Below are 72,089 nucleotides of genomic sequence, written 5' to 3'. Positions count from 1 at the left end.
AATGATATTATACTTTTTGTTAGTTTAGCAAGATGATTGAGAAAAGTTTGGTTGGTTTGTGTGTTATGTTGTTCACAAGATGGCCATTCATAACAAGAATGTTGAACACTAACTTGTCTCTTCTATCTTTTTCTGATTAGAAATGTTTAACCAACCAAGATTGAGATAACATGGATTTACAAGTTTTTGCGCACTAAAATGGCTTTCATCAGTTGGCACAAATTCCTATTTGTCCGGTATTCCTATTTTTCTTACTTTTTTGAGTTGTGAAGATTCTGGTTCTGCTTGTCATGTGATGTTTGAAATGTTGTTTATTTTTTGATCTGTCAGCTTTAGCTTAATTTCACTTTATTTTAGCTCTTAATTTCCTCTCTCATAAAATATTTATTTCATCTCTATTCAGTTTAGTTCTAATCAGGCCATTTTGGGTCATTTTAGTTCAGTAAATATAAACATGCCCTTAGTTTTGTTGATATATGCAACTATAACCATTAATTAATAAGAAAAGTGAGTTCAAAATATGAATAAAATGATATATATAACCATAAGACCACATATAAGTATATAACTGATATAAGGAGGTAAAAATAAAAATATCATACCAAGTAATATGTGATTTTGTCATACTTTAGTCAAAGTTAAATTTTTGTTGTGGTAAATAGAAAATCATGAGGTGTGTGTCATTTGATGAAGATGAGCTGAAAATACAAGCCTATTGTCCTTTATAAATTTTATCAATCAAATGCGAAGTGCAAACTATATTTCTATTGTTTCTAAAATTGTACTTATAATAAGTTAAAAGCCATCTTAAAAATCCTATTCATTAAGAATTACTCTAAAAGTTTAAAAAAAATAATAAAAAAAATTACAACAATTATACTCCCTCTGTCCCATAATATAGCTTATGTTTTCATATTTTGGAGATCTAAATTATTGTTCTTGTTTCTATATTTAAAATAGTATGTAAAGTCCATTATATCCTCATTTTTTTAACTTTATTCATTATACTTCTTAATTTACCCTTAAATTTTGCACATGTTTTGTACTTTTTTCAACTTTCTCTCTAACTTTTGTCTATAATTAACTTTTCACTTTTATTAATGTACTTCATTCACTTTCTCAAATAACTTAATTTACCCTTAAATTTTGTACATGCTTTGTACTTTTTTCAACTTTCTCTCTAACTTTTGTCTATAATTAACTTTTCACTTTTATTAATGTACTTCATTTACTTTCTCCTCCTATTTCTCAAATATCGTGAAAAAACACAAACAGAAATTATACTATGGGATGGAGGGAGTATACAAAAGTTTTTGACTTTTTAGATGGAAATCATATCTTCCCATCCCATATAGAATTACCATTTCTCTATTTTATTTAGGTATAGTAATAAAATTACCAAATTTAGAAAATATTCAAAGGATAAAACGAAATACAAAGGTTAAAGATAGTTGGAAATTAATCTTTCTTGGTCTTACAAAAAATTTATGTGAAAAAAGTAGTGGTTTCAATAATTGGGAAGTTGGGGGTTTAAAAAGTTTTACTGTTTAAGCCCAAAAAAAGGCAAGTCTTAAATTGGAGTATTAGAAGATAGGGTCCCGGCAAATTAATCGGGAGTAATTATATTGGAGTTGTGCAAACTGAAATTTCTGACTTACAAATTAACCAAATCCATTGGGCCCACTTTTGTGGGCCCATCTGAATGATATTTCACTTTCAATTTCGTTGTCCATATTTATTTGGCAATAAGAAACATGCCAAAAATATAATTTCAATATATTTGAAATTTAGGATATTAAAAATTTTATTATCCATTTCGTTTTATATTGAGAGTTGAGAGAAATGTACTACTACAAGTAAATAAGTACTCTCTTCAATAATTGTAAAAGATTCTAGTATTCTAATTATTGGGTTTTTGAATTGTTGAACTTCACGCATGTTATTATGTACGTAAGAATGTAACTATGGAAATAGAAATAGAACTATTCTGTTTTCACACTTAAGATGATTATTTTCGTCAAAAAAAAAAAAAAAAAAAAAAAGAAAATACTTAAGATGATTATTGTACATACGCATTATTTGAGATGAAGGGGGAATTTGTCCCAAAATAACATAATTGTTGCTCACATATAATTATTAACATGAATTTACCATTATATTTTTCTTTATATAGAATTAGTCACTCGAGTCTTAAAAAAGTGACTCAGTATCCTTCACTATGGGTACCCTTAGTTTTTTTTTCCGAGGAGACTAAAGAGGTCAAAATTTATCAACATCACCTTTTAAATGAGATGATTGAATTCCATTCTCATGAAGAGCGATAGGCAAGGCCTCGATGACGAGTCATACTATTTTGCCTAATAACTGCGCCCAAAACCATATTAAAAAGTGTCTAATTATAGGAGACCCATTGAATCCATCTTCTCTTAAATCATAACCAAAAAATCTACCTAATTTTATAATGTTTGATTAGGATCAATTGCTAGCACAAATTCAATCGCACCTCGAATTGTTATCATCTTTTATATCCTTTTCAATTGATTATCTCCAAATCAAATAATCGAGTATTTGAGTATGAAATTTGAGGGTGCTCAATTTCTCATGACCACAATCTTTCTCTCTCTCGTATGCTTTATCTCTCAGCTTGTATAACAATATAAAAAATATATAAATGATTAAAGTAAAATCTTCCTAGTTCAATCATCACAAAGGGACTACACTCTTTTTTCTAAAACAAGCAATACCCATTATGAACCATCATTCTAGACCTAATTAGTCTTTTTTCACAAACAAAAACAATCTCATTATTTGTGCCCAAAATTCATAGCAATAATAAATAGGTACCTCGTAGTTGGTTGGGCATCATATACCTTCCAACGTCCACAATGATATAAGAAAGGCCAAATTTTGATAAAAGTGTTGTATAGCATAAAATCCAAGCAATAATGCTTCATCACCATACCATTTCTTTTTTCTTAGTCGTTTAAAAAAACACACAAAGAAATTACTTATAAAAACTTTGATGACAAAATTTGACAAAAAAGGTAAACATTATTTGGCCAATTAGGAGGAAGAAGGCACTAATAAAGTAAAGAAAGGATCTGAAAAATAATGATATGAAATATGGAAGCAGCTTTTGGTATGATTTCAATTTGTCATTACATGCATGCATGCATTATACATGCCTGTTACATGCTGGTACGAAATCTTAGCCTCATAAAGAATAATGATGCAATTGCCTATGTATGTTATTAGTTCTCTGTCATTGAAATTTGTACAATGAGTGCACGTACATATATAACCTTAATGCCAAGGTACAAGTTCCATGAATAGATAGAGAGTTTAGAGACCATTGCGATCTTATTGAATTTTATCAAGGGTAGCCTCTTTCGTTTTTGACCCCGCGTTCTGTCTATTTGTCTAACTGTTAAGCAGTTGACATACGATAAAATATTGATTGTTTATACTAATTTTTTTCATTAATTAGATTGATTAATTGGCACATTTTCCTCTCGATAATCATTGATCAATATTTCTGGAAATTTTTAAAATTGCTTTAGCGTTTTATATTTAGAGAATAATCTATCAAACTAGGATTATATTCTCTAGTTCTCATTGACCTTGAATTAATACTAGACCATTTAATCTAAGTCATACATTAACCGTTGCATTCACTACAAATTAAAATATTTATTGCACCCTTGTATCTTCATTAAGTTGTCACATTCCCACCCCCTAACTAGAAATATAATGCAAATAGTACTTTCAGTATTATTCAATTCACAGGATCGTACATTTGGAAATTAACATAATACACTATTAAGTATTTAAGTTGGTAAATTTTGTGTAACTCGTATTAGCTATTTGCGCGAACTATAATACTCAATTTATCGATAATGTTTAACTATCATAAGCACAAATCTTGTCATTAATATCATCTCCATTAGTGAGACTCAACTTTGAGTATTGAAATATAAAATGAGTTGTTTTTTACCTTCAACGGTAATACCCAACTCACTTCTCTATTTAGCAACTCATATGAAGTCCAATTTCCCAATTTAGGAACTTTCTTTTGGAGTTGCTTAGTTTAGATACCAACTTATTAATAGCCTTTGCAAAAAATATTATCTCTCTCCTAAAGAAACTCCCTCAAATCTTACCGTTGGAGATGGTTTTAAGTACACTGTACTTTAACGTTAACTTGTGGTACGTACAACAATAAATAGTTTATGCACCTAGAGTCCTAGACCAAGCTGTCTTTTGTTTGTTTTGTGGTTTGTACTTTGTACGTATGTATTAGGAGGGGATAACATTATACGAAGACTTATTTCATTCCTACCACAATTTTTGTTTTTTAACGGGTAATATGAGATAATAACCCAATTAATGGTAAGCAGTAAGTATTTGCTCTATCAACATTATATTGTTTACTCGAGAGATATTACCAACCTTAATTTATCTTATTTCATATGAAGTGTAATATTTAAATTTAAAATGTTTCAATAAATTTAAATAAAATCTACATTTATAACAATTCAAATAAATAGAAGTAAATCAAGTACATACCATGTACGTACGGACGCAAGTCAAATTTAGGGCTTGTTTTCTTCGGCTTAATTTCAATTCAATTCAGTTCAGTTCAGCTCCAATCAGTTCAGTTCAGTTCTATTTCGAATTTCTTTCTCTCATTAACAATTCATTTCAGCTTTATTCAATTCAGTTCACTTCAATTAAGTTGTTTTCAGTAAATCAGAACATACCCTTAATTTAAACTCTTTCATAATCTAAAGTCTCTCATGTTTAATAAAGCTTACTTAATTGGTAGAGATAGTGAGAAATCCACCTTATAATTTTGAGGTAACAAGTTTAAATTAAGGTTCTGTTCACTTCACCTTATTTTTGCTGAACTGAAATTATTTTTACTGAACAAAATTATATTTGCTGAACTTAAATTATTTTTACTGAACAAAATTATATTTGCTGAACTTAAATTATTTTTACTGAACTGAAATTATTTTTGCTAAACTAAAATTATTTTTACTGATTTTCTATTATAATTCTTCTTTAAGGTAACTGAATTTTAGTGAACTGAAATTATTTTTACTTAATATTATTTTTTTAAGGTGAAATAAACAGGGCCTAAGTCTCACCAATTACATATGCTTCTTAGGTGCAGGGAAAGTTCTCTTAAATATCTTCCCTTCTATAGAGTATCTGACATGTGACTATGTGAGATATGCTAGTTCAATAGCTACCTATATTGCAAATACGAGTAATAGGTTAAAGTACGTACCATTACAACTACTTCGTTATTATGTCCAACTTCATGGGACGACCAAGGAGTATAATCTACTCTAATCTACACATTATTATTTCAGCCAGTTTGAACAGAGGTATCATTGTGCTAATATTCCACAATCTTAATTACCTGGTGGATATAATTAATTTGCAATTAAGAAGAAGAACTTATTATCAAGTGACCAAATATCAGAGACGTCGATTGAGTGTATAATACTTCACTATACTCTGATCTTTAAAGTCCTTATTTTCTGAAGACGTGCCGTGTGCCCTTACTTTTGTCCGTAGGAATCACCTTCATTTAAAAAAATTTGATATTTGGTAAATTTTAATATATTATTGTACATTTTTGGCATTTTAGGGTCATTTCAAAACTAAAGGGATATATTTAAAAAATAATAATAATTAAAAAAAAAATAAAAAAAATAAAAAAATAAAAAAACCTTGAGACGTATTCTCTTCTTCTTTGCATCTCTTTTACCAATTCCAATAACATAACTTTATTTGATTTGATCATATTATGCATGGAGAATAAAGGTTATATATTGGTCATGTATAACTTTCCTTATTAAGAAAAGACTTCAAATAGTCCCTTGATTTTAATGCTTTTAACTTAGAATCAACCTACATTGAAGGACATTGTTTGAAAGATCAATGCAACTCATGCAAGAAAATCTAGAATATGGATACATCCATTGGAAGGAGTGGATTGAAGAGACAATGATGATGTAGGGAGACCTTATGAAAATTTACAACAAACTTTTCAATAATGTTATTGTCATTTCATATTTCTATATACCTAGACTGCTATATTATAGGAAAATTGACAAAGGTTTTTCCCTAAATTATTACGACGATATGGAGTAAGTTCTGATTTAATTCACCTCATTTTCACTTATTACTGTCAGAAAAATTAGTTATAATAAGATAATTTATAAAACAAGCTGAAATTAGTTTAAATAAGTGATATTCAAGTTCAATTTACAACTATAATATATATGTTTAGATCAGTTCTAATTAGCTCAAATAGGTTCACATATATAAGTTCAATTATATTCATATTAGTACAGATCAAGTGAATAGAAACCATAACAATAATCACCATGACAAGTAGATGATAGATTAAACATCGTAGTCCAAAATCTTAGATACACTACTGAATCCGTCACTAACGACCAATAACTCTCAACACCACACGTAAATTAAAGTGCGAACTAATAAATATCCCTATGCTACTTCAAGCAAATAAATCTCTAGTTAGTTGGTCCCAACTTTTTCCTTCATTTAGTTTGCTATGTCCAATAATAATCCAATATAAAGAGGTCCCTCTTTCCTAGTTAAATTCACGTTTTAAGGATTTATACAACTTGATAAAGGGGACAATTCATGCAATATGATAATGTGGATGAAATTCACGGGGGTCATTTGAAAGAGATGATACGTACAAAACATACAAAACCCAATTACAAATTATTGTGTTAATTACATCAAATACGACATAAATACGTTTATTTGGATTATAAATATTTTACCCTTTTTGGCAACGTACATGCTACGTAATTGTCAACTCACATTCATTTATTTTAGTTTGAGAATCATAGATTAATTTATTTATGACATTTGATTTAGATTATCATGTGATTAATTAATGTACCTATTTATGGATCTATTAAGATTAGGATCTTGTTATTTTTATTTATAGATTCGTTTAGTAGTCATAGCACACGGTTACAGTTGGCTTTTTGTCTAATAATTTATGTTCTTGTAATTAATTTGTCTAATGATTAGAAGGATACTAGAACCTACACTAATACGAGTACTTTGTTGTTCACTTGTTCCTAACCAAGCACTCTTATATGAAGGAAGGGCATATTCCTTTACTTTGACATCCTGCCGGGTAGTTGCCGCGAGATGATGGTGTTGAGATGCCTTGTCGATCGGCTTAGCGTATTTGATGCCATGGTGGTACGGTGGTGACTGGTGAGGAAAAGGGATCAAAATGTACGTTAAGGATGGAGTGACCAATTTGTTTAATCAATAGGAATAGGTTTTATATTTGTAAAGAGGAGAGAAAGAATGGGTGATGGAGTGACAAATTTGAGTGATCAATTGTGATAGGTTCTATATTGTTATTAAATCAATGTTTATCTATACACACTAGTAGTCTATGCGAATAATTATAAATTCAATTAGAGATAGTGTTCCTTAATTCAATACATTTTCATATCATTTTGAGCTGATTTGATTTTATTCAATAAAACCAATAGTATGTACACTATTTTATTTGTGATATTGATATGCATAAGTGTTAAAAGTGTACATATTATTTTAAGAATGGTTATGGTTTTGATTCGACTATTTCAATTAGTTATAATTTTTTTTTACAGAGGAATGAAGCAAGCTTTTTATTAAGTCGTGACTCGTGTGTATGGTCAGAAGGTTGAGCATGGCCCACTACGCAATATAGTTAGCCTCAATTCCTATGTTGACACTTTTAAGGGGTTAACCCATGATACGTCTCACATGCAGATTGTGCAATCAAGGCTAAGCATAAATCAGTGCCTATGTCATGCCATTTTGGACTACCCATCCTAAAATGATCGATATGTACTCTTCTATATTGGCTTGTCGGGTTAGACTTGGCTCGTGTTGGACCAAAACTTATAAGGTCGTATATACTCATGTTGTGCTTTACTTGCATTGATTTGGTCAACTACATACATAACATGAAAATTTAGTGTACAAACCATTACAGGGAGCTCAAAATACATTAAAGTAAGATAATTATCAAGTACAAAAATACGGGAAATTAAAACAAAGAATTAAGGAAAAGGTAGGGAATAAAACTGAAAAAAAGGAAAGCAGTGCTACAAGAAAAATAAACAACGATCGAATCTGTCTGGTAGATGCAAAAAAAAAAAAAAAAAATGAACAGGAGTACAAAAAGCAAAGTATAATTTCAATAACAATGATGATAAAAACAGAAGACTAGAAAAGTGTAGTGATGCTTTTGCTAGATCTGGTGCTAGAAAGTGATTCTCGTGAGCCTTAACTACCTATAAAGTGTATGTACATTATCATTCATCCCACGACCTTACTTCCCCAACCTCATCATATTCATTATTGATTCATATCTTTAATCCAATTTTTCTTTTTATATATTAATTCAATAATTCCTCACATAATCATAGATCCTTTGTTAATTAAGATGATTTGGTGTGGGGTAGCTTAGAGCGTAGATTTGAGCGTTATTGACTAGGCGGGAGAAAAAAAAAAGTGTTTAGGCATCTAAAGAATGAGTTTTTAGGCAAAAGCCCTAATTGTCTATAAATGATTAAAAGTTGGGTTGAAAGTTTGAGCCACTTTATTAAGCTTGCCTATGAATTTTGAGACTAAAATGTAGTTCGATTCATTAATTGATTAGATTTTTGCTCTTCAATAGAATTTAAGTTGATTTAATAAGTTGTTCGGATCTAGCTAACTTAAAAATGGTTGGTTAAGATTGAGATTTTCAATACATTTTAATACTATTTTACTCAATGAAAAGAGAGAGCAATCCAAAGTATAGGTTAAGATGACTAAAATGCACGTTGTATACCTTGTCTAATAACTATAAACATTAGTTCTCAAAAAAAAAAAATGACTACAAACATTAGAGATGATCATGAATCAGATTTGAGTTAAGAAAATACAAGTACTTGTCCAATGCCTTTGAACTCAATCTCAAGATTAGACGAGGAATAGATATAATGATACCTCATTTCATTCATGTAGATTTGTGGAGAGTCAAAATGGTTATTGAATCTCATCCATGTAACGATGTTTAAATTGTTGAGAAGCTAAAGTGCTACTTTGTATACTTTTCACCACCTGCTTTTTTTTCTTTCATGTCAATTTGCATACTACTCTGTATATGGATAGCGTCAAACCATTTTAAGCTAGTCAAATTGTTGAGAAGCTAAAGTGCTACTCTGTATACTTTTCACCACCTGCTTTTTTTTCTTTCATGTCAATTTACATACTACTCTGTATTGGATAGCGTCAAACCATTTTAAGCTAGTCCACATCCAAGATTTATACCTACTCTTTCCTTTATGACATGATTAATTAAGTATTCTTGGGATATGCTTATATTTGTAATTAATTCATTGCCATCCTAATTGATTCCGTCAAACTCACATACACTCTCTCTCCTCCTGTTAATCACATCCATACGTCCATCCCATCCCATCCCATCACAATTCACACTCATCCATCCGTCCACTATTTTGTCTTCTTCACTTTCCCTCACTTCATTCAGTGCTTGTCTCATTATTATACCACCTGCAACCCCCATTTACCCTTCTTTCTCTCTCCTAAACCCCCATTTCTAACAATCCCAGCAAAACCCATTAACCCATTTCTCTTCTACATTCACAAAACCCTTCTTCTTCCCATTTTCCCCATTTTTTCTTCATTCACGCATTTCATCAAACACCTTACCTGCACCCCTCAAAATGCCAACCCCAGGTTCAATCTTGAGGCAATTAAGCGCAAAAGAAGGATGGAAGTCCACATCAAAGAGATGGGCAAGCTATGGAGGTCGAAACAGCCATGGAAGATACTCTTATGGAGGTGAAAATGATATGGGTTCTTGTTGGAAACAGATGAATGGGATTAACAGTATGTATGCAAATGAGTATGGAGGTGGTAACAATGGAGGAATGATGGCACAGAAAAGGGTAATGGTGGTTGTTGATGAAACTTCTAGATCTAAACATGCTATGATGTGGGCATTAACTCATGTTACTAATAAGGGTGATTGGCTTACTCTGCTTCATATCATTTCTGACTCTGATTCTCATTCTACTGCTTCTACTCTTGCTAGCTCTCTTGGTTCTCTTTGCAAAGCTTGCAAACCTGAGGTATTTCTTCTTCTTCTTCACTCTTTTTTTTTTTTTTTTTTTTTTTTTTTAGAATTGATTTTCAGAGAAAAAAAAAAAAAAAGAGTAAAGTTGGGATCTTTTGCTTTCAAAGTTTTAAAAAATATATTGTTGCATTTAAATGGGTGAAAATGGTGATTCATAAAGGTTTATGAAGAAAGTTAAGTTAAGGTTTTTGTAAAAAAATGAGGTAAAGATGGGATCTTTATTATGCATGTAAAGAAATCTAGGAATATACTACTTTTTGTTTCATCATTTTGTAATCTTGTAGTTATCTTTGATTATGAAATAGTGGAAAGTGACTTAAGCAAGAAATTTTCATTCAATAATGGGCTGTCATTTTGTTGTTGTGTTTTCTTAGAACTCCTTAATAATAGTTAAGCATCAAAGTGTGATAAATTCAAATGTGTAAATGAGTAAATGTTTGGGAAGAATTCTTCCTAGGTGGGGTATGCCCTGAACTTAAATTCAGATTAGTCAAAGGTCCAATAAGCTTTGGTAGCTCTTAGTTCAAATTCAGATTAGTCGGAGTCTAATAAATTTTGGATTAATAGCTAAAAAGTCTAATAATTTTGGATTAATGGCTAGTAGTTCATAATTACATGCTAAATATATTAGATTTGCTTGTAATTATTGGAGTTTGGTATTCTATTTTCAGGTGGAAGTAGAAGCACTAGTGATTCAAGGTCCTAAGCTATCAACAGTATTGAGCCAAGTGAAGAAGCTAGAAGCATCAGTGCTAGTGCTAGGCCAGAAGAAGCCCTCCCCAATAATGACTTGGTGAGTCCACTTTTCTGAGGAATTTAATTAATTTTTGTTTTAAAATTTATTAGATCTATCTAATCAAAAATTTAATCAGATAATTTAGAATCAATTTTAATTATTGTATTAAGCATAATTTTAATTTTTGATTATTTGGGCAGTTTGTTTGGAATGAGCAATTCAGAGGATTTTGTGGAGCAATGCATTAACAATGCTGAATGCTTGACAATTGGAGTCAGAAAGCAGAGCAAAGGCATGGGTGGTTACCTCATTAGCACTAGGTGGCAGAAGAATTTCTGGCTCTTAGCTTAAAAATAATTAAAATAAATTAATTTAAATTAAATTTTATGTGGTTTGTAGAGAGAAAAAAAATGAAATATAAAGATTTAGGATTTTAGAAGGGAATGAAGAATATTATTAATAATTATTAGGGATCCTTTTAAGTAGTAATATTTGGGGTTATATGTTAACCCATGATGTAATTACTAACTAAACTAATTTAGATCTGTTTATGAGATGGGAAAGTATCATAATCATGATTATCTCCTTCAATTAAATTCCTCGGTAAATTTATTTTCTGTCAGATTTTGAAAATTGGTTAGTAACTTTTGTCATAATTAATCAGAATTTAAAACAAGGTGAAGGGTACCTTTAGATTTGTGAGATATAATGGTGCTTGGTTGGATTTTGAATGCTACATTGTTTGGTTGTGGTTTTTAAATTGCATTGAAATGAAGACTTCGCATTGCAATCAATAAGGTGCCTTGGAATTTGTGGGGGCATAAAAACTTTGGGTTAAATTAATTTAGGTTGTATAAACTAAAGTAAAATAGGACTATTTTTATGTCTTATACTATGTTGTTTATAGTATTTGATTTTATATGACGTCCAAAATTCTTAATTTATGGAGTTTGAAGTTGTATGTAGCCGTTCTAAGTAAAACAAAACATTGAGGCCATCAAAGCCTAACCACCCTTTTAATATTTACTTGAAAAATGATGAATGTGAACTTTAAAGATTACAAAGATGCTTCAAGACAAATGAAAAAGTAGGTGAACTTGAAGAAAGTCCATGTTACTGTATTATTTACAGAGGTTACTACAAGATTGAGGTCTAGATGATTCCTTGATATGGTCCCAGGAGGGCAGTATTGGATACTCAACCATGTCGATGAAGGGTTGGAATCATACTTGTATGTTGTATGTATTATTCGCGCTTCAAATTTCACGGTTTAAAGTTGAGTTTTTAAGCTCCTTATTTGCAAACCTTAGCATTACATGTATTATCTTCGTTTATCAAATAGGTGAATGTAAATACGACAGATTATTTGATAAAAATATAATAGACAAAGAACATGAGATCCTCCTATATCGAGAAGATATATAATGATAGTCAACCATTGACGTCAATTAGGCATGGATTAGCTAAACATACATACTACGGAGTAGAAAATTGCATTACGGGTTTGAATACCATTTCCTCAACATAAAAAAAATACATGTGCAGGTAAATTAACGTCAATAAAGAAATATTTAAGCAGCTAGTACTACGAGTAAACTAAATTGAAATATCAGGTTGTTTGCATAAATATGAGCTTCATAGTACTGCAATAGCGCACTGAGTAAACTAAATTGAGCCGAGTTAGAACAAGTTTTTGAACTTGACCAAAAGCTCAAGTTTCGACTTGGGTCTGCCCTAATAAGCTTGGACATGAATAGAAAATTAGAAACCAACTAGATTACTCCTAAGAGTAAGGACAAAGGAGCTTAGTTATAAAAGGCGCACCAAGGCGCGCGCCTTTTGTATGCAAGGCGCATGTATTTATATATTTATTTCAAATTATTTTTTACTTTGATTGTACTTAATACCAATTAAAAAGATTCATAATAAATTAAATAATGATATATGTAAAGTTAAGGTAGTCTGAATTTGAAAAAATGTCTATCATTCTTCAATTTATAACTTAAATCTTAGTTATTTTCTTTGAGGCGCAAAGGCACGCCTTACCAAAGACGCTTTGAGACGCTCGCCTTCCGTAGGTGACTGAGCCTCGCCTAGCTAAAGCCCATTTCCCAGTGGGAGCGAGGCGCGCTTTTTAAAACCAAGCTAAGGAGTACCATTCTGTTCACAGGTCTGTGGCATGGGCTGCGCGAAATGGCTCCCAAGAAATATAGGCCTGAAAGTTTCTGGTGTCTGTATCTTACGAACTTATATGAGTAAATGCACAACTTCATGTTACCATTGACACCCATTGATTTATGTGTTAATGTCTAAAATGGTTGGTTCAGCCATTCAGGTAAACCAAACCCTTACTTCCCACATTAGAAATCATATGAATTGTTGAAAGTTGTTTGTTATTCATAGAGGAATTTGCAAATCATGAGAATTTCAAGTTACCAAGGGGGCACTTGATAATTTAATTCCCATGTTTTGTGGAAATTGAAAATTCCCATGAATTTGAAATTCCCACATTTTTATGTTTTGTGGTCAACCAAACAAAACCCAAATATTTAAATTCTCATGATTTTCTATTTCCCCCATTTCTTTTGTGCAACCAAACAACACCTAAAATATACTATATGCGTAATGCATTACTCCCTCTTTCACGTATATCTACTTAGTATCTTTCGCATGTATCTATTCAATATCATTATCAACCATAACGTCAATTCTCACTCTACTATGTTATCTCACTCTATTAGATTATATTATTTACATCCACTGAATCCACTCCATTTTCATTAATGTGCTATTGTGTTAGCACATTATTCAGCTAAAAAGGGGGTGAAATCAAAATAATATGTAGTTGAAATAGACACTGCCTACTAATTCTATTTTAACAACCAATACAAATATAACTCTTTTTTATAAGACACAAAAATCTGCAATATTCTTTAGTCCATAAGCATCAACTATATCCATTTCCTTTTCATCTAATCAGCTGTATAAAACATACCTATCTTTGTGATTTGCTAGCTCAACGTTAATGTGTACTCCCGTCTTTAAGCATAGCTAAATTCTACCGAGAATATGGAAGTATATTTTTCAGAGCAAGAGGGCAACAGCGCTAAGAAAACATACTGTATAAAGCAAATACTGGTGATGGTAAATTCAGAAATTGAATAACTTCCTAAACAATCAATACTTCTAGAACTACTACCTTTTTTTCCTCTATATATATGTATGAAGGGTTAGAAAGAAGCATCTATTGAATTATAAGAATCTAATCATGTCTACACAACAAAGAAATAAATATCTGTCTTCCTATAAACCTATTCCAAGCACCTTGAATTTACCTGCAATATGCTACTTTTGATTCAGACCTTGTCATCTAACTTCTCATTCACAAGGGGGATCATTTCTGCCCGACTCCGAGGAGTCCTGGGTGTTCTTGGTGTGCCGGGCGGTTGTTGTGATATCAAGTGCCTCACATAGCCATAGAAAGTACACCCAGCCAGGGTTACAGCACACCCAAGTGCATTCAAACCCGAAATTGGGTTTTTGAATATCAGCCATGAAATGAGAACGGCAACAGCAACCTAAGAAAAGCAATACAAGCAAATTAGGTGTTTTTTAATTTTTTTTTTTTTTTTTTTTTTTTTTTTTTTTTTTTTTTTTTTTAAAAAAAAAAAAGAAACAATCCACATAATCAGAATATTTAGCAAAGATTAGCTCGTTTAATTTTTGGATTACATCCTTTGCTAGGTTGTTGTAGTAAACTATAAGCATATTATCAAGTAAAGTTCTATGAAAGATGTATTGTTAATCTAATGATTGTATTGATACAATTGCTCTGGGCATTTTATTGATATACTTAATGTTGCATTTGTATTGTAGTGTACAATGACTTGTATTTTGGATTGAATGAATAAGCTAAAGCGATTGATACTTTGGTTCAGAAGGAGGTTTAAGTTCTTTGAACTCGCAAATAATGAAGGGTAGAAAGATTCAACTAAACAACTTCAGATCATAAGGGATGCCAAAAACAATAACCAGAATCATTTCAGCTCACCTTGAGATTTCCAGCAACGTTGAACGTGACTGCTGTAGTAGAATGAATAACATAAAAGATGGAGAAATTGAGACAGAAAGCCAATACTCCAGAGCCAAAGACGATGCTCATAGAAGAGAAGACTGAAGGGTGTGTGTTAAGCCATACAATCACTCCAGGACCTTCGAGTACCAAAGCTGGTAATGCTAAAATAATTGTCGCAAAAGGGGCCATGTAGTAGACGGTATTTATGCTGGAAAAATATCAACACAGAAAAATCAGTTGCAGAGAAGAACCAGATTACTAAAGGCCAAAGAGAAGAAGGTGAATGAAGGCAAACACAGGCAAAGCAAGGTAAAGATTGTAGCTGATTGCTAAACAAGCATAATTGCAATTTGCCATAGATAGACAAGATTCTGAATACAACCAAAGGCTCATATGAAGAAATGATTTTCAGTTCACCGCTAGATCCAGAAAACAACGGGTGATGAGGAGGAAAGCAGAAATTCCCCATTCCACAACCTCCCTACTTCACCAATCAGAGCTAGGACAAGACAAGAATGCATGAAGAATGAATGGTTTACTAATCATGAATTCCCAAGGTAGATTAGTGCGCAATGTTACTGAAGGTCACATTCCTACTAGTCAATCCAGATCCAAATGAAATCATTTTCTCGTATCGTTATCTTTTCCTTCTACTTATCTCTAACTCCCTTTTAAGAATATATAAGAGTACGTAACAGATGGCCGATAACACAGAAAGTTAATCACCGCATAAAAATCAGGGATGATCTGTAATGATCTCAACAATGGGAGAAAAATAGGGAGTGGGATGTGCTTCATATGTATAGTAGGTGTCTGAAGAATGAAGCAAAGTTGGAACTGAGTCAGCCAACAGACGTTTACAGATCTAACAGAAACCGCCATTCTAAAGTATCACAAGCATGATAATTGAGGTTATAGGTCAACATGCAATGCACATGAAATGATCTTCTTTGATGAATAAAATAATTTGGAAGGTATATGAGAAACCATAACTTTCAGTATTTCACACGTCCCCTTTATCCTTTCAATTAACAACACAAAACATGAAGAACAATAAAGGTCAGCCTATTAGATAGATCAAGTATGAGGCACAAAGGTCTTTATGCAAAATACATAACACATTGGCAGAGCAGGAAAAAGAAACAGATAGGGATAAACAAGTACCTATCAAACTTGTAGCCATGCAAAAGAGACTCTGCAAGAATAGTTTTGGTTGAGGTCGCCAAGCAACCAAACAAAGCAGCCAAAAATCCAAACATGTTGAAACTAAGTTCCGTCATAGAAGTTAGAAGAATCCCACCAACAATTGGGACCAAAGATGCCCAGATTTTCCACTCAAAATATTTTCTCCAAATGAGCCACTGCAAAATAACTGTTACAATTTATGTTTAGACAAAACTATTGCAGAAAGCCATCTTAAACCAATTTGGAGACAAAAAATCGATAAGTTTGATTCTATAACTGACCAGTTGTTGCTGGAGTGAAGGATTTGATAGTTTGCATAAAGGAGACTGGTATATATCGAAGACTCACATTTCCCAAGACTATGTTGACGCAGAAGACAAATGACATGGGAAATATCCTTTTCCAGCGATCTTCAGGGTCAACTGTTATTAAAGGTTTTACCTTCATAATCTTAATTGCCACATAAGCTCCGATGGAAGAGCATATGAAGTGGACACAAGATACTGTAAGAGGAAACTTGAAGTCCAGTTTCTGTTTAACCAATACCCAAAAAAGAAAACATGTTAACATTTGCACAAATAACTGGCTCATGAGTAATTTAAAACAACACATAGTTATGCATGCAATGGCACATTTGCCATCAATGGATCTGATCTAAGCTGAAGAGAGGAAACTGTTATCTCTACTTCAGATCAATTCAGACGTTCTTCCTAGGACAACACTGAATTACCAACTACGAGTTTCTCTAGCTGCTCTTAATCCCTGTGTTCATTTCAAAGGAATTTATTTAACAATTTAACTGCTTTCAATCTTTCATCACACCATATAGGCATATATAGCACATTCAAAAATTAGGTGAAGACACAAACATTACCATCTGACTAGATCAACATACTGGTAATTCCACAATAGCAACTTTCTCTGAGAAGCCAATAATACCGTCTTTTACAGTAATACTATGCATCATAAGCCATAGCATATCACGATTCACGGAAAATAGATGCACAACAGAATTGAGAAGTCCATGGTAATACAATTGGCATTCTAACCACTTTAATTATACATGAGTTCCAACATTATAATGAAAATGAATTGTGTAAAAACTAACACGAAATACGTCGATCCATCTCCCTTGGGGGGATGCCAAATGTGATAAAGCAAGAACTTCCCTTTCCTATATTTTTCCCCTGTTCTAATTTTAAAAAAAAACCATTGACAAACTAGAATAAGCATCAATCAGCCGTAACATCAATTGGATCATACCCAAAGATAACCTCACTTGAGAAATGTAACATCAAACTAAACTGAAAGCGATTCTAAACACAAACAAATACTAAAACAAATAGCAACCATATTATTCAGAATAAATTAGCAACTGGAAGAAATCATTTTTATACACGATATAACAATAGAAAAACGAAAATAAAATACACAAATAATCAACTAAACGCAAACCTCAAAATACACATTAACGATGGCATCACAATCCAATAATACAGAATCAGAACAAAGGAAACCATAATATGTACACACACACACACACACACACACACACACATATATATATATATAGGAAGCAGCTCAGATAACCCATCAAAATTATTAAAATAAGATCAAAGATGGATAATTTATAAACACCCAATTAATAATAATAAAAGGAAAATATAAAAAAAAGACCTGAAAGATCCATTTGTTCATGATGATAACAGTGACATTGAAAGCCCACCATTGAACAATAGCAAGAAGAGATCGGATCACTCCCCAATTACAAAACCCCTCCTCCATTTTTCAAAAATTTTCTCCCCTATTTCTTCACAGATCCAAATAAGAAAAACCCAGATCAAAATTACCCCTTAAAAATTAAACAAAAACCCGGAAAAATTAAACAAAAACCCAATTGAAACAGCAAAAGAGTGAAGAGAAAGGAGAGAGAAAACCCTAAATTTGTGTCAATTGAAATAATTAAAATTGAGAAGGGTTTGGAGTGTCATGGAGAGTAAGGGGATTGAAGAGGAGAGAGAAAGAGCATGGAAGGCATTTGGGGTGTTTATAGTGACAACTGACAAGAGAAGGTGAAGCTGTTTCTTCTTCAACTATGTGATGTGAGAAATAAGAATTTTATGTGAAAGAGGGATATTTGTGTGATTTTTTATTTTATTTTATTTTTATTTTTACTATTATCATTTGTGAATTTTTGCCATTTTGAAATATTTCCCTTAAAGATATTTACTTTTGAATAAAAATGGTGTAAAATTAATATTGTTCTTAGTATTTTGATTGGGTTTTAAAGGACAAATTAATTTGAATTAATTAGAAAAAGGACAAATTAATTTAGAAAAAGATTAAGGAATTCAAATTAATTCAAACATAAATAAAAATTACGCAAGTGTATTTTATGATTGATATAAGTTCTACCGTTCTTATAAGGTCTTATATTGTTCATAATAATTTGATTTATTATAGGACAAATATTTTTTTTATAAAAAGTTAACAAATTCAAATTAGTTCAAACAAATCATCCTACGTCGTCTATTTAATTTGTTACAATACTATTCATATTTTTGTAGGCGTTGTAGCTAAATTTGATGATTTTTTTTCTCTATATAAATTGAAAATGTATTTATTATAAAAAATGTTGTTGGATTATCAATGTAAATTTCATAAATTGTCAAAATTTTATATAGACAAATATGTCATTTAATAAAATTTTAAAAACTCCGTATTTCGCAAAAGAGCAAGCAATTATTTAATACGAAGTATTGGAAAAGAATATTTACTTTGTATTTCACTTTTCAAAAAGTATTATATACTGCACAATATACAACGTATACTTTATATATAGTTAAATACTTGTTTCACTTTTCTTTTTCGGCCGTTTTTAAATACTTGTTCCATTTCCTTACTTAGAAAGCTTTTGCAATAATTAAAATAATTTCTCTCACCTAGTGGACCCACCATAATCATATTTTATTATTTTTATATTCTCACTCCTTCAATCAGTGGCGGATCTAGGGGGTACATAGAGTTACAACTGTACCCCCATTCCGCGAAAAAAAAAAAAATCTGATACAAAAAGAGACCGCCTGTATCTAATAGGTGGTCTCTTAGGTACTGTTATAAGTAGCTCGCCAAAACAACCTAATCAGCGCGGCTTTTGTTAAGTATTTAAATCTAAGAGATCTCCTATTTTAAAACTGGTCCCAGGCGGTCTCTTAGATTATATATATTCCACTTTGAACAAAGAGACCTGTTGTTACAATAACAGGTCTCTTAGGTGATATTGTTTATTTTTCCAAGAGATTTGTACATACTAATACAATAGTTAAAAGGTTTATTAACTCAAAATTTAGTTAAAAAAAAATTATTATGCTCCACATATTACTTTGTATTTTGTAAAAATTTTTTATTAAACATAATTCCGTACCCCCATTACCCAAATCTTAGATCCGCCACTGCCTTCAATTCTCTCCTCTATTTTTGTGTTTTACAGTTTTTTATTCTTCCACCTACCCTAATACTTTTATATTTTATTACTTTATCTAATTTTTCCTAAAGCTTTGGTATGGAGAAATGGAGCGAATATTTAAAAACAGAGGGAGTACTTAGGTGTATAATAATTTAAGTTAAATTGGGCTGATTTTGTTTTCATCTTAAAATAAAGCTTTTAACACATGCACCATGCGCATGTCTTCCCCCCTCTACGCCTTAACAACAGATAAATATTTATTAAAGGCACTTCAAAAATTAAAAAAAAATAAAAATTATTAAAGGTTAGTAGGGCCCACAGGAAACATAACATTCGAAGGTTGGAAGGTCCAAAGAATGACAGCCGTTTGTTATAAAGTAGGCTTGTTGTTCCTGTAAATGTGGAGAATTAAATGTATTCTCTATTACGTGGCTGCTAATCCAACGTTTGACAAGTCGAACACCGAGTACTTTCCTTCGCTAAATACGCTAGTTTTAGGCCTTGTTCTTTTAAGCTTGTAGACCCTAGAACAAATTTTAGTAGAGTAGAGTAGAGTAGGGCATGATTTCCACACACTACAAAGCAGAATATATTATATTTCAGTAGAGCAGAACAACTCAACTTAAAAGAACAGGGTTATAGTAATTTTTTTTTTGAAAGATCATACACATAGTAATTGACACAATTAAATTTGACACAAATACTGTATTTCACTTGAAATATTTTTCCTAACCAACATATAGATTATCATACATAAAAGATTAAAATTTAGTTAAATTTAACAATTATATTAAATCAAACCAAATAAGTAAAAATACGATGAACTAAACAAACTCTTATTTAATTACGGGGTTATGAAGGGAAAACCACGGAGTATAAAAGAACTTTGACTGAATATTCCATTACAAGGATTTATACTCCTTTTTTTTTTTTTCCCTTGACAGTAACAAGGATTTTATATTGGTCAGTGAAATACTGCAATGCTGCAGTGACAATTTCATTTAAAAGCAATATTTTCCCTGAATATTTGGGATACATTAAAGGCTTAAGGTTTTTTAGTTTGACTAATATGGCAAATCAGCAATATCATTGGGAATATGAATAATTGAATATATCAATAGAATTGGCTCAAGTGGTAAGCAGCTTGATGTTTTTTAAGGGAGGTTTGGAATTCGAGCCTCATTGAATGTAGAAACTCTTGTTGAGAGACTCACCCATTATAAGTCAAAGTGTGCAACCCAGATTAGATCCGGATGTAGTCGGAGCTAAGCTAGATATATATATATATATATATATATATATATATATATATATATATATATATATATATATATATATATATGCTCAGCAAATTAGATACCGAGTAGTCATATAAAATTTCCTCTAGGTTTAAACTTTTATTTTTTCATCATACACCGTGAATTATTTAAAAAATAAATAAATCATCCAATCAAGTATAAATGTCATGTTTTGTAATTTACAAATGTTTACTACTCGCATAAAATATTTGTTTTCAACTGTTGTAATCGCTTGTGTACAATAGTGTAAGTTTAATGCTAATCCCACCAAGTATAGAAAGAATGCTTGTTCATTAGTCTATCTAATGTTTTGCTTTCAATTGTAGAATGTCAACATATTTGAATCAATAATCAATCAATTCTAAGTTTGCATTGTGCCGTCGTATTATAGAAGTATTACAAACTTGGACTTTGGTCTTTTGTAGGGTGCAAGTGTGCCCAACCCTTACCAAGAATGGTTGGTACTCAAAACATTTAAAATTACAAAATTATGGATCAACCATATGAACTATCAAATCGCCCTGATACATCAAATATGCCAAAATTTTCATCCACTCAATATAATCAATACAATATGATCACAAAGACCCAATACTTTTTATTGTTCAATCCTAATCTTCCTCTTATTTGTAAATTATTCTTGACCTTGTTCAATCCTAATCTTCCTCTTATTTGTAAATTATTCTTGACCGACATCATTATTTCTTGTATTACATTAAACAAATTGGAAAATAAAGACATAAAAAGGCGGTTTATGGTATCCATTAACCATTACTAAAACAGAAGATGCTAACGTCACTAATACTCATGTGTCGCTATCTTAATAAAAATTTTCCCGCCTAAATGCAATGATGATGTCATTTTTTTTTTTTTTTTTTTTTTTTGTAGAACTATCATATTTAACATTTTTGGAATTTAAATATTAGAAGGTTCTACTTTACAACTAAAACTTATCAATTAATCGTAGGAAATTGAAACAATTTTAAATAGCACACTATGAATTAGACGATGTTGAACAGATACTATATAATAATTTTGATGAAAATGAAAATTTTTAAAATTACAAAATAATGTATGTAATTGTTATTTATATTCATATATAATAGTGATTTATTTTTAAAATGTACAGATTAAAATAGGTTTTATATAAATCGTACATCGCACGGGTTGTAACCTAGTAATTAAATAAGTTGATATTTTGTTTTTTTTCATAGTAGCGTTTTTACTCTGGTGTACCATATATGATGTATAATAAAAATTTCAATAAGAGGAATACATATACTGATGGGATTGGGACGAAGTTGAACTGATAACGTATCATATTCATCCCTTCAATCTTAACGACTATGCCTAATCTCATTGACCAGATTGTTTGATATGAGGGCAAATGGCCAATATAGGTCGACCAATTTCTCAATAATCAACATAGGCCAATATGAATCGTAACACTAGGAAAACGTTTTGCATTTAATTTTCCTACCTTTAAGTTAGACTTTTAGTTCCTCCATAATGAAAGGAGGTATGATTATGATATGTTTAGCACATGGCAAGTATTCAAGTACGCATTAAGTTTAGCCTTTTTGTGTTTTTGGTAAAACTTGAAAGTTAGAACTCCATCTATTTGTGGCAAAATGAATGCCTATTTAGGCATATTCATACTTATAATGATACTTTTAATGTAACTCCACTTTTGCTTGATTTTTGGTCTAATAAGTGAGTGATGACTTTGTCAAATAAGTTTAAAGAGGCTTAAAATTATAGAGTAATAAAGTGATCAACATCTCATTAATTACTTCACTTTAATCTTCAAGGGTGGATATGTTTAAATTTGTTTGAAATGGAGAATTTGTTTAAACTTTTTCAATTAACAAGGAGAATATCTTTTATATGTTCCACATTTTGAAAATTAATTGTACTGTTAAAATCAAATAATCAATAGCGCATGTCAACCATATGTTGTGTCAAACACTCAAACCAAACTCTTACATAGGTTGTTTTGTATAACTTGAATCCACTAAATTCAAATTTGAAATCATCTCAAGATTGATTTAAATACTGTTTATCGACCACCCTCATGTTGTAACTCGAGCTTTACTCCATCAACGATGTTATAACAAAATAAACTATCATTGTTGCTATTGCAACTCAATCTGTATTCAAATCAAGCGTGTCGTATTATTAACTCCTCATCTTTACAATTAGGAAATTTTAGATTTTAACACCTGATAAAAGCGTGAAAATGGTTTTTAATACCTCCATAAAAAAAAAATTATTTTAAGGATTTTTTTTTGACTTTTACCACAAAAAAAAATCAAGAAATTGTTTTTTACGACCAAAACTTTTAAAAGTTTTATTTTACCACCAAATAAAAAAATAAAAATTGTTTTTTACTACCTATCGTAAATTTCTAACGGAATTTTTTAAATTCTGTTATTTCAGATGATATACTACAAGAGGGGGGGTGAATTGTAGTAAGTTCCTAGTGCCTAATTTTCGCGGAATATAAAATAGTTATAGTTAGGAACTTAAAGAGTGCAAAACAGATTTTACGAGGAAACCTTCCAGGGCCTAACTGGAAGTAAAATCTTGGCCCTTCTCGGGACTTTCAAACAAACTCCACTATAATAGACAACTCTCCTAGTACAATCTATTATTATAGACCTTTCTCGCAAGTTCTTCCGCGGACACTTGCTACATGATAGGAACCTATCCTACCAGACCCAAGACACACTCAGGTTCCTTTTCCTCGACCCAAGACACACTCAAGTTCCTTTTTCTCACTACTACTTGAATTTTAGAGAATTCAAACTCATCACACCCTAATACACAAAATACTCAAACCCTTTTTTCCCATTACAAGATCTCATTGAATAACTCTAAATACATATATATGAATAAAGAGATAAAACTAATATGTTGGACACTCGAGATCTGTCTAGAACTCACTGGACGTACTGTAACCAAAACCTGATAGGAACTTTGACCAGGAGGACTAACTTAGCTTCGTGGTGAAGGATAAAACCATTAAGCACGACCACTACACTTCGTCAGCCTTAACTTTGAATGAATACATATGAGCATATTTATAGTACACTCGAATTATTCATTTCATCTTGAAAAAGATAGGTTTTATGAAAAGATAAGTTTAAAAGATATTTTCTAAAAATAAGTTTTCCGAAAATATATCTTTTTGTTAAGAATAAAATCCGTCATTAATAATAAAGATATAATTAACATAAAATTAGATTTTATTCCAATCTTATATTTTTGTTTAAAAATACTTTTTAAACAAACTTATCTTTTTTCAAAAGGGATTTATTAGAAAATAAATATCTTTATTCAGTAAAACCAAATCCCTAAAAGATATGCACGTATTAGGTAAATATATATATATCATTAAAACCGACTTTTAAAGACATCCATACTTAAGTTCCTATTAGGTTCGGAACTCTGACAGTCTCTGAGTTCCTGACAAGTCAGTAACTCTAATTTCGTTGACTGTCTGGAGTTCACTTTGGTTCTATAGAAACTTGTCCAAACCGACTTTTATGTCCAACATACTTACATGAATTCTAGAGCAATATACTTCTATTTCTCCGTCTTCATGTTGCTTCTCTGAGACTCTTGTTCTAGAATCCTATAGTCTTGATGTATTCTGAATCTCAGGTTTTGCCCCACCATTACACCGAAACCAGGTCATTACAACCCGTTGATATGTTCCTATCAGGAAACACCTTTGCCCCGGCATTACACCGGAACCAGGTCATTACAACCCGTTGATATGTTCCTGTGAGGGAACACCTTGAAGTTCCATTTTTGGAACTCTTCTTCTGCTTTACTTGTCATCCTTAGTCTTCTAAGGTTCCTCTGTTTCAGTCCTCACTTCAACTCCCAGAGTTTACTTATCCTGCAAACATCAAAACACTAAAAGACTCTTATTAGATAGAAGTTTGCTCAATCATTAACATCATCATCAAGACCTAATCAGGGTCAACAATTTCCCCCTTTTTGATGATAAAAAACTGAGTAAACTTCTGAGGATAACAGAATAAAACAAAAGGTTATTTTTATTTATAAAAACAATAAAGAAAACTAAAACAAAACCAAACTAAGCTAGAGCTAGCAAACTAGAAAACTAAACTAAATTAAAAGACTCCTACACATACATGACCTATATATGCATAGGATACTTACCTCATGAAGCTAACATATGCAAACACCTATTTACATAGTTACCTTCATGGTTCCTTAGCCATCATCATACTTATCAACCATAACACTCATCATTGTTCATGTTCCTTTATTGCTTATCCTATATTGCTTAAGTTCCTGATATATACCTGTCATTACTCAGATTCCTTATACCCTGTTCCAAGCATAACTTGTTCTTTCTATGCACAAATAAACAAACATGTTAGATAGATAATCATCATTAGTTTATAATCATCAAAACCTAATTACTCAACAAATTCTTCGATTTTCGTGCGCAAAACATGTTCTTCATAGATTTAGGGGGCATTTTTCGTATGCAAACGTGTCTAATATTAGGTTAGAATTGTAAAAAAAATGATCGATAATGCCTCGTTTTGCGTGTTAAAATACCTCGATTTGCGTGAACCATGCAAAACGAGGTATTTCCGATCATTTTTGTCAATTTTGACCTCAAATTGGACCCATAGGGCCAAAATGCCCCCCTAAACCTATGAAGAACATGTTTTGTGCACGAAAATCGAAGAAATTATTTTAAAACCGTTAGATTTAACGGTTTTCTTAACGGTAGGTGGTAAAAAACAATTTTTAGAATTTTATTTGGTGGTAAAATAAAACTTTTAAAATTTTCGATGGTAAAAAACAATTTCTTGATATTTTTTTTGGTGGTAAAAGTCAAAAAATCCTTATTTTAACACCACATAAAAATTAAAATTTTGAAGTTACCACCAGATATCGTTTTCTGTGACGAAAAATGTATGTGGGCCCTAGGATTTGGTTTTACCTCCAATTTTTCACCTAACAAAACACGTTCCTTCTTTCTTCATTGAATACTCACCAACCATCTTCATTGAATTCTCTTTGAATCTTCATCTACTAAAAAAATCTTCAAAGAGAAAACATTTAAACCTAATTTCTATGGTTGTGGAGTGGAAGTGAGGTGTCAACATTGCAGAAGAACAGCTCAGCAAGGTTTCGTCAGCCATCTTCATCAAGGAGAAAAGGTTGAAAGCTGCTGCAAATCTGACAAAGATAAGGGAAAGATTCCAAAGGAATCTTTTTCTATTTTTTGTACAGTAATTTCGTCTGCTTGTGGTGCTTCATTGATGTCAAAATTGCAATCATAGGCTAAATTAGGGTTACTTTCAGTAACAAAGCAGGAAATCCTGAAAAATTCAATTACATGTAATTAAAACTGTGCAAATTAGGTTAATTGGTGTATTTAATTGAAATTAGAGGTTTTTAAAGTGGTTTACTGTTAATTAAACAATTACTAACTATACACATGTGATTTGTTTATTAATTCATCGAGTACCTACACTTGTAGTTCAATTGTTTATGCATAAATGTTGGAATTGGTGTCCTGTATTTTTATTTAGATAATTGGGGTGGGTTTGTTTATTCATAATGTGCATGTTTGGATACAATGTTCAAATGTTGACTGGCTTTTAATTTGTGCTCTCCTTTTTTGACTGTTGGGTAGATAATGGGTGACAATGATGGTATGGTTGACATTTTCCTTGGAGTTGGAGGTGCTTTTGTTTCAAAAAGGGTTAGCAAAGATAGGCAGCTCCTTTGTTGGTGTGGTGGGTGGTGTTATTGGAGAAGGAAGTTCAAGTGTCTAAGTTGGATGTGCATTTGATTAGGACAGCTACTATTCATGGGTTTGTTAATGGGGATATCCCTGTCCCTATGCATTACAACTGTTGGTATAGGCAGAAGGGGAAAACCTTTAACACTAGGAGAAGAGAACTAGTTAATAGTGAAGAAGTTAAGGGTCTTTTAGAGACAACAAATGCTGAGGGGTATGTTGAAGTCTTTGTAACAGTACCACCTCCTACTAAGCTCATAGTTGAGGCCCAACCCAATCCAGCAAAGGCAAATAAAAAGGGCAAGAAGGGAGCAACTAATACTACTGTCAGTGTTAGGAGGAGCATTAGGTTTAAGAAGGCAGAAAAGGGAAAGAGAAAGTTAGAGATTTTGGTGTTTCCGGTGCTGTAACTGAGAAGGGTAGGTTGAAAGGGAAGGGGAAAGGGTCAACAAAGGCTAAAACATTGTCATTAAATGATGATGAGGATGCTGGATCTGAGTACTCAAGTGAAGATTTGAGTGATGAAGACTTGGATTGGGAACCTGGTGAGGAAGAATATGATGAAGGGGATGAGGAATGGTATATTGAAGGGTCAAAGAAAATTCTGGACAAGGTGAACAAAAGCTTGAAGAAAGGGTTGGGAAGTGACATAGAAGAGGGGGTTGTGAAAGATAAGTGGTCAGAGCTGAGGGAAGACTTGGATGTTGGAAAACTGAAGCTGAAGCCTGAGATTGAAGGTGATTTAGATGAATCAAGGAGTTTGTGTGGTTCTGATGAGGAAGAGGACTGTGCTCCATGTTTCAATGCTACTGTTGACTTTTAGAACCCCATCCAGTTAAAGCAAAATTAGAAATTCAGTAATGCTTCAGTGTTAAGGAGGACACTCTGAGACTTCATGCAATTCAGAAAAGGTATTAGTTCTACTTCTTGCATAATGACAGTACTAGGATTACAATACAGTGTAGGTATAGATGTGATTGTGAGTTCAACAGTTACACTTGTAGAATGCCTGCTTATACATGTGTGGGGGGAGTAAAGTGTCAGTTTAAGGTCTTTGCATCAAAACTTGTTAAGCAGCAAACTTGGCAAATTAAAAACCTGAAACTGAAACATACTTGTTTGAGAGTGAAGAAGAACAAGATGCTTACTGCTGAATATATAGCTGAGAGGTATTTGGAGGAGTTTAGGAGTAACCCTGGTTGTGAATTAAGGAGATTAAGGCTAGGATTCTGAATGATTAGGGTATTGAACTGACTTATTTTAAGGCATGGGTAGTAAGGTGTAGGCAAAGTTGATCATATTTGGGTCTGCCTGGGAGCAGTATGCAAGGGTGTGGGATTATGGGAAAGCTGTGATGATACAACCCTGGTTCTGGGTGGAATGTTGTTGTTGTAGGTATAGACAGCCTAGAGCCACCCTTGTTTCTCAGAATGTTCATTTATTTAAGGCCTCATAGAGATGGCTTTACAAGAGGTTGTAGGCCACTTATTGGGGTGGATGGTTGTCACCTCAAAAGTGCCTACCCTGGGCAGATTTTGGTGGCAGTGGCTAAAGATGGGAATAACAATTTGTTCCCCCTAGCCTGGGCCATAGTGGAGGTAGAAGGAGACTTGGGGATGGTTTTTGGAGTCTTTAATGGCAATGTTCACACATGACCAAGGAGCTGGGCTATCCATCATGTCTAATAGGAAAATTAAAGGTATTAGTTTGTTTCTCTTCTAAGTATTTAAGTTCAGTTATTAAGTACTCTTGATGTATGTATTTGAGTGGCTAATGAGTTCAACTATGTTTGCATTTAGTAGGGTTTAATTGAAGCAATGGCTGATGTCATTCCCAAAGCAGAACAGAGGTTTTGTGTTAGGCATATTTGGGCCAACTTTAAGCTCAAATTTACCGGATCAACATTTAAGGAGCTATTTTGGAGTGCAGCCAGGGCTAACACTTATGTAAGTGGACTTGTTTCATCTGATATTGGTATGCTTGTATATGCTTAGTTTTAGAATGGTTTTACATGTTAAGTTGTAGGTTTCCTGTACATGCTAAGTTGTAGAATGACAAAACTTTACTGTGTTTTCAAATGCTTTGACATGCTTAGGTTTAGATTGTTTTTACATGCTTAGTTTTAGGTTGCTTGTATATGCTCAGTTTTAGAATGCTTGTACATGCTAAGTTTTAGAATGACAGAGCATACTTAGTGTTAGAATGCACAAAACTTACTTAGGTCTAGAATGGTTTTACATGCTCAGTTTTATACTGCTTTTATATGCAAAGTTTTAGATTGGACTTGAATTGAATGTGTTCTTCTTGCACTGGGTGTTGTGTATGCTTGTATATGTGTACCTTTTAGACAAGAAGTCCTGATGTTATTACATTGCAAATTATCAGTTTGAGTATGAAATAGCCAGGGAGTATATCAAATTCCTTGATGAAGAGGCATATGAGTACTTAGCCAATATTCCTCCCATGCATTGGTGTAGACATGCATTTTCCACACATGCCAAGTCCAACATGTTGTTGAACAACATGTGTGAGACTCTCAATGCAGTAATTAGGCCTGCAAGAGATAAACCTATCCTCACCCAAATGGAATGGATGAGGAGATATATAATGAATAGGAATAATGAAAAGTGGGAGGATTCCAAAACAATAACAAGGAACTTAGTGCCATATGTGAGGAATGTTCTGGCAAGGATAGATTTTGTGGCTAGGGGCTGTGTGGTTCAACCATCAAGAAGGAATACATTTGAAGTGCAGCTAAAGGATGAGTGTTGGTTGTTTTGGACAAAGAAACCTGCACTTGTTAACATTGGGAACTCACTGGCATTCCCTATGTTCATGCTTATGCATGTATGTTGGATATGAGAGGTGACATAGAGGCTTATGTGGACCCATACTATACCATGGACACATACAGGGCTGCTTATGAACCAGCTTTCCAACCAATACCTGGTTCTAAGCACTGGGAGAAAGTGAAAATGAGGGAACCACAACCTCCTGCTTTTAAAGTGCAGCCAGGGAGACCAAAAAGCCAGAAAAGGAAGCTTGAGCCAGGGGAATGTTCTGCTACAAGTGGTCAATCTAGCACAACAAAGAGGAAGAAGTAATGCAGCCACTGTGGAGGTTTTGGGCATTATGCCAAGACCCGCAAACTACCTACAGCACCAGATACAAAGGTCAAAAGGGCATCAGGCATACCCCCCTTGAACACTGCTTGGATGGTGGAGTAGAGGAAAAAGAAAGAGCTTAGGGCTGCAAAAAAGGTAACCCAAACTTCCTCTCTTTTGTGTAAATAATACATGATACTAACTATTTTTTCTCTGTGGCTTTGTCATAGAGTGCAATTGGGGAAGGGCCTAACAGTATAGGTAACAAAAAGTTTCCTCAAGAACAAGAAGGTTGTCTGCCATTAAGCAAGCAAGCAGAGTTGGACTCAAGGAATGCAAGTTCAAGCCAGCCTAGCTCCAGTCAACCTAGCTCAAGTCAACCAACAACAAAGAAGAAGCCTCAAGCCAAGACAAAAGCTCCCTCAACTCAACCTGCAACACACACAATTCAGCCAGGTGTTATGACAAGGGCCAAGCTGTAAACCTTCAAGTTAAACCCGACTCAGTGAATTACTCATGTCTGATTACAAAACAATATGTTTTTTTAATGTATTTTGGTAGATTTTCTATGGCTTTGATTACCATCTGAAATTTGAAAACTTTACTGTATGTTCTGCCTGGCTTTAAGTGCCAGTAAAGCAGTTTAAAGTAAGCTTCTTTTATCAAACTATAGTTAAAGTGCTTACTTATTTTGTCAATGAACAAAATGAAAGTGTTTGACATCTTTACCATGTGTAAATCCTTTTGCATTGTTAAAGCATTTTTAAATTTGAAAACATAGTCAACACATAAAAAGGTTGATTGAAATACATGCTTATATCATTGAAACCAAACTCATTAAAATTCAAGTCATTACAAACTATTGTAATTAATTACTACTACTTGCTATTAAATACCCCTAACCATTAAGAAAACTACAACCATCGACAAACTAATACAAATGGCCATGCTAACCCAACCACAACAGTTAAATGAAGTCATGTTCCCTATACTGCACTTCTTGTTCATTCTCTTCCTGTCATCTTTTAAGGCTTTGCATCTAATCTTCAAATTATCAACTTCATTTAGTAGGCACCTCCTTTGACCACTGATTTCATCAACTTCCCTTTTCAATTCATTCACTTCACCCTTTAGCAGCTTCTTATCCAACAACAGGTTGTTGATTACCCCTGTTTGCCAATTTGTCCCATCAGGTTGATCAACCCATTCGAAAGCTTTGCAGCCACTTGTTTCTGTGATTGGATAAAAAAACTTACAAGCTTTGAACTTCCTCCCTGGATTCTCCCTTGTCCAGCTAGTCAGCTTGCCCATTGGCACACCACACTGGCATTTCTTTTCCTTAGAAGGAGAAGAGCTAATAAACGACATAATCTGCATCAATTTAAGAACAATTACATACACAGATTTGTACATTAAGGAATTAACATTGTCATCAACAATTTTCAATTTTTATTATCTAATACGAAAAGCCCCAATTTTCAATTTGTCATAAACCCTAGTTTTGTAATTGGGCAATTACATGCATATATAACATAATCTAACCATCAATTCGAGTATAAAACAATTGTAATTAATAAAACAAATGAATTTATAACATAATTAACAAACAACCAAACTAAAATTCCCCAATTTGATTACACATAATTCGTTGCAATCATATCAACCCACATACCTGTTTCAGTAGCTTTAATCACTTCCACGAACTAAAAATCAATCAATTAATTCAGTAACTTTAATTTTTTTTTTTATGCAATCAATTTCTGATTCTACTGAATTTAATCAAAGAGTTGTTTAAAATAGGGGGTAATTGGGGAGAATCGTGCTTATATAGAGAGATTTAAAAAATTTATCCGTTGGAGTGGGCCCCAGCAATAGTTCCGTTAACGGATCTAAGATTTTGGTGGTAACTTCAAAATTTTAATTTTTTATGTGGTGTTAAAATAATTTTTTTTTATGGAGGTGCTAAAAACCATTTTCACGCTTTTCTCAAGTGTTAAAATCTAAAATTTCCTTACAATTATGTGGAAAGTTTAGGCCTAGGCTAAAGGATGTATAGGGTAACATTATTTAATTTGAGAGGTAACTTCTCTTAATTGCTCTGCACTTTTATCATTAATAGTGTAATGTTTGCAACGTTTCACTTTTTTTTTTATTTTTTTTTTTTATTTTTTTTTTTTTGCATGTGATTGCAGTATGTACATTTCTTATTTATCTTTTTTTCTTTATTTTTATTACAGAAGCTTCTTAAATTTGTACATTATAGCTACATTGCATGTTGCAATAACAAGAAAATGAACTGAGTATTATGAGTTTATCTCCATTTTTTATTAGAACTTTTAGGTAGAGTTTGAACTTGACTCATTCACAACATGAGACTAAGGCCTTGTTCTTTTGATCTTCTGGGCAGAGCAGAGCAGTAACACCCTAAAAATTCCTTTCTTTTAAAATACCTGTTTTGCTCTGTTTTAAACTCAATTAGGAAAAATCTATGATATTACCGCCACCGTGAAAACGGCTAAGACAACTATCAAAGACACACAACGGAAGATTATCTTTAAAAATATTCAAAACGACTCAACTTAAAAAGTCAACCAAAGTAAAACAAAGTCAACCTACAACTTGGAACCATTGTAGGCCCTTAACAAAACCGAACCAAATTCAAAACCTTCGCGTTAGTCTCACAAAAAATAATATCATAAAATAATTAAAGCAATAAACATATCATAAACTTATGAAAAATAGCATGATTCACTCTTCACTCATGTTCATCATGAATATGCTTCATCACCTGAAAAACTTCTCTCTACTTGTTTCCACTACTCTCCATTAAAAATGGGTCATCATAGGGCCAAGGTAAAGACAAGGCCAACAAACACACAAACACACAATCAGCAAAGCTAAGTACATAAGGGTAGTTAAACACACTAACATGCTTTCACCTATCACTAAACATGGGCACGGGCCGTGCCCGTGCAGCCGCGGGTCGTGCCTGGCCGTGCCGTGCCTGAAATTGGCACACCCCAGCCCACGGCACGGCACGGCCCACGTGCCTAGCGGGCTGTGTCGCGCCGGGCCGCGGGCCAAACCGTGCCATCCTTCAATTTTATTTTATTTTTTTTTTTTAAAAAAATAAATGATAAAAAAAACGAATTAAAAACAACAATGCATATAATAAAAAAAAATACGAGTGCGATAATCCGAAAACACAAAAAATTGAAGAATAACTTATTTTATTATATGACGGTAGCCGGTACGAATGTACGATAATTCAATAATACAAAATTACAAAATAAGTAATGATAATTAAAAATCGTACAATAGTGTATGAATATTGAATAACTTCATTTATTATAGGGAATACGAAGTTCGATAATACAAAAAGAATACAATAGTGTATAATGTAAATATGTAATCATGTAATTATTATTGGTCGTCTTCGTCTTCGCCTTCGTCTTCATCTTCGTCTTCGTCTCCTAGAGGTTCAAGTTCATCCGCCAATTGAGTGGATTGAGAAGTATGAGAACTAAAAGAACTCGACGTTCCTTCATCGTCGTCGTTTTGTGCATAAGTACGATCTTGAGAACGAGTTTCGGCATCCAACCAATCCTTGAAGCAAACACACATTTCAAGTGTTTCGGGTTTTAGTCTTGTTCTTCTATCGTCTAGAACTCTTCCCGACGCACTAAAAGCTCTTTCGGAAGCAATGGAGGAGACTTGGATAGCAAAAATATCACGAGCCATTGCGGACAAAATTGGATGTTTCACGGCTTGTGATTTCCACCAATCGAGGATGTCGAGGCCAAACTTCTCTTCATCGTCCATGCCTTTCATGAAGTCGTAACTTAAGTACATTTGCAACTCCGAAACATCGCTTTGTGTTCTCCTAGATGATGATGATTCTGTACCTGAATACTTAGACATCAAGTTAGCAGCTTGTGCAAATAAACCTTTGGCCCGTTTACTTACATTTTTGGATGTTTGAGAAGGGGCAAATCGAGACACGGTTCCATATTTACTTTCATAAACTCTATATAAATTAAAAAACTCATCCGTCACCTTATTCTTAAAAGTTTCAACATCATCTTTAAAATTCATGTTACTATAATAAATATCAATTAATAAAAAGGTGCCATCATATTTTTGTCTAGGATCTAAAATAGAAGCAAAAATATAAATCATAGGAATATCGGTGTAATATTTACGCCATTTATCCTCCATGGATGGAAGATATCCACGATAAACATGTTGTGATCGGTGTTCCACAAAAAGTTGTGCAAGTAAACATGCATTGCTAAGAAAAGAATGAGCACAAGGATTATATACAGAAGAAAAACAATGTGTCATACCATATAGTAATTGTAAAAACTGCATATATTTTTCACAATTAGCCCAATCATCTTCTAGTAAAGCATTTTGTGGAAATTTCTTATTATAAAAAAGTGTTAAATGAACCTTGTACTCGATTGCCCGACTCAACATTTCATAGGTGGAGTTCCACCTAGTTGGACAATCCGGTGCTATTTTTATGGTTTTTATCCGTTGTTGCCTGCAAAAACCTTTCCATTCTTGATATCTCATGTTAGAGCTATTAATAGACATAATAGCATTCCTTATTTTGTGATAAAATGGACCAATTGCTTCTGTTCCATCCTTCACACACAAGTTAAGAACATGACAAATGCATCTAACATGAAGTGCATCTCCATCTAATATAACATCGTTCAATTGGGATTTGACCAAATTCGCACTATATGTCATAGAAGTTGCATTATCGAAAGTCATAGACATGATTTTATCCCTAAGACTATATGCATCAATGGCTTCCATTAAATGATGTGAAATGTTAAGACCGGTATGAGGGTATTCAAGCATTTTGAAATGAATGATGCGCTTTTGTAACATCCACTCATTATCTAACCAATGACAAGTAACACATAAATAGTGAAGTCCGTACCCACCATCCCATGCATCGGCGGTTAAAGAAACTCTACTAGGAAGATTAGCTAATTCATTTACTAATTTCAATTTGTACTCTAGATAAGTCTTCATGGCAGCAGATCGAACGGTTTTTCGGGAGATTTTTTTGTGTTTTGGTTGTAGTGCTCGGTTAATATAGTTGTTGAAGGCATCATTTTCGGCGAAAAGAAAAGGTTGTTCTGCATGTACAATCATTCTCCCAAGTTCATCCATATCTCTCTCGTATTTGTAAATGAAACCTTGTGGATGGAATTGAGAAATTTTAGGTTGGGTTGGATCACTAGATGGTCCACCACATTTTTTTGTATGTCTAGTAAGGTGTCCCGTCCCTCCCTTGGTATCGGCCGAGAAAATTTTACCACAAGTCCGACACTTGCATTTTTTTCCATCTTTACTTAATTGATAATGTGCCCAACATTCACTCTTTCTTTTGGTTTGAGCAAAATCCTCTTCGGTACACCACTCTAATATGTTAGGATTTTGGGTGGATGGTTCACTCGACCCGGAGGCTTGTGTTTGGCTACCTTGGGAAGGAGGAGGAAAAGGAAATTCATATTGTTGAAATTGGGTTTGTTGAAATTGGGTCCAAGGAGCCATATCATCCATTTGTTCTTGCCCTCCCGTGTTTTGGGGATGAAAGAAAGGGGTGGAAGTGTTTGGAAAGGGCATGTTAGGAGAGGGAAAGGGCATGTTAGGGGGGGGGGGCATAGACATTGAAGTGTTTGGGTTTGGTGATTCCCTACGTTTTGACTTGGCTTTTCTAGAGGAGGAGGAAACGTTCGGGTTCGATGCCATGATTAATTAATAATAATAACACAACTAACAATAACAAAGTAACAATTAACAACAATAATAATAACAATAACAATAAGAATTAATTAGTAAGTACTTTTTATATAAATTAAATTTTTAAAAATAATTATAATAATAGTAGATTACTTGGATCAATGAGATCCCAGGTAGGAGAGGTTAGGAGCGACGTTGTCCAGAGCCCAAATCCCGCCTTAGACAGATTTCAACAATCCAAATAACCCACAATTAAAATAGAAAGTAGTTTTTATATAATTAAGTAGTTCCAAGAATACAATAATAATAATAATAATAATAATAATAATAATAATAATAATAATAATAATAATAATAATAATAACAATAATAATAACAATAATAATAACAATAACAATAACAATAACAAATTAAAATAAAGTTGAGTTAGATCTTACAATGACGCTTCAATGCTTTCCCAAATTTATAATTTCTCGAACTTATAATTTCCCGAATTTTTAATTTCCCGAATGTAAATATAACAATTTTTTTTTTTTTTTTTGGTAGTAGACTAATAAAAGTAATAATAGTAAAAATGTAAAATTTATAAGAGAGTAGGAATTTTTTTTTTCTTTTCACAAAAGAGAGCAAGATTGTATGATTTGTAGGAATTTGAGAATTGAGAATTTAAGAGTAAGAATATTAGAGAATAAGAGAGAATAGATGATTTGATGAATTGTGATATTTTTGGAGGAAAATATGAGGTATTTATAGGGAATTTGGGTGGGAAAAGGGGGGGGGGGGGGAAAACTAGCCGTTTTAGAGCTGTTGGAAAACGGCCATAAACGGCTAGTTTTTCAACGGTAAGGCACGGGTCGTGCCGTGCCTGGCTTCGTGCCGGGCTGTGCCACGTGCTGTGCCGGCGGGTCGTGCCAGCGTGCCGGCCCACGTGCCGGCCACCGTGCCACCCGCCGTGCCCGTGCCGTGCCCGTGCCAGAATCCGGATTTTTGTTCACGGCACGGCCCACGGCCCACAGGTGGGCCGCCGTGCTGTGCCGTGCCGCCACCCGTGCCCGTGCCGGGCCGTGCCGGAGTCGTGCCGGGCCCGTGCCGGCACGGCCCGTGCCCATGTTTACCTATCACACACAACTTACCTTGTTGCACCTGTTTACAAGCACACAACGTACAACAAAACTTCTCAACTAAGTAACTAAATAATTTATTGATTATTGATTATGCATCGAACGGGTTTCCTCCCTAACCTGCCCCAATAAAGGGGTACTAACACGGGAGCTAACCGTGCTAGTATAAAAGAACCACTCATAAGTGGCGGATTCCTGCGCATAATAATAAAAGGAAAATACAACGTCCTGTACTCCCAGTAGAAGTTATGGTTAAATATAAAACCCCATAACTCTCCTCATATGTTCATACTCAAGGTATATACGTTCCAAGAGTTTTGGTGCGTAATCTCTTTCACTTTACGTTATTTACATATTATTAAACTTGGTGATGACTCTCAAATCATAATCATTCAATCATAATAATTATTCAAATAATTAAACATTCCAATTTAATTCTTCAATAATTAGTGACCACATAATATTTAATGTTCAATCCTTTTTAAATCTACCTCGGTGTCAAAGACACCTTAAACGCATAATGCGCCACGAATCCTATCCCTCGGTGTTAAGAACACCTTAAATGCGCTAAGACACCAAAATATAATTTAATCCTCGTGTACAAAGACATTTAAATAGCTCTTTTCTCATGCTTATAGCATCAATAAAAATTATATGAACCACAATAAAATTCCCTTTTAATACTCCAAATCAAATTAAACATTCAGTTTAATTAAACATGCTTTCTATCATGCCATAAATAAAAGTGTGGTTCATATTCAACAAGCCAAACGATTAATTTCAAATCATTAATCCATCATAAATAAATCATGCTTCATAATTCAATCACCAATATCAACCAAGTCACAATTTCCAATCATAATCTAGCATGACACTACTTGGGATTAAATAATCAAGCCTAGCATGTTACTACATCATCAAAAATATGCTAAGAACGCAAACGTACCTTGAATACAATCTTAAAATCGCCACAACTAATAGAAATCACTCACTTCAAAGTCTCCTACAAACCAAAATCATAATATGGCATTAAAATCTACTCCACACAAATTTCCAGCAATATATATTCTTATTAAACCACTCATAATTTAATTAAAACAAGCTGAAAATTTATTTAAAACCTCATACTTTAATCCCAATTAATGGGTAGTTAAAATTCTTTCAAGAAACTTAATTTTTAGCGTACTACCAAAAATTCCAGAAATATTAATTAATAAAAACTTGCTGTAGTTATACTTTAAAACCCTCAAATTAAAGGTTTAAACCACCCTAAATCATATTCCTTCAATAATCAATTATTTATGAATCTAGGGTTTCAAAATTAGGGCTTTTTAATTAGAATCAAAATTTGAAAATTAATTTGCACCATACTTAATATCAATCATCATAAAATCATCACAAAACTCATAATTTATAATTAGATCTAGGATTTAAACAAAAGAAAAAAAAATAAAAACAATAATTTTTTTTTTTCAAAAAGAGGAGGCCGGACAGCAGCACGACACCATAGGTAAACTTTTGCCGAGAATAATAATAACAATTTAAGCATTCTATTTCTACAATATGCTACTGTCGGCTGCTGCTGCTGGTGGCCGGCGGTGGTGAGTGCTGAAAAAAAAGAGAAGGGGAAAAAGAAAGAAAAATAAAGGAGAAGGGAGAGAAAGTTTATCTTGGGTATTCTCCACTCTAGGCAAAGTTTAATTTGCCCAAGTGTTAAATAGTTATACCCCTTTCTCTAGAAACCCTTCTTATCTAGACTTTCCTTTTTTAATCTTTCCTAATCCCTTTTCTAATAAACTTTACTAAAATAAAACTTTTCTAAATTAAATCCCCACTTAATAAAATAATTAATTAAATAAAACTTTCCTTTTATAAAATATTTCCAAACTTATTTAAAATAAAAAAATTAAAATGTCATAAATAATTCATTTAAAATTATTTAAATACCCCACAAAATACTTATTTAAAATAAAATATGTATAAAAATACGGGGTATTACAAGAGCAGAGCAGGGGTCAGCAGAGCAAAGCAGATTAAATTTCAGCAGAGCAGAGTAGATTTTAACATTATTATTAATACTATTATTAATATTATCATCATCATCATCATCATCATTATTATTATTATTATTAAGTGCATATACCATTGATTTAGGTGAGTGAAAAGATAAATAAATGTGTACCATATTTAACATATGTTAATAATAGAAAGATAAAAGACAAATTATTACCTCGGATAAGTCATGATGTGGTCTAATGATATCGAAGGACAAATTAACCAATGCTTTCAACACTTCGTTATAATACTTGCATATTGTAGAAATAGAATGCTTAAATTTGTTGGAAGCATCACGATGTGAAAGTTCTTTTGCTAAAATATATAGACATATACCTACTTGTTCTGCTACTTTCACATATTTACCGTCATGGAGTATATCTCTTTCAATCATCAAGTTCAATAGCTGAACAAACATGTTTCGATCAAGTCTTAATTAAATTTGACATTCTGTCGGAGTTTCTGTTAACAACCTATGTATAAATATTAAGTATTGCTTTTCAAAAAAAAAAAAAAAAAATAAGTATTACTATTCCCTAAAAAAATATTAACTGTTTGTTATTATTATTCTCGGCAAATACTGCAAATTGTTATTATTTTTCTTTCAAAAAAAAAATTGTTATTATTTTTCTTTTCAAAAAAAAATAAAATATTAAGTATTACTATTCCCTAAAAAAATATTAACTATTTGTTATTATTATTCTCGGCAAATACTGCAAATTGTTATTATTTTTCTTTCAAAAAAAAATTGTTATTATTATTATTTATTTTTTGAAAGAATTGTTATAATTATTAGAAATTATTAATTAACGATATTATTAAATATTAATTCTTAATAGTTTGAATTATAAATTATTATTATTGATAATTATTATTAATTATTATGATTAATAAATATTAATTATTATTAATATTAATAATTATTATAATTATTTAAAATAATAAATTATTATCATCAATACAATATTAATTATTATTATTAAATATTAATTATTATTATTATTGTTATTATTAATCATTATTTGAAAATAGAGCAGAAAAGAGTAGATTTGATCAGAGCAGAGAAGGGATCAGCAGAGAAGAGCAGAGCAAAAAAGAACGGGGCCTTAGCAAGGTCAACTACTGGCGCATAGGCCCTATTTACTAACATTGCATATAGGATGACATTTTTGTAAATAATAGGAATATGAAGGTGGAAAATATGATGGCAAAAAGTACCATTACATGGATAATAGTACACAAAAGTACTATTCAAACAACTTATGCTTTAATGATACACTATGTATAATAGTACACAAAAATATACCACTGTACCATTAAGAGGGAAAAAATGTACCACCGAACTTTAAATTTCCCTCCTATTTGCAAGCCAAACAGATAGGGCCTATGCGCCCTGGGGGACTCACTAAACAAGGCAGGCTATTAACCACCAAATTCAAACTATGCATGAGTGACTCAATTCATGGCCACCATGTCACAAAGTGAATCTCTCTTTACTATTTGGGTTTAATTTGGGATGAAAATATGGAAAATTAACATTTTATCCTATTTTATTTTGTCAATACAAAAATGTTCATAATATAAATCATTACACTGCTAAAATTAGACACATTTACCATTGAAAGATTAATTAATAAGCCAAAATTGTCTTATAAAGAAATCTAAAACTTAGCAAAAACATTAGACTATGTAAAAGGTACTTTTGAGTTTTGACCACATCATTTATGGTGCTAAGTAGCCAAACATCAGATACAAAATACGGCAAAGTACCATTAATTTCTGTAGCTGATGCATCAAGTCAGTTACAGACCTCTAATTCCATTTTACGAGCACTATAAATTATTGGTGTTCAAAGGCCTAAAAGTGAATTTGGTCCTCAAAGTTACAAAAGAAACAATTAAATAAATGGTATTTTATTAAGGTAAATTAGTCTTGGCATCACCTATATACTAAATATAATACCATCTTTAAATAATAGTTAGAATCAACTTTTACAAATTTGCTAAATTTTTGTTCATAGGTAAATTTTTGTCAATTCTACCCAAGTATGAAAGTTTTTTTTTTTTTTTTGTGTTGACAAAGAGAACTCATAAATAAATAACAAAGACAAATTACAACCTAGGAACTAAATAAAAAAAAAAAAAACAAACACCAACCTAAACGCTAACAATAAACAAACACCCTGTAAAGAAAGGACGAAGTGTATGATAAAACCAGAATGCCTTGCGCCATACCATTTACTCTGGAGCCTTGACAACCATACGAACCTTACCAACACCTTATCGAGACCAGGAATTGCCAACATAACCGAAAACCTTGAGATGGATATTGACCGCAGGTTGAAACCCGTGAAGAAAACTGAAACTTGCAATGACCCATAAGCCCATTTGCAATGGAAGATGCGGAGAGATGAAATAACGAACGAAAGTTGAATGCACCCTGCTGCTGTAAAAAAGACCCTTGAACCGATTCCACTCCCAGGGAACGAAAAACATAGCGACCTCCTAGGAGTCCAGAAACGTAACCAAGAGAGTCGTGTTTTTGAACGACTCTACCATGAGAAACCTCACACCAAAATGCAGGTTCCTCTCTTGCTACTCTACTAACAGAGAGTGCAAGAAAATGGAGGGCTTTGCTTACCCTAAACATTAAAGATGGGGAGCCTCCTTCAAGATTTAAATTAACAGCGATGACTAACTTTGTCATCACCAACACCAACGATAGGATGATAGTTACTGAATGGATACCCAAATCATCCCACAACCTAGAAGCAACAAGAATAGCAAACCAACCTTTCCCCGCAAAACCACTCGGCTCCTGCAGACACCAAATGCAGGCTAAAGCTTTCGCCTGCACCACACACCCTACCCCCTGGAAAACCAAATACAGATTTCCACCTAAACTACTGAGGGGAAACACACAATTAATCCCAAAGCTCCTCCTCACCCGATGAAATCTTAATTCCATGGAAACATAATCCTACTCCGAAAAGGCAATCAAAAGGACCACCCACCCAACAAGCCAGGCACGGCTTAAACTTACTTCCCTTAAATCCAAGGGAAAACCCGACCAGCCTAACTCCAAGAGCAGCAACGTCACTTCGTAAACTTCCATAGCTAGAACTAGGCTATGAAACTCCAGCTCATGAACAAGCATAGCAAGAGTATTATTGAAATATACCAACCCAAACAACAAAACAAACAAACTATGCAAGAACAACACAACAAGAGTAAAACTAAACATAAACTTAAACTAAAACAACAAGACCAAAGCAAAGAAAACCATCAAATACCCACAAAGCCTCTCGTGAGTCCTAGAGAAGCAAAGAACCAGCAGCTACCTCCCCTGAATCAAACCTTGGATTAAGGAAGAAAATCCTAGTCTTAACTTCACCTTTACCGTAGGGAAAAAATTAACGAAATTCCTTTCAACGGCGGCGTTAAGAATAGCCTTGGCTCCTCGATTCGTTGGAATATTATAAACTCAAACACTTAACAACCCACCAAAACTTGATTGAAGCCCCGATGAACTTGAAAAAACAAAACCAATTTGCAGCTCCTTTGTTTTCTTTGCCGGAAAACACCGAAACCGAAAGCAAAAATTACCCAAGTATGAAACTTGTTTGAATGGAAAGTGAAATCAATGAAAAATAACACTTCAACCTAAGAGTATTGTATGACCAGATGATACCTTACAGTGTACGAATCACACACGTTTGGCCCAAATGTGCAAGCTACCTGTTGGCTTTGCCTAGGCTAGATTTTTGTAGCACTAAACACGTCATATCATAGTCTATGGGATCCCCCCCCCCCCATGTGATGGAGGTTCGATTCCTCATAGCTCCCTCTCTTGTGATAGGAAGAGGGCCCCTCCCCCGTAGTTTACCGAAAAAAAAAAAAAAAAAAAAAAAAAAATCAGTCTATGGGACGAACAATGACCATACCACAACCATGACACAAAGAGTTCAAGTTAACCGCATGTGGGTACATGGAACTGTCAAGGGTTTAGGCAGCCCTTTGAATTTGACAGCATTACAAAAGAGCTTGGGCAATCCACTGGCACAAGAGTAAGAACTGTAGAAGTCTGAAGTAATTTTCAATGATTTCAAAAACTATTAAAATGAGTAAAATAATTATAAATCTCACGTTAGAGCTCAATACATATTTTCAGAAATTTCTGATCAAGAGTAATAAATTTCACGTTAGAACTCAATACATATTTTCAGATATTTATGATCAAGAATGAAAATTTTGACAACTAAACTATACTGCAGCATATGCCAGAAGCCCAGAACAGAAGGTAATACTAATCTGCCTGATTCTTAATAATAACTAGAAGTATAGAACATTTAGAGTTTCTTGGACCCAAAAATATGGACCCAAACAAATAATTCAGACTGTTAGCATTGCCAAATCGCCATGTTACAACACTGAAGATATTCACACCCCATGGCAAACCCAAAGATCCTAGATAGAAAAAGATTAAAGGACATTTACATTTCTATAAATTGGGGGCCTAATACCTCCAGTTCCTTAGACAAGCTTCTTACAATTTCTGTTTCCCCTTCACCTGAAGGTGTAAGCCGAATTCTCTTTGCCAGTCGCACCTCATCTGAGTCTGAAGCCGAATCTTCAACCATCTCATTAATGCCTGCAGTTTCTCCTTCATCTCCAATATTCTGGAATTCTTGATGAGATGGCTCCTTACCCTCTTCATGATTCAGAGTTCGAGTTTCTTCCTTAGCGTCTTCATGATTCGGAGTTTGTGTTTCTTCCTTAGCCTCTTCATGATTTGGAGTTTTTGTTTCTTCCTTAGCCTCTTCATGATTCGGAGTTTGGGTTTCTTCCTTCGCCTCTTCATGATTCGGAGTTTGTGTTTCTTCCAGATCTTTGTTTAATAATTCCGTTGTCTCTTCTTGATTCGGAGTATGTGATTCTTCCAGATCACTGTTTGGCAATTCCTTTGCCTCTCCTTTATTAGTAGTATGTAATTCCTCCAGATCATTCTTTGAAGATTTCTCAGCCTCTACTAGATATACACGTGAATCCTCCATATCATTGTCCCCGTAAATTTTAGCCAACTCCTGAGAATCCTCAGCTGGGGTCTCCATCATATCACTAGAAGCAGAGGCATAGCTTTCGGTCAAACTGTCTATATTTTCTTTCAGTTGATCAAAATTTTGATTTTGACCAAGAACGTCTTGGAATTCTTGCTCAGATTCAATGATCATCATATCCTCAGAGTCATCAGAACAATTCGAAGAAGGTGGTGAGTTATCCTCAGGCTCCCCTTGATTTGACATTCTCGAGTTCCATTGAAATCCACTATTAAAATCTGTGGGTGTATAACCAATGTCACAAGCATCAGAAGTCATTTCATTCATTTGCGGAAGTTCAGTTTGGCTCAAAGTGGAGGGGTCAAGATGCTCAACATCTCCTACTTCCTCCTGCAAAAGAGCACACAAAATTAATTCCAGAAAAATCATAATTTAACCCAAGGAGATAAGCTCTCTAATTCCAAAAGAGGACTATAATGGGACCTTGTGGTATATAGGTACGTAGAGAACTGCATCAATTACATAAAAGACAAGAGGAAGGAAATGAGAAAACAAGTGCAACAAGCTTGGATTAGACATTGAAATAGAAACTGCAAGAGGTGTGACAGTTAAGACATTTCAGGTTGATAGGGTATGGGCCCCACAAGAAGTCAACCGAATAACAAAAGTTAGCCAACTTTATGGTAGGGGGAAATGACATTGAGGCAAGAGGCCCTCAGTATTGAGATGCCCATATGCTGCTCCTCTCTCTCTGTAAAAACATATTTTAAACCATAGATGACCTAGTTACATGCAACCTACAATGACTCACCTTGATTGTTGGCATTGGACATCCTGGCCGCCCAAATGAAGCTCCTTGATCATAATGACACTGTTCAAAAAGCTCTCTCATACCTATACGGGCTATGCTTGAGACATCACTGCACTCAGGAGTCCTATATAGCGAGGGCATATCCAGCAGACCCATTTCCATCCCCAGAACAGGTTGGGAGTGCAAAGAATTCACAGGTTTCAATGGGCTCCTCTCTGAAATAAACTCTATGCCATTGTCATTCTCCTTATTTTCTGGTAATGCTGTGGGTTGTGACCCTTGGGAGTCATGATTACAAGTTGTAGCATTGTCCAACGGCCGAACTTCAAGGAGTTCATGGATCAATTTCTGGATACGAACACGCTTAAGAGAAGCTTCAGCAGGCATAAACCAATCCGGCTTAAGCTGCAAAGTTTAAGCATGCTATCCATCAAAATTCAAATATGCAAAAATAAACATCCAATCATTACCTGTTTATTTATGAGACTGCATTATAAAAGCTAGCCAATGCAGCAACTATACCCTATACAAGATCTTATTTGTCTACTGCTTTGAGTTCAATGCAATATTATAATCTTCCTCCATTGTTTTTTAATCACAACTTGGAGATTTTACACTATTACACACTCCTTTGTCCGTCTTTAGTGATTTATACATAGGAAAACAGTCATATGGGATCTTGACTATCTTGTTAGATTCGTCTCAAAATATACTTTCAAAATATTAATTTTTATTTTTACAAAAATATAATTAAACATATTACTGATATAAAATGTGCACGAGCAAGCATGACAACTCAAATGTTGAGATTAAAAAAGATTGGAGGAAGTATAATTTTTTTAAAATGAAATATGTACTAGTACAATTGGAATAACAATGCAACAAATATTTATTTTTAATTCATGTCCATAAGGTCCCTCAAAAAAAAAAAAAAAAAAATGTCCATGAGACATAAGCCCGTAACTTCAAGAGAGATAAAACAAAATGAAGTATTTATCAGGTAACAGGAAATATACAATCATTAAGCTGTAATTAAAAACCAAGCACTGAAAAGAGTAGCAAGTCACAAGATTCTTAGCTACAATTGTTTACAAGAAACAAGTGCCATGCCACTGATTCTATTTTCACTGAGAAACTGGACACTACGAATACTTGTAAGTGAGGAGTACCGGAGAACTAGCACATAGCAGATATCAATACATTTCATCACAAGAGAAGCCATATGATAGCAAACACAAACTCTACTATCAAATACCTGCATCTACTGAATCTGAATACAAATTACAAAATGGAAGGAAAGATCTGTAGAAACAGAGTACTCACAAAATTCTCAAACTTATTGATCTGGAAAGGACTGAAATTATGAGGTGCTTCAGCTATAAAGAGTTCTGCATAATGAAGCAGGAAAAGGCCGCAATCAGAACAGTTCTCCTGCTGTGGAAGCTGCCATGGAAAGGAAAAAAGTCAGGCTTCATTTAATGTAAATAATAGTTTTCCTTTGTTTCCTACAAGAAAACTTATCAAGGAAGAGGAAATGGCAGTTTAAGGGAGGAGAGAAGTAGGGAGGAAAATAAGGAGTCTCTTCCCTTCCCTTCCCTTCCTTTCAAAAGGAATATGTTTTCCACTCTCAGGAAAATTATTTTCCACCCTTTACAAACAAAGCAGCAGGAAATGAAAATTTCATTTTCCTGGATAATGTTATCCATCAAAAAGACGGAGACTCAAGGCAAGAATGAACAGTTCATACATTCCATCCATAAGAAAAGAGTGGGTAAAAGGTAAATTTAATAATAATTTTTTCAAAGCTGGTTATCAACTTGTATAATATCGATAACAGTATGAAAGAGGAATAAATTATACGATAATTTACTGCAATCCTTCAATTCAAAACCAATAAGCTTAAAGCATTTCATATATTCTTACATGATGCACCTAAACAATAAAGATAATAAATCACCAACCCTCTACAATAAAATATATCTGTTGTATCATGATGACTTGGGAAGACCTTCTTCCATAAACAATCAAGATAAAGGATATCATGTTGCAACATACAGCTCTGAAATCCATGCTACCCATGGATGTCAAAAGAAGCAGTATGAAACCCATGCTACTGAAATCGATCATCCCACAATTAACTGCCAGTGCCAACCATAAACTATATATAAGCAGCCTATACCTATATAAATGAAATTGTATGCCCACTAAAACTATGATTGACGTCCAGTTTTGTTGCCTGAGCCTATTAAGGCACCATGATAGGTTTTACATGACATAATCTAACCTAACTTGGTCAATAGTTTCAATATTAAAAGAGAATTCAAGCAAATAGTACAACATAAACAACAAACTATATAGTAAACTGGATATCCAGCCTACAAAAATACAAGAACTAGTATCTAGTCAGTATGCGTAAGAAATAGGAAAATTTGTCAAAAAAAACCTTTTAAATGCACCATTTTGCATTTTGCGAAAAAAAACCTTTTAAAAGCTTTATCGTAAAAGAAAACCCGAAGTTAATTTTATTTTTTTGTTCAAGACAACCTGTACCTCTAATTCACTTAATTAAACTCTAATTTCTTCTAATTAGCCTTTAACTCTCACTTAACCATATCATAATTAAATTTTTTTTTTTTAAAAAAAAAAAAAGCAAAAACCACCACCTCCACCACCAGCCAACCATCCTCTCCCTTTCCCCCTCCCCTGACTGCAGCTCCCCTCCCTCGACTGAGCCGCGCCGCCTTGAACCCCCCACCCCGGAGACTCACCTCTACCGCCGGCCAAGATCGCCACTTCCCAAAAACCAGAGACCTCAAAAACACTTAACAATAGTGTCCAATTAGCTTCCTTAAACATTCTCTCTCTCCTCTTTCTCTTCACTTTCTCTCTCCTCATTCCTACAACGGCGTCTTCTTACTTGCTTCATCCCACCATTGCAATACCCCTCAAACATTCAAATCACCCACTTCTTTATTCCAAGATCTTCCTCAAAACCCAAACAACAATCATTTATGTTAAGGGTTTCCGAATTCGAGCTTCTGATGGGAGTAACAATGGCGATTCTTACCTTAATGAGGAAGAAAGCTGTTAATCGGGAGAAAAAGTAGATTGAGTTTAATATGATTGCCCAGAATTTGCCCCCTGTTGAGGAAACCCCAGATGTTTTGGAGAGGAAAAGTAGTGAGTTCCAGAAGATTATGGAAGTTTCTAAGGAGGAGAGAGATAGAGTTCAGAGGATGCAGGTTATTAATCGTGCTGCTGCCGCCATTTCTTCTGCTCGTGTTCTTCTTAAGGATAAGAAGGCTGCTGCCATTGCCGATGCTGTCAGTTCGAGCGCTGCCAAGGGATGGGGAAAGGGAGGGGGTGGCTGGCCGGTGATAGGGGTTGTGGTTTTTGTTTTTCTGTTTTTATTTATAAATTTATTTAATTATTAAATTGTTAAGTGAGAGTTAGATTTTAATTAGAAGAAATTAGGTGTTAATTAAGCTAATTAAAGGCATTAGGTTGTATTAAACAAAAAAAATTCACAATCGGGTTTTCTTTTGCCAAAATGTTAAAAGTCGGGTTTTCTTTTTGAGAGATTGTTCTATACACCCGGGTGTACGGTACACCCAAGGGTATTTGTTTGTTCATTTGATGATAAAATGAGCAATAATCATCAAAATGAGCAAAAAAGACTTTTAGGTGCACCGTGCACCCGGGTGTATAAAACAAGTTCTAGCCAAAAAGCTTTTAAAAGGTTTTTTTTCGCAAAATAGTGCATTTAAAAGATTTTTTTTTAACAATTTTTCTAAGAAATATACCTCAAGTGACAGAAATCGAAGATTTAAAAATTTCGAAACTATATCTTCAGAAGTCTCTTTTTGCTTCTCTTTCCACTCTTCTGAGAGGTAGCTGCCATTTCAACAAAAATAAAGTTTGAAACCCAATTAAATTATAAAAGAAAAATAAAAAATATTCAATAGCAACCATAGTGATACACCAAAGCAGCTAACAAGCTCCTCCCACCAAGCCACAGGTTCTATGAAACATACTTTCACCACTTTGCCAAAATAGCACAACAGGCACCAACATAGTGGGAAGGGAGAAAGGCAAGGATGAAAAAATTCAAGCACACAGGAGCACACAACTTTCAGCACTACAGTGGGCAGAGAGCAGATCACTATAGTAACCCTGCCTGAAGGACCATCAGTGTACTGTTTCAAAGAAAATATGTTGATGATCCTAATAGAAGGAACATACCTTTGAATGAGATCCTTTAACCCTGCATGACTTCCTCTGATAGAGTCCATATGCAATATACAAGGAACCTTCACAGATTCATCAACATTCTCATCTGAAATCAAGGGACATACGGTATCAATGTCAGTTTTAGTTTTTGGCACGAAGATATAAAAAAAGCCTAAGTTACAGCTTCTATGATAAATTTAAAATAGTCCTACTTAAATTACTCATGTAAAAACTGAAGTCTGACAGCTACAAAAAAACTCTTTCTTATTATTTTTTTCTCTTGAAATGAAAAACCATAAAAAGAGCACCTACCATTGAAGTTAGCAACTTCACCAGGATGGCATACAACAATCAAACTCCAGTGAAGACTGATGTTACAAGCAAACAGAAAAGTAAGTGTCCACACACATCACGTAACCAAATGAACTTAAAGCATACAAAGCTGATTTCTTACTTATAATTAACCGGAATAAATATGTAATCCTTCTCAAATATGTTCACTTTCCTTGTCCATTTCCGAACACGTTGATAACCAGCCTTGCCATCAAAAACACCTGATGGGTTTTTGTCTGGATCAGCCAGCTTGCGGAAAAAGAAGCAATTAAAAAAGTGAAATCTGCCTCGTTCTGTGGAAGGAATTTCATTCTCTAAATACCTGTTCAAGGGCAAAAAATTGTGAGCAAATGTACAAAATGAAAGAAAACCTAATAATCCTTAAATGAAGAGTCTGAGATTACATCAGATGATCAGAATAACTAGATATGCCTGCTACAAGTGCTACCATTATGCATAATAGATAATACTTTAGCAAACAGATAAAAAAAATTGGCAAAAACACCATGTATTCTAAAAGCTATATTTTTAAACAGTTCAATTAATTCAATTTATACAACAGTTTAGGTAAAGAAATTTCTTTTCAGTTTTTTCTCTCTTTTAAAACTATAGGTAAAGAAAAAAATTGAGCATATGAAAGTAGCTTTGAGCAAATCATCTCCATAGCTCTTGTCTCTCCACAGCAAGCAAGCAAAGAGCCGATGAGACCAACTTGAAATCCTTTAAAGAGGCAGACAAGTATGCTACATATGTAATCCATACATATGATCATCTTTTATATTAATATTTTCGTTTTGAAAAAAATAATACAGATAAATATTGACAGTTATATTTTATATAGGTAACATAATAAGTCAGATAGTCATTATCAAACACTTTTGAATATCATATTATTTCAAAGGTGTTAAGATTGGATATGAATATAATAATGCTAATTTCAAAAACTCAATCCATTATCAGCCATAACAAGACACGCAAAATCTCCAAAACTTACAACTACCAACTAAAAGCCAAAAAAAGAAACAATTATCCTTTAAAAAAAAAAATTTTAATCCTTTAATAGTGACAACTCAAAGAAATAAGCCAACCTATTCAAAAAAAGGATGCAAATAAATCACCCCTAAGTAAGTGATCAATTCCCATAACCGGCATGAACAAAAAAAAATAAAGATACACCACCCTTCAGTTCTTAAATGCATTCTCACAACACCCTCCACCATAATTTATCCAAATAAGCATCAAAAGATCTATAGTTTACACTAACCTTATTTAGACCATAATAGAACAAATCAAAATTCTTGTTACATGTATTAATATAATACACCCTGCCTTGGCCGTATCTTCTTTTAGGTCATTGTATGATGATGGTATTTTGCCTATGTCAACAAGTACTAATTAGGTATATTTCCCCTATAATGGAACTTCAATTCAGGTTCAAGGCCTTCAAGATAAATTAAATCCATTCAATTAAAAAGGTACTACTACATGATGAAAATTTAGTTAAATGGGATTTTAAAGCTCATTCAAATGGCATCTCATTCTTCTATGAAAATAACAAACAAGGACCTCACGCAAAGCATCTTAATACAAAGGGGAGTTCTTCCTTTATGGGGGTTATTGTCACTGGGTAGTTGGGATGAGACTCATGGTTGGGGTGTTGATGGTTTGTTTAGCATTATAAGGAAAAGCAAATATCTCGTTAACAAAAATGAGTCCAATTGAGAAGTCTAGTGTTGAAAAATGAATAATAAATGAGTAATTGGATAGATAATAGAGAGGGGTGGCATTGAGTATACATTTATGGGCTAAGAGGTAGTTTGTAATTTTTAGTTAGGAGTAGTTATGACTTATATGAGTATAGAGCACTTAAGAGTGTTTTTGATTCAAAATCCTAAAAGCAAAATCAAATTGATCTTATAGAGTTTAGAAGAATTTAGAGGTACAATTACCAACTCAAATATTACAACAACAAAGCCTTAGTCCCAAAATGATTTAGGGTCGACTAACATAAATTGTCATAAGGAACCGTCAAACAAAGAAAAAATAACATAACAAGATAACCAGTTGCAGTAGTTTGAAAAAAAAAAAAAAAGGCAAGTAAAGTGAGAAAAAGAAAGATAATCCAAGTAAAATTTAAGAGAGATTTAAAAGAGTATCAAGAATAAAATTTAAGAAAGTTTTGCAGGGAGTGAAGAATTAAGAGGTCAATCACCAACTCTAACCTTAAAAAATAAAATATACAACACAATATCCATGGAGCATACTTACTTAATATAGAAATCAATTATTGTATCATTAAGGAAAGTATCAGGCTCCAATAAATCCACATCTCTTTTACTGATTACAACCGCATCTACAGCACCTTTGGGGTAGACAACCTCTTCAAAAGGCTCCTCGAAACTGTAATAAATTTATAAACATGGATAAAAATTAATTTTATCATGTGCCTCGAAATAAGGACAGATAATCTATATCAAGCCTTTTCAACAATTTCACTTACTTGGGAAGGTACGAATCAGAAGAAGACTCACAGTTCTCTAAAGGATTTGTACCTCCTTCGCAAATTTTGCCACTATATACAAAACCATTTAAACATCAAAGGACATAGATAACAGAGCAAAATGCTGCCAATAGCATCAGCAAAGATATAAAGATCATAATCACATAGCATAATTCAAAACACTAACTTGTACTACGCAATAATTAGACCGGCATACACCCTCTTTTACTTCCCTTTTAGTGTAGACTCTTGTTCCTAGGAAAGATGAGTGGGTTTAAGAAAAAGGTGGACAAAGTAAGAAAGATAAAGTAAAAAAAGGTGGATAGCTCATAGGTGTTAAGGAAAAAAGTGAATAAAGTGGGTGGATGAAAGGGTGTAAATATTGTGAAGGGGGCTATGGTAGCAATATGAGTTTTCCACATATAGATTAATGCAGAAGTAGGTACAACAAAAATAATTTCTTTTTTTTTAAAAAAAGTAGGGAGTACCAAGGACCAAAATCCATGACCAGTGTAAGCCAACATGACTTTCACAGCCTTGAGATGTCCAGTATTAAAAGGATTCAAATTAAAACAGATACGAGACTATGCAAACAAAACTTTACCCCTATATCTCCTGTTACATCATTGCAGTCAACCTACTCAAAAAGCTGGTTAGAATGGTATCTGTTCGACCCAGCCAGCTAAAATTGGGCCAAACAAACAACCAACAGAGGGCATCACAAATGAGCAGACTGTTTTAAGAAACCTAATCAAAATGGTATCTCAATGTATGAGAATAAAAGAAAGAAATAACAGGGTGCCACTCAGCCTTCTACCTTCACCTATCCAAAGATTCTATCCAACCCTTCTAAAGCAATTAGACAACATATAAATTCACTACAGACAGATAGTTCCCACAAATCAAATCAGATACTCACTTCAGCCCAAGGCTCCAGAGAGCCTGGTACCTAGTATCAAGTGTCATGATCCACTCTTGTCTCTGGAGCCATTCAGGATCATGAACCAAGAATTCCAATACTTCAATGCCTGCACATCGTACAAGAGTATTGGTAAGCAATCACTTGCAAGATCCAAAGACACCTCCAAACTCTCAATCTTATCAATGCTTTAAAAGATTTAAAACCAAATTGGTTGCAGATACCTATTACAAAGTATTGGTCAATTACCTAAGAACTGAAAATAAGAAGTACAGCTACAAAACATAAGTTTCACATATATCCTGGATACAAAATTTCCTTCTCTTGTAAATATTCTAATTGGTTAATGTAGACTCCTATTCCTATGAAAGTTTGAAAGGTGAGTATATAAAAAGCTGGATAAAGTAACAGAGAGTGAGGGGAAAGGTGCCAATATTGTGGGGTCGTGGAAAAGGATGGTAATATGTAGTAAGGGCAATTCCATTCGAGTTCAATTCGAATCTGACCGATCCGAAGAAAAAATTCCGATCCAAATCCGTTTTAAAATAGTCTGAATCCAAATCGTATATGAGGCGGATTGGACTTGGACCCTGCGCAAAGTCCGACCGAGTCCGAGTATAAGGATATGTTATGTTTAGACTTTATACCCAAAGTTTTTTTCTAATTTTTTACACAACAATATTATATTAAAATTTGTTAAGGAAAAACCTAGCAATTATTGGTATATCATACATAAAAAAATAAAAAAACAAAAGGTATTCGGATCATTCGAAAGTCCGAATAAAAGGAATGGATTCGGCTCCTAAAAAATACAAGACGGATCGGACTCAGACTTTTTGGATTCGTATCCGAGTACAAGGTCCATTTACTAAACATATCAAATTCAGATTTAGCCGCATCCAACCCTAATCTGATCCGTTGCCATTCCTAGTAATATGGGGTTGAGTAGAATATTATGAAACATCCAAAACAAAAAGTGAGTTAAACATTTGGGAACAAAATGAGTAAATAATAAACCATGTCACATCTTAAAGAGACTTGCCATGTTATATTCACCCTAAAAATGAGTTTCAATTCAATTATGTTCACAAAAAAAAAAAAAAAAAAAAAATAATTTGGTTCATACAAAAATGTTAACTTTAGAAAACCTAAAATTTACTTTAGTGCCATTTTTTTTTTTGGGGGGGGGGGGGGTTTGGATCCTACAAAAAATCAATTCTATTTCCCCAAACCTAGGATAATATTACCCAAATGTTTCTTTGTCAGACACCCCAGCCTTACTTAGGAAATTGAATTCCCTTGTTTGATAAAGCAACAAAAGATACAAGTACAACAACACAATTATGTAAAAGCAAATCTTATCAAACAGAAAAGTCAAAGCAAAAGATAAATAAAACAGCAATCGAGCAAAGCATCATCCTCAAGGCCATCACTCCTTTCCCAACACCAATTCACTAACCATCGTAATAACCATTGAACTACCCAATCATAATATCTGTTTATGGGATCACTCACCATACTTCAACAGCCATAGGTGGCCGTGGCAGTGGCATTTTGAGATTTGGGCAACGCTGACAGTACTGATCCAAGCCAGAGGCAGTAGATCAGCCTAAAATCAACCATAAAAAGGTAGTTCTACCAAAACAACCATCCTCAACCACCATAATAACCACAAAGAAAGTAACAAATTGAGCATCTCCAGCTTCTACAATGAGATGCTAGAAGCACTGCTTTGGTGGTAAGAAGCAAATTTGATACTGACTGCAACAGTTCAACCCCAAAAATCCTAGAAATAACTGAGTTCAAAATCAACCATAAGTTGGTTTGATTAATCAAACCCCTGTTACCAAATAGAGGCATCGTGGCAGAGAGTGCCTATGACCACGATGAAGACAGAATGGCGACGAATAATAATTGTTGATCATCACTATGAGAGGTGAAGTAGGGAGAGGTAACATTTGGCAAAAATAAGGCCATAAGGGTTATAACCAAAAGACATGTCATCAAACAGCCTTTAAAATTCAAAACAAACCTGTCATGCCATGTGCATTTTCTGCTTCTACTGCATCCCTTACGAAAAGGTAGACTTTTACTTTAGCAGTACAAGCCTGGAATAAATACTATACATGTGAGCTACATGACAATCGCATGACAGGCAAATGTTAACAATAAATTCATAATAGAAAAGACAAAAAAGATAATTGACATACAACGTTACTCCACTGTGACTCAATTTTTAAAATCTCATCCAATCTCCATTCGGATCTAGATGCCTCAGATTCCTCTTCTAAGGTTGACATCTCAATTTTGATCGAGGTTTTGGAAAACAATATATGGCAGCCAGGAAAATATTTATCACCGTAGGAGACATAATCGGTATAAACAGCTCCCATATCCACATCCATATCCATATCCATATCCCCCTGATATATATAAACATTACTGTCAGCATAAACATTGTGTAGCAGACACTTTCTTCTCGATAACACCACTAATAATAAGTCAAATACACAAATAAATTTAAAGAAGTCTTATGTCCACAAGGGCATGCCTGAAAAAAATTATAAAAAAAATAGTACAGTAATTACCATATACCAACCACTATCTAATTGATCCTCAGCTGGTCCATCTACTGAGAAAAAAAAAAAAAAAAAAAGAGTAATGAGTTTTATTTGATAAGTCCAGCTTTGCCAGCAATACACACACACAAAACAAAAAACAAAAAACAAAAAAAAAAAAGTATACCATAATCCTCTTCCTGCTCATAACCAGAAGTGGAAGGAGAGCTCTCTTGAATACTATCACAAGTTTCTGATGCCTCAGCATCAGCTGAACCATTCTGCAAAATTCCCATGCAAAGTGAAATTGTGCTCAAACCAAAAACAATAAATTAAAAAAATGGTACAAGGAAAACAACAGCATACACTGCATGGTGAATCTGGGATGGAATCACTGATATGACCATTTCCAGATGGAAGTCTGGCAGGACAGGAGATTCTTATCTCCATGTCCAAAGACGAACATTCGGGTTTTACACTATCTCCAGTAAAATGACAGTGCTTTTGCAAGATTCTGTCCGATAAAGCACCAAAAACCTCAGCTTGTGGAGAAGCAGCTGTATCCGATTCACTTTCAGGGCGACCAGAAACATCATTGACAAGACCACGATCATCGTCATCAATTGCAACAACATGAATTTGTTTCACATTACGAATTTCTTTCACGCTGTGAATTTCTTTCATCTGAGCAATGGACCCAGAAGAAGCTAATGACAAAGAAGGCAGTCAAATTCATCAATAATCTTACTGAATACAGGCCTGAACATTTACAAGAAAATTTAGCTAGTCCTCTTGCAAAAACACGATGAGAAAGGGCATCAAAATGCAACATAAGCATATGAGATTTTGTGAATGGAGATTGAACACAAACTCGAAGTTAAAAAAATAAAAATGAGTCAAGAAAATACTAAAGCTGATGCCATAAGCCTTTGTTCAACAAGGTCCAACTTATCTTAACATAAATTTTTTCAATTTACTCCTGGCAGGCAGCAAAACTCACACTGTCACAAATCACAATGATACACTTCACTCTGATTAAGTTTAAACAGGCAAGGAAGAATGGAAGTTGTTGAGACCTGAGGTATCTTGTATTTGAGCTAAACTGCTAATGAAACCCAGAAAAAGCGCAGCTTTCTTGTTTCCAAAAAAACGAGGGTTTTGTGCTACAACAACAACAAAGCCTGGTCCAGAAATGATTTGAGGTTGGCTAAATTAAATCGTGACGAGGAAGGGTACGCAAAAAGTGAAACAATAAAGGTAAACCAAGAAAAGTGACTCATTTGAAGAAGCCTTAAAAAATAGGGCAAAGAGAAGATAAAGAGAAAAAACAAAGGAGGTTAAAGTGAAAACCCAAAAATGAGGAAATAAAAAAATAATTTGAAGAAGCCTTAAAAAATAGGGCAAAGAGAAGATAAAGAGAAAAAACATGTGACAAAAATCATAGCATAGGTTTGAGAAAACCTTAAGAAGTTGCAAACACAATGAGTTAAAGTTAAAGATAAAAGAGTAATATATATATACATATATAGTTAGTTATATTGTGTCCACTAAGTAGATTTTTTTCCCTCCAAAGCCATATTTTCCTAATTCCCTCATAGACTCAAAATTCCCAATCACCCTCTTCCAAGTTTTCTTAGGTCGACCCCTAGCCCTTTCCAATCCCATCACTTTGTCACTTTTCAAGCCTCCCAACTGGTGCATCACAAAATTTCCATGTTACATGACCATACCACCTTAGGCTATTCTCCCTCATCTTGTTTTCAGTATACGTAACCCCCCAAATTCTTCATAACCACACATCCAACGCAGCTTACACAACTCCGTCACATTCATCTAATAACCATGACAATACTTCGCTACCCAATTCATACTTCAAAGGTTTCCCTTCAATTTAATTCAGCCTTGCAGCCCTATTCTTATTTAGCTATCCTGCTTTGTATCTATATGTCATATCTCCATCCAACTCCTCATGCCTTTCAACTTCTAACTCCACTAAGCTTACACACCAAATATTCCTTTTGATTTGTGCTCCATCCAAATCCTCGAGATTCTCACTTTTCTTTTCCTCTCTATCCACTATCAGATTATTCATTTTCACATTTAAGAAATAACCTTAGTAATTGTGCGATTTGTGCCAAAACCAACTCTGAAATATAGTAAGCAACAGAGGGAGTTTCATTTTTTTTTTCAAAAAAAAAAAAATACTAATAACAAATTGAATGACAATAATAATTATAAAACAAATATACTAATAAGGAGGCTAAAGCAAAGAAATAAAATACGGCTAAAAATAAATTCACAAATGAACACAGTCAAGGAGCCCTCCCCACAAATCTTGAAGTGACAAAGCTTCTTATTACAGTCATATGCCTTGATGAGATTTAGATGGTTAAAAGTCCTAATGGTTACCTATTTTTATTCTCCAATTCCTCAATTGTCCTCCTAATCTTTATCAAGATGCCTCCTTTTATTGTAAACAACACATCTAAACCCCTCACTTTTTGTGCCTCAAATTCTATAGGGATTAATACCCACTTTTCTTTCAATTACTACTCTTTGTATATGCTTCATTATATTTGGCACCATCAAATATATCTTGCTTGTAGAAAACCCTAAACCACAAAGCAGAGTAGCCCTAAAAGTCCACATTTATGTTGTCAACTTGATCTGAAATGGAATCTACTTGTCACATAAACACAAGACATTCCTTGATAACTATCAGTCCATCACCCAGCATACATCAGTAACCTCCTCATTTACATCATCATTAACCTTGAAAAAACCTACATTACCCAACTTGTAATCCTGATCCCAACATTGTTAGAAATCCTATCACAACTGCAAGCCTACAAAGCATCTCCACAAGGACCACAAAACTCTTCTCCCAGAAGAAAGGCATTAAAACCAAGGGGCATTATACGTTATAGTGAAAATAAGGGCTATCAGGCCAATCACCCTTCCACATGTTCTCCCAATTGCACCTACAACGCCATCTACATCCAATAAAAAAAATAAAAAAAAAAAAAAAAAAAAAAAAAACAATTTTTTTTCGTTTTCCTTCCTCACCGACCCAAAAAAAAGCATGTTGCATCACATTGCGTGCGTGAACCCAACATGGATACTGAAAGTATGAACAAAATACAATTTTGGGATGACCATGTCTTCCCAAGTGATCACTCACATCTCCAAACTAGAACAGCCATACCTCACATCCAAATTCTTTTGGAGCATTTTCAATACCGAGCCCCACAAAGCACCCAATCAAAACAAACTATACTTAACAAAATGTTAATAACCTTGACTTAATTGATGAAATTCTAGGAAAGCAAGACCTATACTACCTAGAACCTCGGATTCGAATCCCGTCTACATTACTCACATAGAAACCTCAACACCAAAAACAAATCAAATGCCAATAACTACAGCTTATTTCTCCAACCAAACAACAAACTTGCAAAAAATTGAACAAATTTAAACACCCAAAAATTCATACCAGCTTAAAATTAACATATAAATTAAGACTAAATAAATCAAAAAAGAAAGATTACGAACTAAAATAGAAAGAAAAGGTGATGAAAATTACCGTGTTGGAGGAATTGATACTTGGTCATCGCATCACCATCAGCATCGAATTTAGGGTTTGAGAGTTTAGACCAATGATTAAGAGTTTCGGGCAATTCGTCTTCTTCCTTGAAATCATAGATGCTCAAATCTCTTTCCTTCATATTTGCATAGAAATTTGCAGAATTCAGGAACCCTAATTGACGACGAAGTTGAGAGGTTTAGCGAGGAGAGAGAAGAATGAGTTGACTATGGTTGTCTGGATTTGCGAAAAGACGATCATTTGCACGAAACGTTTCGTTTGGGTATTTTATAGGTGGAGTGAAGTGAAAATATTGCAAAATTAATTAAAATTAATCGAGTTAAATTCTATCTCACCAAGGACACCAACCCTTCTAAAGAAAGCATTAATTTGCTGGCATGGTTTACGGAGTACAAGTAGCTTAAAGGGGTATGGAGTACTTCCTTCGTTTTTAAACACCACCATCCCTAAGTACCCCAACAGGCGTGATCGACAAAATATACTCCAATAGTTGTGAATGTAGCGATTAACTGTAAATGTAAGTGTTAATTATCTACAGACTGTTAGTTATAACCTGATATTTAAGGTATAAATTTTCAACAAATTGTCAATAATTGCTTTAAAGTTTCAACGGCTAATACTTTTAGCTTTTAATAAAGGTTACTTCTGCCACTACCATACCAAACGCTCAAGTTTTTTATTGATTCAAACCACACTAAAGCTATTGCCAAACACGCCCTATAATTTGTGCATAGTTTTGAAAATGTATATGTATCTCTCTCATTGGATGATTCTTGGAATTTGGAAAAAATCCTTCAGTTTTCATCCTCTCCTGATTAGAGGTTGTCGATGAAAGGTTGGTAATGACTCTTATATCCTCTTTTGGGTTGATATTTGGTGTGCTGCTACCAATCTAATTGTTATGTTAAATTTGGATCTTGGACTAGTCTCGAATATTGGTATTATTATGGATATGTTTATTCGAGATGATAATTCTTGGGATGTTCTTCTTCTTCATTATGTCCTTCTTACCCTATACCTGATGAAACTTGTTGGGGTCTCTCTAAACATGGTCAATTTATGTTAAATCTGCCACATTATGGTTGACTCACAATCTAACTACTTCTTCCCCTAAATGGGAGTTTCATTAGTTATGGAACTTAGATATCATGCCCAAGATTAATATTTTTTTATGGCAACTCATCCATAATAGCCTATCTACTAGACACACTCTAGCCTCCAAAAATATTGGAATTCCTTCCTTTTGTGCTTTTTGTAATGCTCACCCTGAGTCTCAACAACATTTATTCTTTCATTGTCATTTCGCTTTTGGCTCTGGACTTCTCCTACGATGCGTCATTGGATTGGGGTCATACCCCCCTTCTCAACTACTAGATTTCTTTCATAAAATCAAAGTTCACCCTTCCCATCTTCGATCTCCCTAAGGTTGCTATCCTTTTTTGGAGTATTTGGAAATAACGTAATGCAGTTATTTTTAAAAACTCGTCGCCTTGTCTATATTCGTGCATTCTCTCTTTTTAAGGAATGGCAAAAGCTCATTCTTTTTTAGACTCTTTTCACCAACTTGATGATTAGTTCCACTCACAGCCTCTGCATCCAACTTCCACCATCATTACTTAGTCCCCCCTCCCCCTTCCGTCCGATTAGATATTGTAAACTTAATTTTGATGGTTCTGCTACACATAATTCAGCCTCAGCTAGAGTAGTGCAGGGATCATTTAAGGAATCATATAACTTCCACCATCGTTACTTAGTCCCCCCCCCCCCTTTCCGTCCGATTAGATATTGTAAACTTAATTTTGATGGTTCTGCTACACATAATTCAGTCTCAGCTAGAATAGTGCAGGGATCATTTAAGGAATCATATTGCTAGTCGTTCTTACAACTAGGGTTTTTGCTAGTTTTTCTTGCTAAGGCTATTGCCTTTCATAATGGTCTTCGATCTTTTGGCCAAAGTCCATAACATCTCTCATATTTTCATTGAAGGGGATAATCTATTTGTCATTAATATTTTGCAAGGCCATCCCACTTTAGTTGTACTTGGAAACTTCACGTCCTATTGGCGGATATTGAGACTATTATGGAATCTTTTCGGGCTTTCAAGTCTCAACATATTTTTTGGGAAGGAAATCAGGTGCATATTATGTTGCCTCATTTGGATACTTTATTCTGATTCATCTAGATATCGACCCCTTTTATGTTCAACAAGTTTTCTTATTTTTTACTCCTTGATAAATTAGGTCACAATCTTGTAAGAATCCGAACCCATGATTATGTCAGCCAAATCTCTCCATTGTTGAATATATCGATTTCTTACCATTGAATCCCCCGATCCATTTGTCTTTTCTCCAATTCCCTTCCTTCCTAATTCATTATCCAAATGAAAGATACTTCATCACTTTCGATCCCTTCCTTTCCCTCTAGCTATTTCCTTCCTTCCTAATTCGTTATCCAAAGCAAATACCTCAAACTTAGAAATGCCCTAATATATTGTTAGATTTCAACCATTAATTCTTGTTTATTAATACATTGCGTAGTAATTACAAACCTAAATTAGATTTAGGGGGCTATAAGCCAATTAAAGGAAAAACAAAGAGTTAAAAGGCTAGCTAGAAAGTACAAGGTTGTATATGCTATGGGTGCATTCCTGAAAAAATAGTTTTTGTATTTCAAAAGTGCTTTTCTAGATAATGTTTAATTATTTCTACAGAAGTTTTGAGGAGTTTACAAACATATTTTTACCAGGGTTTAAAAATTGCTCTTGCATTGGTTGGAACTCATAAATTATAGAACATGATGAGTGAGAGCACAAACAAACACTTCATACACAATATATACATATGTATATTTTTTTTTTTTAAAAAAAAAAAACCTTTTAGGGTGAGAATTTGGGTAAGGCCATTGAGACATATCATGCTACACCATATAGAAATACAAGTTCCATTAAAGTAATAATTCAATACATTGAGCAAAATAGTCCATAACTCCGTACACATGATAAGTTATTGTATTGTTAGATAATCATAATCTTAATCCCTTTTTAGATTGAATGAATCTAATAATTTGAATTAAACTGAATGTAATTGAAAAAAAGTAAATTGAACTGATAAATTGAACCACGAGAATACATCCTTATATATGTCCATATAGGTTACAAAATTACGAAAACACAAAAATCCAGAACTTCAAGGATCACAAATATACACCTCTTATAAATCTAGAAAACCGACCTAATACCTTTTTTTTTGGAGACAACCTAATACATTGACTTAGGGTACAGTATTTTCTATAAGATCAGACACCCAACGTAATAAGGCCCAAATTCTCAGGAATAATAATGCATGATCATTAGTAAGCATACTAGGTTCAAAATGGATGAAATCAATTGGTTTCAGAATTTCTAATAGTCATTAAATATTACCTTAATTACACAGTACAATTAAGTACACTTAATCTATCTCCACACATCAACATAGGCATGCAAATTGCAGAAACTAGCTACAAAGTACACCAAGCCAAACACTGCTTATTTGGGTCTAATAATATTAGTGCAAACTTTGACTTTTCACTTAGCGTTCTCGAGCAGCTCTTCAAAATAGGCATAGCCTGCAAGAGAAAATCACTATTAAGCTTAGTTTTCTAACAACAATGATTAGTCCGTCGTGCTGATTGAAAAAGATCTCTAGTTTAACTATGTATGTCCAATTATAATCGTCACATTTACTAAAAGATATTACAGTACCGAGTAATATTATTTTAAATGAATTTCTATCATCTATTTAGACATCTCTTTTATGTGAGATTATGATAACGTGACAATTATTAATTCCAGACAAATAAGATAATGATACACATACACATAAGCAAATAATACCATCCATGCATGCACATAACTCACCCTAGTTTGAGAGAAGTGTCCGAGCTATCATCTTCGGTGAGGGGAGGACCGCCATTTGTGATGGACTCCGACGAGTACTGACCTTCTTCGTGGATGGTCGACGTATCAGACTGATCCAGAAGAAGAGCAGGCTTTCTTCCTTGTGATAATTCAATCATCTGCAACCAAGAATGATCCATGCCAACTACAAAAATAAGCTACTATATTACAAATTTACAAGTCATAAAAATGTCAAATTAAAGGGTGACTTACTTTTTGTTTCAGCTTTTGATTTTCTTCCATTAATAAATCACCCTGCACTTGCAATTTAGTTAATAAACTTGCATTAACAACGGCAAATTTGTTGATTAATCATTGAAGAATTAGGAAATAAATTTTCTTACCTGTTTTTGGAGAGTCTCGATTTCATGCTTTATACGTTTTCCCTGAAAATATGCCAAAATTATTAAAAAGAAATTCGAACACACAATTACACAAATGTAAATAGAAACATTAAATTGAACAATAACATACTTCTTCCATTTCAAACAAATTAACACTTTAATTAAAAATTTGGGAGCTTTTTGGTCAAAATATTGCAATTTTTATAAAATGGAGGAAGTATATATATATTAAGGGTTTGTTCTGATTTACTGAATTGAGCTCAACTGAACTGAATAGAGCTGAAATAAATTGTATATGAGAGAAGGAGATTAGAGGTTGCTGAGCTGAACTGAAGTGACTGAAATTAAACTCAAGAGAACAGACTCTTAGTACGTAGTCTCATATAGAATACTCGCAAATGGTCCAATATTAGCCAACTACGTACAATACTTTTTTTTAGCTAAATTAGGTCATATTGTTAAATTTAAAACGACTAGAACAATGTACGAGTGTCAATTATTTTAGAATGGAAGGAGCAGTGGTATGATCATTCCCACAAATTACTAACACAGTTTTCATTAAATTATAGTCCAAACCTTAGTTTCAAGAACCCGGGATAAACTACCCTCAAGGATCCTTTCAAGCTGTAGTAGTTCCTCCAAATCCACACCTTGAAGATCCTCTCCTCGCAACTTTCTACACAAATCGAAAGGGAATTATCGTCACTTACTTAGATAAACAGATCTCGTAGAGATGTACGAGTAGTTATAATTACAACTAATTAACCTTGCTTAAACATATATAGTATGTACGTACTACCTTAGTTCCTGGTTTTTATCTGCAACCTCATTGTTGAGTTTAGCAAGATTGCTGTTCTCAAGCTGCCATAAAGAACCATAAGATAATCGAATTACTCAACATATTATTCTTGTTTATATATAACTGCATGTAAAATTGTAAATAGATGCATGAACTTATATAAACTCAAGTAAACGAATGGCTTAAACTTATATGTTCCATATACATGATAATTTACGCTCATGCAGTAGTGTACATCTTTAACCATTAATATTTTTAGTTTATACTATTTAAAAAATATATAAATTAATAATAAGAACATTCACATTGAAACAAATTTAAGGTATTACCCTAATAACGAATTTCCAAATAAATTTATGGTCAAAGAAAGTCAAAATTTTCAACTACGTACAAACACATGAATAGTATGTGGGAACGAAGATACCTGCAATTCAAGGAATGGTTCTTCTTCCTTCTTCTCATAATTTGCATGTGCACTGTATCGTGCCAAGATATCCTTCATTCTTCATAAAGATCGATCGAGGTTATTAATGGATATTATTAACTTTAATTTAATCATTATGCAACAAATCTCATATTACAAGATCATATTAGATAAAACAACAATATTGTCGTTATAAAACAAGTCAATATAACACTTAGGTCAATTACTCGTTGGATCATACCTTATATCGCTACTAATCCTTTTTGTTATAATTAATGGCTGAATAGTGTGAGTTAAATACAATATAAAGTAGGTAAAAAAAAAAAAAGGTTTGAATTACTTTATTTTGTACACCACTAGTCCATACTCCATAGTATATAAATGTGATTATATAAGCTAAATTATACTCTTAGGTCTGAATATGATTGTCCAAAAAACTAGCTATCAAGCTCTAATAAATAAAAGGACAATGACTTTTACGTCCTACTAAAAGTAGTAACTTTACAATGTCGAGAAATGCAAGATACCACATTCACAAAATCAAAGCAAACAAATCCCATCAATTAACGTTTACAGTAAACTTCTGATCTTGTATAATTAACATCCATATATTTGCATCAATCATCATCTTTAAATTTCTCTACAAAAGTCCAATGACAAGCAAGCATGCAACAATTAGCTGTAAATCTTGAAGTGAGTGTAGGTCCATCCCTTTCTATGTCTTCATCACCTTTTGTTTCATGTTAATCAAGTGTAGGGTTCATACCTAGATCACTATACATGTATAAATATCAAAAGTGACTTCGTTCCTATGCAGAAATGATGTAAAGATTGGTTCATATACAGAGTCGTATAGACTATAGACGTATACCCATATCAGAGAAGACTTTCACTTTCTACAAATCCGGTTAGCATTGCTAGCTAGCTATGTAACCAATTGGCAATACGTTGATCATAACAACGGGAAAGAACATATCTAACAAACAAACAAACAATGATAGAAAGCTTGTCAAGCTATCATACATTAACAATGGAAAGGACAGATCTAACATCCAAGTATAGGATAATTCGACGAGTATTATTGAGGATTGTAATGACAATTATGCTAATATACGCTACACCTCATAAGTGTCCTAACATGCAAGTAAAGGTGGGCATCGTGCCGTGTCTGGGTGGGGCTCGTGCCGGGCCGTGTCGTGTCGTGCCAAATTTTGGCACACCCCAGCCACGTGCCTGGCGGGTCGTGCCGGGCTGTGAGCCAACCCCGTAATTATTATTTTTTTTTATTTTTTTTATTTATAAAATATATATGTATATAAAAAAAATTCGATATACATATTTTTTTTGAACAACTTAAGTTTATATAAATAATGTTATTAATTTATGTTTATGTTAATGTTAATATATTTTTTTTGAACAACTTTAATTTAATTAAGTTTATATAAATAATTTATGTTTAAGTTCATATAAACTTAATTAAATAAGTTAATATAAATAAACTTAATTAAATAAGTTAATATAAATAAACTTAATTAAATAAGTTTATATAAATAAACTTTATTTATTTATTAATTAAATAAGTTTATTTAATTAAATAATTTTATATAAATAAACTTAATTAAATAAGTTTATATAATTGGCCACGGGCCGTGCCGGCGAGCCGACGACCGTGCCGCCCGCTGTGCTCGTGCCGAATTTCAATTTTTGTTTACGGCACGGCCCGCGGCCCACTTCGTGCCGTACCGGAGTCGTGTCGGGCCCGTGCCCATCTTTACAGGATGGGGCACCTTGGCCCGAAATGGAAATGTTAATTATGGTCTAGACTTTTTTAATGTTTAATTATTATCTCTTTTTTTGAACTTCAGAGATTAGTGTGTAAATATTTATGCTCCTAAAAGTATTTGTTTACATATTTTCCCTCCAGCTCATTAATGACATCGTTTTTTGTTTTCACTTTTGATTTTTTTGAAAACAAACAACCAAAAAACACAAAACAAGAAGAAAAAAAAAGGTATTTCCACTATTTTATTGTTAAGGCCCTATTCACTTCACCTTAAAAAAGTAATATTCAGTAAAAATAAGCTCACTTCAGTAAAAATAATTTCAGTTCAGTAAAAATCAGTAACTTTAAAGAAGAAATATAATAGAAATTCAGTAAAAATAATTTTAGTTCAGCAAAAATAATTTCAGTTGAGCAAAATTAATTTCAGTTCAGTAATATTAATTTCAATTCAGCAAAAATAATTTCAATTCAGTAAAAATAATTTCAGTTCAGCAAAAATAAGGTAGATAGAACGGGGCCCAATTTTCAAAATTTTCATGATTTAATAAAGTTGACCAAATTTTGATTCACTATATGACATATATTACATGATTTTGAAAATCAAAAAATAGAAAACTTCACTGATACTAAATGAACCCTGTTGTGTCATAAGGTCAAACAAAAAGAGTTTTCCATATAAGAAAACAAATAATTAGCGAATAAGCATTATTAGGATGAGAATATACATTGATTGTATTTTTTTACAAACTCATATTAATTTGAGATTCATCTTCATAAACAAGTACCATTTATAATCACTTGCCTAATGATAACATGAGAGGTTTAGGTTATGTTGTAACTAGGTTAGGCATCGTATTATGCACGGAAATTTTTAATAATGAATTTTAAATTAACATTGTATATAGGGTTGTTCATCGGTCCAAGACCACACCGGACCGACGACCGAAAATTAGAATTTTAAGAACCGAATACCAAATCGATTAAGCTAGGACCGAACCCGGGCCGGACCGAAAGAATCAGTCCAAAACCGAACCATACCGCTTTGGACCGATTTAAGAATTTTTGTAAAAAGAATACTCAATTTTTTAATAAAGTTATGGAGAACACGAAAAAAGTAAAGGAAAAACTATATTTTAACGTCATTTTTACGTCTTTTTTTATATGTTTAGTACAAAAAAAACTTATAAAGTTAAAGTTATCTAAGCTTATTAAGGATAATTTTAACCATTATTTAAGGTTTCACGCATATTTTTAATAAAAAAATCGGTCCAATTCAAGACCGGTTTTTACAGGATTTTGGACCGGACCGAACCGAAGACCGGAAAAATGAATTTCAAGACCCGAAGAGCGGTCCGATTAGTTCGGTCCGGTCCGGTCCGGGGTGATCCGGTCCATTTTTTCGGTCCGGACCGATTTATGAACACTCCTAATTGTATAAGTAAATTTGCATATGTAAATATTATAATGGATTATAAAATAGCCAATAATCCAAACAGATGTTTAAAAATATGCATATTACTATATATTGTACTGTTGAATGATACATTAAATATAGACTATTTGTCCTTTAAATAATACAAGCCCTGGTTTGTTAAAAAAAAAAAAAAAAAAAAGGATACATCAAATATTTTATTTATGTAAATTAGAAATTTTGTTTTATACTTAATTTTATAGTTGGCGATAAATATAAAGACACATCAAATCTTTTATTTATGTATAAATTTGTTTTTTATATGGAATTTTTTTTTAAGAAATAAAAATATAAGGAACACCCTTTACAAAATAATTTTATGATAAAATATGATTTATAATTCTATTGTAATAATGCATATATGAAGTATAAATTCACGTATCAAACTTAGTCCCATTTTACTAATTGCCCTATTTGACAAATATTGTGATAGCCTTTTGGTCAAACAAGGCAAAAATTCAAAGGTTGATAGTATATACACTAATACACCCTTTGATTCAAGTTTTTTTTGGCCCATTTTGATGATTAAATGCATTCTGATTGCTTATCTATTAACTATTACTAAAACAAAACGTTGTTGACATCATCATAATTGTCCACATGTCACTCTTATAGTAAAAAAATTTCCGCCTAAATGCAAGGATAATGTCATCTGTTTTTAGAAGCTATCATATTTAATACTGTAATTTTGAAATTTAAATATAGAAGCTTTTGCATTACAAATACAACGTATCAATTTATTCTTAAAAAATGAAATAATTTTAAGTAGCTCACTAATAAATAGACTCCTACATTTTTTTTTTAAGGGAAAGAATCCTACATTAAAATATGATGGGAGCATTTTCGTGAATAAATCAACAATTTTTTCATTATTGTAGGCTCCACAATTAAATAAAGTTGTTGGTTTATTTACGAAATTATCATGTGAAAAACAAATTTTATTTTTCACTATGAGAAACTGGGGCATCCCTATTGACATATGTATTAGACAAAGTTGAACAAGTATTATATTATAATTTTGATGAATTTCTTAAATTTTAAAAGTACAAATATTTTTGTACAAGATGCATAATTCTTATTTATATTTATTCATTTTTTACAAAAAATGTACAAATAATAAAAATAGATTACCGTGCATCACACGGGTTCTAACCTAGTTTAATCCTCAAATAAGTAAAAAAAAAAATAGCCACCGAGTGTATATAAAAATTTTCACCCCTTAAATGCAATATTTTATTTAATTGCTTCAATTCATTTAAAGATATGCAATGAGTGCGTTCTATTCACCTGATTTTTTTACTTATATGAACTTATCTGATTTTATTTGAATTTATTAACCCTTAATAGAATTTATTTTAGTTATAAATTAAATTTGGATAGCCTTGGTTAACCTTTATCACAACTTATCTTATATGAACTTATTAACCCCTATGTGAATTTATCAACCCTGAAATAAGTGAAAATAAGATGAAAAGAATAGGGCCTATGGAATATTCCCCTGATCCCTTTTACCCTGTATAGGCTAGCAATATGATATGATTAAACTGAATAATACTACATGTCTTACTATAAATAAAGAAATTATTACTGGTCAATTATTAAATTAAAATACCAATACTACATTCTAAAAAAGCTACCAACGCAATAATTAACAATTTCTTTTTCAATAGGCACAAGCTTTAATTATTAGCAAAACATTTATGTAGACACAAATACACAATAGGAGTATACATTTTAAGTATAGTATAACTAGAATAAATTGAATAAATACCTTTGAGACAAAGATTTTTTAATAGATTGGGACGTGCATGTGGCCAATAATGTTGTTACTCAATTAAGGACCAAAATGCTCCACGGATCGCATAGAACTTAAAGATAACGTATAAGATGAAGTGCTATTCATGAATAATATGATACTTTTACAATGTTTAGTTTTATTAATCATGCTTATGATTCTAAAATTGTTATACTTTCATATAGTACATCACATTTACATATAGTTAATTATGCTTCACTAAAATTTATAGATATGTATAATAATATGACTTTAGATCAATATATATTTTGTATGATGATGAAATTGTACATGTATGTATTGAAATTATTTTCTAGTAATTCAACTTTCTTCTGGAGTAAAGGAAGGATAATTATGTTGCCTTCTCTAAATTTTTATGATGATTTCAATTCCCACTTTTTTCTACAATATTTTCTCTCTATCATGGTCATCTTTACTAAATACCTTAATGATCATTTTATTCATCAATTATTACTTAAAAATTCATTATCACAACCATCATTTATTACCGCCTACTAACTAAGCCATTTGAGTTCTTCCAATCAAATTATTACAAACAAAAAAGGTAGATATGAGCTATTTCCCTAGGTAAAAGTATTTATAGTTGTTATTTATTCCAATAACACTTCTAAGAACATGAATTATATTGATGAACAAAACCATATATGAAGTTAAATCATCCTCATTTAATTGTAACATTACTAATTTACTACTCATTTAATTGTAACATTACTAATTTACTACTCATAAGATTTACATTGATTGAGTGTATAACAGTTTATGATCCACTGTTAGTGAATAATTATTTTATGTTACTGTTGATTATAATTATTTTGGGGAGCGTTTGATATTATCATACATAATTCTAGGGAGCTGTGAGTTTTGTACTTGTTAACAGTAATCTCACTACCATCTCTCTACTCTTTTCCTTCATCCCCATAAATTTATTTCCATTAACACGCTCATATTTTATCAGCAAGAATCATTTAAACTAAAAAAAAAGGACCATAAAAAGAATAATTCAACTCAGAAAATCAAGAATAATCTTTCACTTGCAAATAACTTTAATTATTTTACAGATTAGAGAATAAACTAAACTTCACTATTACCTAATTTCTTTTAAAAACAAAATTATCACCTCATTCTTTCTTTTCAAAAAGCTTTTTCATACTAATTATGAAAGATTGTAAGTATTACCTTCGTTTTAAAAGAACTTTCTACATGGAAGGCTACCATTATTGTCTTAGTCAAAAAGTCAAAACACGATTAGAAGAACATTATGAGACAGATAGTACATGTATAATAATATAAACCTTTCCAAAAATAACTCGATTGCTAGTAATCTAGATTTACCTGGAGTTGGAGAAATCAAACAATTTGCCAGTAGCAGAGAAGATGATGAGGGCAATATCGGCATCGCAAAGAACTGAAAGTTCCTCAGCTTTCTTAAAGATCCCTCTTCTTCTCTTAGAGAAGGTAACTTGTCTGGCAGTTATATTGTCTATCTTCTTTATCTTTATCTTCTCCCTCGCCATCGACGACGATGATGATCTTCCTGCCATTTTTACCCCTCTCAAGCTCAATTATCAGTAAATAAAATTAACCCAAATAATAATGTAGATTATACTCTTTGTATAAATATATGGGTAACAAAATATTGAACATTATGTTATATTTTTTTAAGACATGAAATTATGCAATATTCTAGATCTACAAATACCAATGCAATAAATTAAATTAAATCAAGATTATAAAAGAAAAAAAATTAAAAAGAGTGAGGAAAAAGAGAGAAAATATAAGAAGGGTTAGTACAAAAACTATATAAAGTAATATTACTAAAATTAGTAAAGAAAAAAAGGAAACCCTAGATCAGAAAAACCCAGAAGAAAAAAAAAAATGGAACAACCGATAATAGTAGATTAACATGTTTAATAGCAAGAAAGAAAACATAAAATAAATAAAATAAATATATCTATAAACAGTAAGTATTTTTCTTGAGATTTGGTTTCTTTTTTCTTCCATGAATATGAATATTTTTTTGCAGAGGAGAGAGAAAGAAAGAGAGAGGGCAGACTTTTCATACCTGAGTCAATGAAGCAATGCTAACTATTCTGGGCAGGTATACAGTTTCGTAGAGAAACTTGTCAATATCTTCATATAAAAAAAATGTAATTAGGGAGTACGAGTACTAGACAAGAAAAGGCAGCCAATTAGCAAGGGAATCGGACTTGTGTGTGGACCTACCTACGACGAATTCTTTTGGATTTAGGATGCGTTTTATTTATATTGTTTTCACTTATTTTATCTGAATTTATTATAATTTGATGGTCCTTATCATAACTTATTTTACTTTAACTGAACTTATCTGAAGTTTAAACTACACTTGAAATAAGTGAAATAAAGTGAACAAAAGAAGTTCTGACCCTTAATAGACTAAGCTTAGCTGAATTAAAATGGGTAATTAATTACTCCATTTTGAAACAAACGAAGAAAGTATCAATTAATTGTGGTCCTTGCACGGTGTAGCTTTGGGTTGCCTAACTAGTCAAGATTCAGCTTTGGGTTGCCTAACTAGCTCATGACACTCGCCTTTTTCACTGACTTCTCAAGTCGTGTTAAGTAGAGGTCGGTGTTGAGCTCGACTCATGAAAATTATTTTAAATGAGACGAACTCACAAAGTCACAAGCATATCAACACCTATTGTACTGTGTTAA

At 33.0% G+C, this 72,089-nt stretch overlaps 5 protein-coding genes across 6 annotated transcripts; 2 read left to right on the top strand and 3 right to left on the bottom strand.

Annotated features, from left to right (window-relative positions):
• Positions 1-9,576: 9,576 nt before the first annotated feature.
• Positions 9,577-11,518, top strand: LOC145585383 (uncharacterized). Its single transcript, XM_081642085.1, has 3 exons — positions 9,577-10,202; positions 10,879-11,000; positions 11,144-11,518. The coding sequence occupies exons 1-3, from the start codon at positions 9,795-9,797 to the stop codon at positions 11,292-11,294; spliced, it is 681 nt and encodes a 226-aa protein (XP_081498211.1). The 5' UTR covers positions 9,577-9,794; the 3' UTR covers positions 11,295-11,518.
• A 2,527-nt stretch (positions 11,519-14,045) lies between these two features.
• LOC145585382 (UDP-galactose transporter 1-like) lies at positions 14,046-18,311 on the bottom strand. The gene is made up of 5 exons (XM_081642084.1): positions 17,881-18,311; positions 16,485-16,734; positions 16,183-16,390; positions 14,995-15,226; positions 14,046-14,521 (listed from the first exon to the last, which is right to left on the bottom strand). Exons 1-5 carry the CDS (start codon positions 17,986-17,988, stop codon positions 14,300-14,302), a joined length of 1,020 nt encoding a protein of 339 aa, XP_081498210.1. The 5' UTR covers positions 17,989-18,311; the 3' UTR covers positions 14,046-14,299.
• Positions 18,312-27,772: 9,461 nt separating this feature from the next.
• Positions 27,773-29,629, top strand: LOC145584332 (uncharacterized). The gene is made up of 4 exons (XM_081641198.1): positions 27,773-27,965; positions 28,163-28,410; positions 28,570-28,749; positions 29,153-29,629. Exons 1-4 carry the CDS (start codon positions 27,773-27,775, stop codon positions 29,627-29,629), a joined length of 1,098 nt encoding a protein of 365 aa, XP_081497324.1.
• A 13,429-nt stretch (positions 29,630-43,058) lies between these two features.
• On the bottom strand, positions 43,059-59,138 carry LOC145586551 (uncharacterized). 2 transcript variants are annotated; one of them, XM_081643408.1, is made up of 16 exons: positions 58,801-59,138; positions 55,584-55,924; positions 55,405-55,498; positions 55,248-55,291; positions 54,870-55,082; positions 54,692-54,767; positions 52,660-52,768; positions 51,741-51,812; positions 51,509-51,640; positions 49,362-49,562; positions 49,220-49,275; positions 48,920-49,013; positions 48,481-48,571; positions 46,001-46,120; positions 44,678-45,082; positions 43,059-44,256 (listed from the first exon to the last, which is right to left on the bottom strand). In XM_081643408.1, the coding sequence occupies exons 1-16, from the start codon at positions 58,940-58,942 to the stop codon at positions 43,303-43,305; spliced, it is 3,144 nt and encodes a 1,047-aa protein (XP_081499534.1). In that variant the 5' UTR covers positions 58,943-59,138; the 3' UTR covers positions 43,059-43,302. The 2 variants fall into 2 exon arrangements, with proteins under 2 accessions (XP_081499534.1, XP_081499535.1); XM_081643409.1 differs by having other exon boundaries at positions 55,248-55,288.
• A 2,763-nt stretch (positions 59,139-61,901) lies between these two features.
• LOC145586550 (MADS-box protein AGL24-like) lies at positions 61,902-71,606 on the bottom strand. The gene is made up of 9 exons (XM_081643407.1): positions 71,458-71,606; positions 70,728-70,929; positions 64,326-64,404; positions 63,902-63,963; positions 63,679-63,778; positions 63,103-63,144; positions 62,972-63,013; positions 62,720-62,877; positions 61,902-62,427 (listed from the first exon to the last, which is right to left on the bottom strand). The coding sequence occupies exons 2-9, from the start codon at positions 70,907-70,909 to the stop codon at positions 62,412-62,414; spliced, it is 681 nt and encodes a 226-aa protein (XP_081499533.1). The 5' UTR covers positions 70,910-70,929; positions 71,458-71,606; the 3' UTR covers positions 61,902-62,411.
• Between the last annotated feature and the right edge of the window lie 483 nt (positions 71,607-72,089).

This window comes from Chenopodium album, chromosome 16, assembly GCF_948465745.1.
Source record: "Chenopodium album chromosome 16, dcCheAlbu1.1, whole genome shotgun sequence".
NCBI lineage: Eukaryota > Viridiplantae > Streptophyta > Magnoliopsida > Caryophyllales > Amaranthaceae > Chenopodium > Chenopodium album.
Note: the sequence above shows the minus strand (reverse complement) of the source record. Positions and strands in the feature narration are given on the sequence as shown.

Excerpts from the sequence above, each read along its gene's own strand:
- LOC145585383 (XM_081642085.1), top strand. The coding sequence starts at position 9,795 with ATGCCAACCCCAGGTTCAATCTTGAGGCAATTAAGCGCAAAAGAAGGA. Across the intron at positions 10,203-10,878 it reads GCAAAGCTTGCAAACCTGAG|GTGGAAGTAGAAGCACTAGT; the intron begins GTATTTCTTCTT and ends TTCTATTTTCAG. Across the intron at positions 11,001-11,143 it reads CCCTCCCCAATAATGACTTG|TTTGTTTGGAATGAGCAATT; the intron begins GTGAGTCCACTT and ends TTATTTGGGCAG.
- LOC145585382 (XM_081642084.1), bottom strand. The coding sequence starts at position 17,988 with ATGGAGGAGGGGTTTTGTAATTGGGGAGTGATCCGATCTCTTCTTGCT. Across the intron at positions 15,227-16,182 it reads CATGGCTACAAGTTTGATAG|CATAAATACCGTCTACTACA; the intron begins GTACTTGTTTAT and ends ATATTTTTCCAG. Across the intron at positions 14,522-14,994 it reads ACGTTGCTGGAAATCTCAAG|GTTGCTGTTGCCGTTCTCAT; the intron begins GTGAGCTGAAAT and ends TGCTTTTCTTAG.
- LOC145584332 (XM_081641198.1), top strand. The coding sequence starts at position 27,773 with ATGCCTGCTTATACATGTGTGGGGGGAGTAAAGTGTCAGTTTAAGGTC. Across the intron at positions 27,966-28,162 it reads GGAGTTTAGGAGTAACCCTG|GTATAGACAGCCTAGAGCCA; the intron begins GTTGTGAATTAA and ends TTGTTGTTGTAG. Across the intron at positions 28,750-29,152 it reads CATCTGATATTGGTATGCTT|TTTGAGTATGAAATAGCCAG; the intron begins GTATATGCTTAG and ends GCAAATTATCAG.
- LOC145586550 (XM_081643407.1), bottom strand. The coding sequence starts at position 70,909 with ATGGCGAGGGAGAAGATAAAGATAAAGAAGATAGACAATATAACTGCC. Across the intron at positions 63,964-64,325 it reads AACCATTCCTTGAATTGCAG|CTTGAGAACAGCAATCTTGC; the intron begins GTATCTTCGTTC and ends TCTTTATGGCAG. Across the intron at positions 62,878-62,971 it reads ATCAAAAGCTGAAACAAAAA|ATGATTGAATTATCACAAGG; the intron begins GTAAGTCACCCT and ends TCTTGGTTGCAG.
- LOC145586551 (XM_081643408.1), bottom strand. The coding sequence starts at position 58,942 with ATGAAGGAAAGAGATTTGAGCATCTATGATTTCAAGGAAGAAGACGAA. Across the intron at positions 51,813-52,659 it reads CTCTGGAGCCTTGGGCTGAA|TGGCAAAATTTGCGAAGGAG; the intron begins GTGAGTATCTGA and ends TTTTGTATATAG. Across the intron at positions 46,121-48,480 it reads TTCGATTTCTGTCACTTGAG|CTTCCACAGCAGGAGAACTG; the intron begins GTATATTTCTTA and ends TTTCCATGGCAG.